Here is a 60,948-nt window from a genome sequence, read left to right on the forward strand (position 1 = left end):
ACCGTTTTTTGTCAAATTTCTATTCCATGGTAATAAAATAAAATTTATATGACACACATGGGCATTGGAAGAAAATTGCTATAACTTTTTTCAAATGTGTTATCATGGTGTACAGTGGTCACTCTATAAATGACATGATGACAAGATGATAGGTTGATCCTCACATTCTGAAAGATCACATTTGCTCAAATTTCCGTTTTAGCCAAATATGGTGAGATGTATATGACACATATAGGGATTGAAACAAAATTGCAATAACTTTTTAATATGCTATCATGGTCTACAGGGGTCACTCTATAAATGACATATCAATCAATCAACTCAATCAACTTTTTTCTTGTATAGCGCCAAATCACAACAAACAGTTGCCCCAAGGCGCTCCACATTGCAAGGCAAGGCCATACAATAATTATGAAACACAGTCTATGTCTAAAGCAACATAACCAAGGGATGGTCCAGGGTCACCCGATCCAGCCCTAACTATAAGCCTTAGCGAAAAGGAAAGTTTTAAGCCTAATCTTAAAAGTAGAGAGGGTATCTGTCTCCCTGATCTGAATTGGGAGCTGGTTCCACAGGAGAGGAGCCTGAAAGCTGAAGGCTCTGCCTCCCATTCTACTCTTACAAACCCTAGGAACTACAAGTAAGCCCGCAGTCTGAGAGCGAAGCGCTCTAATGGGGTAATATGGTACTATGAGGTCCCTAAGATAAGATGGGACCTGATTATTCAAAACCTTATAAGTAAGAAGAAGAATTTTAAATTCTATTCTAGCATTAACAGGAAGCCAATGAAGGGAGGCCAACACGGGTGAGATATGCTCTCTCCTGCTAGTCCCCGTCAGTACTCTAGCTGCAGCATTCTGAACCAACTGAAGGCTTTTTAGGGAACTTTTAGGACAACCTGATAATAATGAATTACAATAGTCCAGCCTAGAGGAAACAAATGCATGAATTAGTTTTTCAGCATCACTCTGAGACAAGACCTTTCTGATTTTAGAGATATTGCGTAAATGCAAAAAGGCAGTCCTACATATTTGTTTAATATGCGCTTTGAATGACATATCCTGATCAAAAATAACTCCAAGATTTCTCACAGTATTACTAGAGATCAGGGAAATGCCATCCAGAGTAACGATCTGGTTAGACACCATGCTTCTAAGATTTGTGGGGCCAAGTACAATAACTTCAGTTTTATCTGAGTTTAAAAGCAGGAAATTAGAGGTCATCCATGTCTTTATGTCTGTAAGACAATCCTGCAGTTTAGCTAATTGGTGCGTATCCTCTGGCTTCATGGATAGATAAAGCTGGGTATCATATGACGACAAAATGATAGGTTGATCCTCACGTTTGGTAGATCATATCAAAATAGCCATTTACACTGTTCAAAATTTACCAATACTTGAATCTGGGCGAAGACTGAATTGTTCACAAATTTTCCCTTGGTCTGATGCAATTGGATTTTTTCCCATAAATGTGTAGCTCACGAATCTATCTTTCATATTTATGTTAGCGAAATGGCCTACCATGGTCCAAACACTGGCAGTCTCGCAAGGAAAATTGACAATATTTTGAATTTTTCAAACTTGTAAAATTTGAATAGAGGTCACGTTATAAAATGCAAATATTTTCTTTTCACTTTACGGGCATGTATGTATGTTGCACCTCATTTGAAACATACAGCATGCACATTTCAGGGATGTGTACCATTCATGTATAGGTCTAGGAAATCTTTTTCTAATTTGCACATGAAAAGTGCTGAAAATGCAACCATCTGAGTGGCCACAATGGCTAATTAAGCCCCTTTTTCAGCATAGCTCATTTCCATGGCAACCACATTAAATTTTTCAAAAATACTTTGGAAAATGCTATTTTTCACCTAAATAAGCATGTGTGAAGAGCTTTGTCAAGATCCGCTTACCCCGACTTTCCATCCCATTGCTGATTTTCTCAGTCAGCTGCTCTTAAGGTTTTGTTATTGACTTATAAGGTTGTTCATGGACTGGCGCCATCTTAACTGGGTGATCTGGTGGAACTCTATGTGTCGGCCCAGGCTTTGCGGTCGCAGGATGCGGGACTTCTCTGTGTTCCCAGGGTGAAGAAGAAGTCAGTAGGTCAAAGAGCCTTTTCGTATCGTGCACCCACCCTGTGGAACAGTCTTCCTGCGACCGTGAGGTAGTCTGAGTCTGTGGACATTTTTAAGTCAAGACTCAAAACCTATTTTTATTCTCTTTCTTATGGATAGTTTTTATTTGTATTTGTTTTATTCTTTTACTTCTGTTTTTATTTATGTATTTGAATTTTTTTATTCATTTTTAATTATTTATTAAATTTTATGTTGATTTGTTTTATGTAAGGCACCTTGAGACGGCTTTTGCTGTGATTTGGCGCATTATAAGCTAATTAAATTAAATTAATTGATGTTGCGTGACAAAGGCCTTTTTATAATAACTCACTTAAAGAAATAATGGCAAAACTCACATGTAAGTAAAAAAACCCCAAATGATTAATTGAAAAAATAATCGACTGATGAATTGATTACTAAAATAATCGTTAATTGCAGCCCTAGTGATTAGGCTGAAAATAAAATATGTCTTTCCTAAAAAATCAAAGTCTAGATTTCAAAAAAGAAGAGAAAAAGGACAGGGAAAGAAAACTAAATGAGGGAAAGCAGCTGCTAACCAAATTCTTTGAAAAGAGAGGTGAGCTTGAAAGCTAGCTATATTGAGTTGGGGGGTCTGGGGGACCAAATTGCACCATTTTCTAGAAAAATGGTGCAATTTGGTGCATTCCTGTGCATTTTAACAGACAGGAATGCACAGGAACGTTGCTCCCCCAACTTTAAAAAGGGTTCTGACTCCCAGGTGTGATCTAAGGTATACATGATTTAGACCTGGTTTGACTACGCATTAGAAATTTGGTGTTTGCGTCAATAAAAAAAGAGCATAACAGTGTGTGTGTGTGTGTGTGTGTGTGGTGTGTGGGGGGGGGGGGGGGGGGTCTTCAATATGGCTAGTACCTAGGGCCCATTATTTGGTGCTACGCCCCTGTCAGTAAGAGAAGGTATTATGGTGCAAACAATTTCTTTATGGATACTGAGCGGAGAAAGAACAAAGCCGATTGTCACAACTCCATCAGTGCAACTCCTCCTGGGTGCACATTTACTGTACCACTCCTCTCTTTCCATACTTGGCAATGCCGTTCTCGCTCCTTCGCTATTGGCTGCTGTAATAAAAAGCCGGAGTGACCCGGACGTGTTACCGGGCCTGTTTTCTGCCTGCAGCCTCCTTCCTGCAGCCCGGTTGAGGAAGTGGATTTCGCTGACAGGGCTGGGTTTAGTCAGGGAGAGGCGACGAAAACGTCTTCTCTGGGGGTCCAGAAGCACAAAAAAAGTCCCGGGGAGCGATTTGTTTGAGGCTAAAGTGTGCAGCCGTTGGTGAACCGTTGCTCCTCTACCCGGCTCGGACCGCCGCAGACATGGTAAGGGCCGCGGTCGGGGCTGCTGTTGCTAGTGCTAACTAGCTGCTACCAGATAGCTGTGCTAAGCCGGGCTAACGCTAGTTGTCAGCGTTGGGTTGTAACATGAGAACAGTGTCACGGGTTCCGAGTGTCTTCAATCACAGGTGAAACAGGCGCTGTTTGCACACGATTTGTATTCTGAATGAGTTAGCGTCTTAGCGCCTCGGACTCGCTAGCAGCGCAGCTAAACTGGCAGCCTGCATGTATTAGCACAGGATGTTTTGGATTTGATACAAGTTCGTGAGCAGCACAAGCGGGGACACGCACATAGTCGTTCTGCCGTGCACGACACATGTACACAGGGACCAAAATAGTGCATCGCCGGACTGCCTGTAACTAAATAAAGACTGCTTACTTCTCTCCTGTTCCTCACCATAATGTCCTCAGCTGAGGTTCAAGTTTGTTCGGAACTTACGCCTAATGGTAAAGTTAAATCTGATCATCCCATCAAGGACTGCCAAAACTTCCTGTGTTTTGGCAGGAAGTTTTTTTTGTAAGTTTTCTCATTTCCTTAAGGAACTGTTACTGATTGTTTTCATTTTTCCAAAAAGAAAACGGTGTAGCCAGTGTTAATTAGTGCATAATGGAGCTCTGCCTATTTATAACAGTTTGCTCGTATCTTGTTTTTATAACATGGCGTAAATAGTCTTATTCCTCAAAAGGGAAGAGCAGCTGGTGTTTCTCCACAGTCGCCCCCTCTCCTTTGCTTCACCTCATCCATCCTGCTGGCTCAGCCTCACTGCTCTCTCCTGACCTGTCAGGTTGTTGGTCTGAGTGAGTGTTTACATGGAGACAGCAGTATTTGTAAATACATTGTCAATGAGTGCAGGTGTCTGATGAAGCAGAGTGATTCATCAGTTGGGAAGGACTCTGACTAGCAAAAAGAATGAGGGAAAGGCACGAGTGAGACTGAGTGCAGACCTCTGTTATGGTCAGGGTTACTCTTAAAAATGTTTATAAAAGGGTTTTCCCCTTTCTTTATAACAAGTTGCTGCCCTTTGACCAGTGAGCTGTTGCACATGTATGCTTTAGTAAGATGTACATACTTTGGAGTAGTTATTGTATAAATAAGTGTAGTGTTTTGTTGGATCTATAGATCCAATTAGGCACTGCTACTTTTGAATTCCTTGTTGACATTCATTCATTTGCTGAACCCTCTTAGTCCTGTTAAAGGTCTTTGGGGTGCCGGAAGATATGGCCTAAACTTCATATTGTGGTATAAATTGAAGCATAGTTGTGTGTGTGTGTGTGTTTTGTTGGTTTAAAAAAAAAAAATCAATATAACGATCAGTAAATGCTTGTCACCTTAACAGCTCTGACATGCATTAAAGTAGACCTGCATTGAAATAAATGTGGTCGGATCTCAGAAAGAAATAGCTGATATGTATTTATAAGACCCTTATGAATGCCGTAAAGTAAATCTGTAAGCCCAAATTTGTAATTCAGCGGAGAAATCTTCGTTTAAAAATGACAAATTTGCAGCTAAAATTTAGCCCTCCGCGAAAACAGTTTGTACATCCGGGTCATTTCCATGATGTTGGGGAGAAGATGGAGCGCTTGCGCCTTCAGTCCGATCCCGCATTGAAATTGATTTTATCTGTTAGTAATGTTACTGTTATACACATCCTGGTTTCAACGTCCAAAAGTAAGCTGCAATGAATGCAAGATACAGCTCTGCATGCTCAGATTAGCGGCGACATCAACAGCGGGTGACGTTCTTCTGCGACGCCTTGCTCTCACTGCCTCCGATGCGCTTACCGAGTCTGAGGGCTCGGTAAACGCCGCAGCGGGCCACTCACACTGCCCTCGTGTCTGCTGTGCAGCCGGCACCACCTCCCTGTCTACTGAATGGAGGTGCGGCCAACTTGGCAGCAAGTCCAGAGACTAAGCTCGCTGTTTTGATGCGGAGCGGCCGGTGACACCTGTTGCCCGCAAGGACAGACTTCTTGCGGCAAAATCCGCAGCGCTGCACGGTCTTGGTAATCAGAGCCTCAGAGCTCTGTGGCCGCTGAGAGAGGTTTATATCTTTTTAATGACTTGAATTCTTTGCGGGTCCCGCATCCGTACCCCGCGACGGTAACACCGGAGGATAAAGACAGTAGATTTTCAATGCGACACCACTCAAACGGGCGTATGAAAAAGTCTCCAAAAATCATTTTCAAGCAACAATAAAAAAAATGTATACTCACCAAACGTACCGCAAGACAATATAAAGTTTTAAAAAAAGTCGATCCTTCTGTATAAGACAATAAAAAGGTGCTTTTGTAAGAGATGCAAACTGACGTAAATCCACAAATTACAGTTGGCGCTCGCAATGCATGCTGGGATAGGGTCTTCTCTCTGACGTCTCGGCAACGTCCAGGATGTGCTGACAGTTTTGCGGAGGGCTAAATTTTAGCTGTAAATTTGTCATTTTTAAACTAAGATTTCTCCGTTGAATGACAGATCTGGACTTGCAGATTTACTTTACTACATTCAGAAGGATCTTATGTGTAAATATAAGTAATTTTTTGGTCCAAAGATCTGACTGCATTTATTTCAATGCAGGTCTACTTTAAGAAACAAAAAAGCTTTAAAGCCAAGCTGCTTTCTTCATATTTGTGGGGCTGCTGCTGTCAAAATATTTTTGGAATAGAGTATTCTTTCGATTTATTTTTTTTAGATTAATCTAGCAATCCGACAAAAAGTACTTTTGCATTTTTGGACAACGTCATGCAGATTTCCAAACTTGGGGTCTTCCCTCTCTGTTTTCCTTGGTAATTAGTTTTTCACATCATTAATGAGTTTCGGCTCTTTTCCAGACCGTAAGTGCAGGCGGTTGGGGCTGTGCATGCAAGTGAATGCAGTCTATCAAAAACTGGGCTCTGGAATTTAGAATTGATACATTTGCAGTGCACCCTGTTGATGAAAACTGATCAAATCCGAATAAAAGCCAATTTTTGAACAGTTAAATGTGATTCACTTAAAGTGTGTGTCCTTTCACTTTGTCTGCAGGGTGGAGGGCAGTCAGTGGACCAAACACAGCACCATTTATTTATTTTATTTTTTCAATAAACAAACACTGCTTTAAATACATATTATTGTCTACTTCAGATGATCAACACAGACCCTGTTTTTCTTAGAGTTTTAGTTTAGGCAGTGTGCTGCTTTGGAAAGTTGTAGCTTCTGCTGCTACATTCATTAGTTCCTTACATGGGTTGTGCACATGCTCAGTGTCTTTTTCTCTTTATTTTTTTTTTGTGGGAGCATTACAGCACCACATACAGTATGCCTGGCGTATATACTAGCATTTTTCATGGGGCCTTGTTTATGGAACGCTTTGGTGACAGGAATTAAATGAAGCCTCGAGGTAAAGAATTTGTCCCAACATTCTTTGTAATTGAATAATTAGTTTGTCGAGTAATCATTTCAGTTTTGTGTGTGTGTATATATGTGTGTATATATATATATATATATATATGTATATATATATATATATATATATATATATATATATATATATATATATATATATAAAGATTTTATCTATCGATGCCCTTATTAATTCAGCCTACCGATCCGATACCTTATCGATACCTCTTGGGAATTTTCTGTGTACTAAAAGTAGGCTTTACAGGTTTTCTATGCTAAAATTATTATATTGAGTCTTAAAGTAAATAAATATGAAATTGGTGACTGGATCCGTGATCTCTGGACATCAATAAAAATAAACAAAATCTATAGTTTTTGTTAAAAGCATTTCCTTTCAGACATTTTGGCATGAATGTCTCTCCGTACCTCTGAGCTGATTTCAGCCAGCTGCTGCACGTCAGCACAGGATGTCTCGTTTTGGGAGGAAAAAAACATTTTGATCGATTGCAGCTTATTGTTTGTATTACAATGTTTGGAAAGAGGGGTCATTTGGCTTTGAAGTTATTAATTCTGACTGGACTCTATCGTTCTAACTTGACTCGTCAGAGAGCCACGCAGTGTTTGGAGCTGTGTGAACAGAACGGAGGACAGTTCTCGTTTCTGTCTCGCAACAAGACAGGAGTCCCAGTTACCAACTTTAATCTGCACAAAAGTGACACGATTGACATATTCAGGGATGAAAGTGGGGAAAAACAAAAAAGCTGTAACCCAAAATTACCCCCCACCACCACCCACACAAAATTTTTGAATTCTAGAAGCTCTGAAATGCAATCTGGGGCTATTCCAGAAAATAAATTGCAGTGAGTACAGCATCCATTTTGGTGAGAAAAAACCCCAACTTTCCTTATTCAAATTAATTCCAGTAGTATGCTGCTCTTACTAGATTGCAGCAGTTTTCTAGCTTGGCAGATAGTTCTGGAGGAAATCACTGAAGAAATTAATAAACAATATGAGTTGACCGAACCAAATTGTCATTAAACTTAAAAAAAAAAACAGGGATGAAGTGAAGGAGTAAGAGTCACTAGGTGTTCACAGGAAACAGTTATTTACTTATTTATGTTCATTGTTAGTTGGCTTTATCTTTTCTGTTTTGTTTTATCAGGTTCTTTTGGTCTCTTTCTCTAAAATTGTATTGTAGCATTATTAGTTATTATTACTATTATTATTGTTCTTGTTGCTGTTGATATTAATATCTAAGTAAAAATAAGTTTTAAAAAATGTTACAATTTGTAATACATTTGACTCTTTTACAACAAAGGCTAAGCCACTAATTATTATACAGAAAACAAATGCACACAGACGTGCTGAGATATGAACAGCTTAATGCTAACTTTAACATTGAAAATCCCATAGACATGCTAATGCGTTAGCATCGGTCCTGTTTTTAAGTTATAAAGTACATCTATCAACTCTTTCAGAAGACCGGAACAGGTCAGTTTAACATAAAAGGTAAATATTGGTCACAGACATATGCTCTTTAGGGTTTTACCGGGGAAAAATTAAGATAAAGCGAAATGAAACAAAGAACCAATGAAGCAGCAGAACGAAGCACTGCTTCATTGATTCAAGGTTCAAAGCAAAGCCCCCTGCAGAAACGGTTGATTATACAGACCTGCTGCAGAGTCTGTAATCAGTGTAGACAAATGCTCATTTTCCCGACAAACACCCTCAAAAACAACGGCCGCTCTGAAGGACTGATAAAGGAATCGTTATGCAAAAAGGCTGTTGATGTCGATGGATCGAATAATTTCTTAACGATATCTGAAAATAACCGGTTCCCGATACCCATCCCTATAAAAATTAGATATACAATTTTTTTTTTTTTTTTTTTTTTTTTTGGCTCATCAATCCCAATTGGTGCAGAATTTTAAAGGTAAAACTATGAAGCTCAGAGTAATAGTGACTGACATATAATTGTTAAACATGCATTTTTTCTTTACACTGTTGCTGCATGTAAAAAAAACAACAACAAAAAAGTCTTCAAAAGTGAACCTTTACTCTAACGGGGGGGGGCAGTGCCCTGTTAACTCTCTTCGCTGGTTATGTCTCTAAACAGGAGAAAAACAGTGAGGAAATGGCTGCCTTTCTTGCTGCAAAGAGGGTTATATTACATGCACCATTGATCAGAAACAAACTTGGTATTTCAATCGATAAGAAATAGGGATGGGTATTGATAAGATTTTATCTATCGATGCCATTATCGATTCTGCTTATCGAGCAGATTCCCTTATCGATACCTCGTGAATTTTGTACTAAAAGTAGGCTTTACAGGTTTTCTATGTATTTCATTGAGTCTTAAAGTAAATAAATATGAAATTGGTCACTGTATCCTTGATCTCTGGACATAAATAAAAATAAACAAAACAGTGTTTTACTTTGAAGTTATTAATTCCGACTCGACTCTGTCATTCTAACTTGACTCATCAGAGAGCCGCGCAGCGTTTGGAGCTGTGTGAACAGAACGGAGGACGATTCTCATTTCTTTCTCACAACAAGACCGGGGTCCCAGTTAGTAACTTTAATCCGCACAAAAGTGACTCACGATTTCACATATTCAGGGATGAAAGTGGTGAAAAACAAAAAAAAGCTGAAACCCAAAATTACCCCCCAACACCACCTGCACGAAAATGTTTGAATTCTAGATGCTTTGAAATGCAATCTGGGACTATTCCAGACGATAAACTGGAGTGAGTGCAGCATCCATTAGGTGAGAGAAAAAACAAAGCAACTTTCCTTATTCAAATTCATTCCAGTAGTATTCTGCTCTTACTAGGATGCAGCAGTTTTCTAGTTTGGCAGATAGTTCTGGAGGAAATCACTGAAGAAATTAACACATTAAAAATATGGTTTGACCGAAACAAACTGTCATTAAACTTAAATAAGACAGGGATGAAATGGAGGTGTAAGAGTCACTAGGTGTTCACAGGAAACATTTATTTCTGTATGTATTTATTTATGTTCATTGTTAGTTGCTTTTATATTTTCTGTTGTGTTTCTATTCAGGTTCTTTTTGTCTCTTTCTCTAAAATTGTATATAATAAGCATTAGATTATTAATATATAAACAAAAATAAATTTAAGAAATATTACAATTTGAAAACAAATGCACCCGAACGTGATGTCAGCTGCAAATGCGTAATGCTAACTTTTAACATTGAAAATGCCATAGACATGCTAACGCGTTAGCATCGCTCCCGTTTTTAAGTTATAAAATACATCTATCAACTGTTTCAGAAGACCATAACAGGTCGGTTTAACATAGAAAAGGTGAATAATGCTCACAGACGTATGCTCTTTAGGGTTTTAGCGGGGGAAAATTACGCGAAAAAAAGAAAGTATAAACGAAGCAACAGATCGAAGCATTGCTTCAATCTGCGAACCACTGCTTCGATTGGTTCAAGGTTCAGAGCAAAGCCGCGCTGCAGAAAAGTTGATCACGAACCCGCTGCAGGGTCTGTAATCAATGTAGAGAAATTATCATTTTCATGACAAACACCCCCAAAAACAACGGCCACTGTGAAGGACCGATAACAGAATCGTTAAGCACAAAGCTTATTGATGTCGGTGGATCGAATCATTTATTAACGATACCCAAAAGGAACCAGTTCTCAATTCCCATCCCTTATAAGAAATTAGTTTTTGAAGCTCGCTGTGTCAGCTGTGAGCACCTCTTACCAAACAGAGCAAGACTGATGCACACTGCATAAAGCAGAATGTAAAATTGTTTATAAAACTCACACTGACTGTGGCTCTGTCCTGATGCAGCTGTTGCTGTGACTGTTGGGTCCATTAGCTTCCCGCTTATAAAGCAGTGACTGTGTGTGTGCCCTTACTTGATATCTCTGATCTGATTTATCCCACACTATAATCACTTGATCTGGCCATCTTTCTAAACCTTGTGGCTCTCACTTTTGATGTGAATCGATGAGGTCATCAACAATGGCTATCGTGATTGGCCGGTAAACTCAAAATCCCTTCAGTTGGAAACATTGATATAGTCAGTTTATACCGCCCACCCCTACTACAGCCTGTCCAAGCAGTCAGTGGCCAAGAGGCAGGGTAACCCCGGGACAGGCCATCAGTCTATGGTAGAGCCGACACAAATTGACAAACTCATTCAGTCAATTTAGAGTTTTTTATTTCACCTTGCCTGCATGTCATTGGAAGTGGGAGGAAGACCTGGAGGTAACCCACGTAAACTCAACGTGTAAGCTTCATGCAGAAAAGACCAGGTCAGGAGTGAACCCAGAACCTTCTTACTGTGGCAACAGTGTTAACCATTAAGCCACTGTACTAGTCTCCTTGTTGATAGTGAAATTGAATGTAATTTCCAGTGTAGATTTCGCTCTTGTTACAACAGAATTTGGATAAGCAATAATAATCCTTGCTTGTTACATTTTTGGGGTATTTTGTAGGAGTCGACCGATTATCAACAAGCTTTGGAGGCCGATATTTGCCTGCAGTGAAAAGTGTCAAAAAGATGTCAAAACTTAGTATAACACACTCTTAACCCAAAACTTTCTTTAAAATGTTTTTGCAGCATATGTTTAATTCACAGAACCTTTCAACATGACCTTCATACAAAAACTCGGACAAGCTTTAAATATCATTATTATGAAATTGAACAAATAAATAATTACAGCCAGTACAGCTCCAGTCTGCACACTGGTATCTTTTTCTATGCCAGTCTGTGGGACAGCAGCCATCAGCACTGACAGGCTGAGCTTGTGGCATCTAACAAATCAAGTAGTGCTGTGGGAGGGACTTTGTTACAAACCAGAAGATATGGATTCACGTTTTAAGAGTGGTATGGGCTAACAGCCAATCAGTGTCTGAAATCAGGGGCCATTGGCTCAATATGATGGCCCTTCACACACACACACATCAGTGGTCAGAATAAATTAAAGTAATTCAACATTTGTAATGTTTTGTAATCTACTGTAAAAGAGACAAATTGACAGTTACTGTAAATATGATGTATATTTCTGTTTAATGTCATTTTATGTTAATGTATAGCACATGAATAATCAGAGATGAAAAGTTTGTGCTTTTTGGCAGATTTCCACTTTTTGCCAGTCCCCTGGGTCATTTTCACATCAGTGCAAATCCATTGAGAAAAGTGTGTGTGTGTGTGTGTGCGCCATAGACTAATGGCCTTTAACGACCAGCCCTAAATAGGTCATCTCTGTTGTGTTTCCTGCCAAATAGCAGTATAGCAATATGGCTAACAGGCTGTTGGGCCGTAAAGATGACTCACGACTTAGAAATCAACTTTACAGTGAAAGATTGTTACAGGTGGGATTGGCCAAGCACACGCGTCATGGTGGAGTGTTGTCAGGTCAAATCCTTCATGGAACAGTATGTGTTCGCCAGCTGCGATTTGCGAGTCCACAGATCCCAACAGCAGCGGCTGATGCGGACACGTCCACCTTGCCGAACAGACTCGGCTTAAAAAAAAGTCTGTCTCTGTTCCTTTATGTGATTATTTATTTTATGTAATTATGTATATCGTTATTGTTGTTTGTATTTCTTTAATTGTCCTCTGTGTTTTTAATTTAACACATCATGTACACTGAGCTGCTGTCAGCTGGCACTGACAAGAGCATGAGAGCCTGCCCACACGTGCTTTGCATGGAGCGTTGTTGATGGCATATGTCCTCCAGCTGAGTTGTTTGTATACAGTGGTCAGCTGTCCAGATGCACACTGCGCTGGACAGCGATCGCACTCCAGCCACCTCAGCCGCACCTGACAATGTTGGCTCATGGGGGGGACACTCCTCACGACATCTGTGTTGTGGGGGAGCTTTGCATAACGTGTTGCTTGGTAACGGCACACTCGTGGGGCACTTAAAACGTGGGGCTATTCACACAGCCAGATCTAATGTGGTCACTTGCTCTCTACTCTCGTGCTGGCAGTGTGAATGGTCCCACATGTTCTAAATGCCCCGCAAGTGGTGTTGGATGTTTGTGGGTGGCACCTGGACTCCAGCTGACTCTGGCCGAGAGTGCGTCGAATGGTCATTCGTCCAGCATTCAATGACATTCGGCCGCTGGTGTGAAGGCTGCCTCGATCACATCATTCAGCCACGGTTCGACATGGACAATGATTTCGTGCAGCTGCTGGGCTGCATCACAATATGTCCAACTTGCGTATGACACGCCGTTCATACCTCATTCTGCCCGCCGTTCAAATGGATTTCCAGCGCGAGCGGCATGCGAATATATAGTGCATGTGCCGTGCCCAAATGAATGTGGCGACTGTTGTACGAGGCGTTCGAGTGCAAAAGTGCCATTTGACTCCTCCTTTGTGCTCTTAAAATAATGCTGACAATAATGTCGGCAATATATTAATATATATTAATATAATAAAGGCAATATATTGTCCCACAGAATTTATTTTGATAGGCTTATTGCCATTAATGATTCTGCTTATCAGTCCAGTTGATGCAGGTCGTTTCTCTGAATAAATGTGGTCCTACACAGGTTTTCAGTATCACTGAAGCTTTTTTCCTTGTTGGTAAATGCAAAGTTTGGTATTGTAACATCACATATGACTTCAACTTGGAACTGTCAGGAATTGGTAGTGTGTGAGACAAACAATTCCAGTGGATTGAAAAAAAAACTGGAATCAGTTCTTACTTCCCATTCATGGTCATGAACAAATGAGAAAATGGTTAGCCTAAGCCTATTTAAAATCCAGTGTCACTAATGCATGGTACAATAAAAACATGCAGTGACAATCGAATGCATTTAGACCCAGAGCTAAGGTGACTTTTATGGTTTAATTTGATGATGCTTCGATCTAAGTATAGTGGGGTAACAAAGTAGTTAGTCAGCCCCTGATTATCCAAGTTCTCCAACTTTGAAAGATGAGAGAGGTCTGTAATATTCATCATAGGTACACTTCAACTATGAGAGACAAAATGAGGAAAAAAAAATCCAGGAAATCACATAGTAGGATTTTTAAAGAATTTATTTGTAAATTATGGTGTAAAATAAGTATTTTGTCAATAACAAAAGTTCAACTCAATACTTTGTAACATAATCTTTGTTGGCAATGACAGAGGTCAAACATTTCCTGTAAGTCTTCACCAGGTTTGCACACACTGTAGCTGGTATTTTGGCCCATTCCTCCATGCAGATCTCCTCTAGAGCAGTGATGTTTTGGGGCTGTCGCTGGGCAACACGGACTTTCAACTCCCTCAACAAATTTTCTGTGGGGTTGATGTCTGGAGACTGGCTTGGCCACTGCAGGAGCTTAAAATTACGGAGCCACTCCTTCGTTGCCCCAGCGGTGTGTTTGGGATCATTGTCACACTGGAAGACCCAGCCATGTTGCATTGTCAATTCTCTCACTGATAGGAGGTGGTTTTGGCTTAAAATCTCACGATACATGGCCCTGTTCATTCTTCCCTTAACATGGATCAGTCATCCTGTCCCCTTTACAGAAAAACAGCCCCAAAGCATGATGTTTCCACCCCCATACTTCACAGTAGATATGGTGTTCTTGGAATGCAACTCAGCATTCTTCTTCCTCCAAACACGACAAGTTCAGTTTTTACCAAAATGTTCTATTTTGGCTTCATCTGACCACATGATATTCTCCCAATCCTCTTCTGGATCATCCATATGCTCTCTGGCAAACTTCAGATGGGCCTGGACATATACGGTGTTAAACAGGGGACATGCCTGGCACTGCAGGATTTGAGTCCCTCTCTGCGTAGTGTGTAGCCTTTGTTACTTTGGTCCCAGCACTCTGCAGGTCATTCATCAGGTCCGTCCGTGTAGTTCTAGGATTTTTGTTCACCGTTCTCATGATCATTTTGACCCCATGGGATGACATCTTGCATGGAGCCCCAGATTGAGGGAGATTATCAATGGTCATGTATTCTTCCATTTTCTTACAACTGCTCCCACAGTTTATTTATTCACACCAACCTTCTTTACTATTGTAGATTCACTCTTCCCAGCCTGGTGCACATCTACAGTTTTCTTCCTGGTGTCCTTCGACAGCTGTTTGGTCTTGGCCATGGTTGAGTTTGGAGTCTGACTGTTTGGGGCTGTGGACAGGTGTCTTTTTTTCAGATAACGAGTTCCAACAGGTGCCATTAATACAGGTGGAGGACATAAGAGCTTCTTAAAGAAGAAATTACAGGTCTGTGAGAGCCAGAAATCTTGCTTGTTTGTGAGTGACCAAATACTTATTTTCCACCATAATTTACAAATAAATTCTTTAAAAATCCTACAGTGTGATTTTATGGATTTTTTTTTTTTTTTTTCCTGTAATGAGCAGCGGAGAGCTGCTCATTACAGCGTATCATCTACGCTGTAATGAGCAGCTCTCCGCCCACTTCACAAGGAGTTTTTTCTCAATAGGTAGCAGTATATTGAGGGGTACGCACGTAGGATGGAAGAAATTAAACCGGTTTAATTTTCTTCGGCGTACAGCACAGCATGGAGCCTTCACGCGAGTACACAGCGCCGTTTCTGATCATCAGAAATGAACATTTTCCCATTATATAACCAATGAGCCTCAGGACCTGTGTAAGGGTTACTTACAGGACTGACTGACTTCTTAAAACTGGGGCGTTATCTCTGTAAAAGATGTTTTGACCAGAGGTGGAGAACCCCGGCTTCAGTGAGTAAACAGTTCTGTCTTAGTATTGCCTCTACCAGCACAGAGTTCAATAATTAGCTCATCTACCTGCCTGAAGTCAAACTAATTAGAACCAGCTGGTTTGGTGGATGACTGGTGCATGTGGGAGAATATTTGCTCACTGAAGCTGGGATTTTGAAGTACTTGGGGAATGTTGATCAGCAAAAGTTAGGACCCAGCTGGCTTCACAAAGGGTAGTGGGATCCTTGATCACAGGTGGGCATTCCATAAGTAACTAGGTAGCTCATAAAAACAAACCTCAATAAACATGCAAGCAAATAAGGAACTCTGAATTGATTTTATGGGTAGCTGGCATATTACATGTTGACATTGTAATGATTTTGTTTCTTCCTGTTTTTAAGCCTCATTGTTTACTATAAATTGCAGTAATACACAGAGCCAGGGTTTTTAGTACACATGCTAATTGCTATACAAAAGCTCAGAATGTTGGATGGCATTGAATACTATAAAGCCATGAGTGTCTTTTATTTATATATTACAGCAATGAACCATTAACAAAATAGAACTGAACTGAGTGGATTAGAATTGGAATGAATCTTAGACCTTCTTTGTCTGCAGGCCGGGCTCCTGAAAACGTATAGGTGGTGGTGTGTGTGCCCAGCAGTGCATTATGGGTAGGATAGTCTAATCTCAGTATGTTCACGACAGGACAAATGCATTTCAGACACTCTGTTCAGGCTGCACGAACAGCAGCATTAAACTCTAGTGCCTAAAACTCGTGAATATATTCTCTGGGTTTATAGACGTTATTGTATTTGCGTTTTGTTAAATTCCACGCATCTTAAATGTAGCAGACACGGATTATGTGGGATTTTGTTTTGGCAAGTTTTTCAGGCCAGTAGTGTTCATGGCAGTATTTGCCCTAAGTATTAAGCGTCTGGGCATCAGTAGATGGCAGTATTCTATTTATTTTGACCCCGGTTATATCAGATGGTTGTCAAATCAACTTTTTGGCTTTATAAATGGCTTTTTTTTTTTTTTTTTTTCACAAATTAAGTTTAAAAACAAAACAACAAAAAAATAACATTACAAGACAGCTCTGCGGTGTTTGCACAGGCACAGTGCGAGAGGTTGGACGCTCTTGTAGCCCCTCAGCAGCAGGATAACCTCACAACGGCCGACCAGAATAATATCAAACAGGTTTGATTTTCATTCGACCATACGATCGGCGATCAGCAGGTGGTCGTGAGATGTTAAACGCAGCTTGTTACTCCATGTACACTACATGATGCAGGACGTGCGATTAACCTGAAACTCGGTCCAAAAAATTCTCGCACGAATGAAAAATCATCTGAAAAAAGGCCAAAACTCGCACAGTGTAAAGCCAACATTTATGTGTCAAGACAATATTGAGTGCACGTTTTACAACATCATCAAACGTGCGCACGGCACTAATAAAACGTGTGCACATTCTCTACACATGCAAAACATTTTGCGATGACACTTCCAGGGCTCCATAAAAATGCCTGTTTTTACAAATAAAAAATGGAATATTTTACAAAAGCACATTTATCTGTAAACACCAACACACGTCACATTAACGTGTTGGTTTACATAATTGACTGAACCAATCAGTGTTTAGCAGAGGCACTTTTACCCAGAATCCTTTGCGATCTGTCTGTTACAAAACCTCAGAATTAGTGCATTATTCAACATTAAAAGATATATGTTATATTTTAACTTTGTACAAATGACAGAATTGACATTAATGGAGTTATTCTATCGGTATTAATGTTATTTATAAATCAAAACCATAAGTCAGCATGACTTTATTTTCCAAGACCTCCGCCTGACCGGAGCGTTGTGATCGATAGAGAGCTGGCTTTATGGCTGCTCTCAGGGTGGCTCTGTGGTGGAAGCTGTGTAGTAAACAAGAACTTCCAGCAGGTGCAGGATGTTCAAAGACAAAAGTGTGGCCTCATTGTTTGGGTCTGTTGTCACTTTTAATATTACTAGAAGCTATTGTGGCGTTAAAACTCAAATTCAGTTTATTAGTAGTTGCAAATGCACCAGTGGAATTTATCAGTTATCTGTAACTTCCGATACATTTTTTTGGGTGGTTTATCATTTTATCTTTATCAAAGTTAACTTTTCAGTTATCTGATTATCTGTTATCGAAGTTATTTTTTGGGTTATTTGTGCCCACCACTGTGTGAGTAATATTTACCTTTTCTATGCTAAACTGGCCTATTATGATCTTCTGAAACAGTTGATAGATGTATTTTATAACTTAAAAAACCGGACCGACACTAATGCGTTAGCATGTCTGACATTTTCAATGTTAAAGTTAGCATTAAGCTGTTCACATCTCAGCAGGTTGTGTGTGCATTTGTTTTCTGTATAATAATGGCTCAGCGTTCGTTGTCGTAAGAGTCAAAGTGTATTTTTTATTTATTTTTATCCATATATTAATAATAGCAACAACAATAGTAGTAATAATAACTAATAATGCTACAATACAATTTTAGAGAAAAAGACAAAAAGAACCTGATGAAACAAAACAACAGAAAAGATAAATCCAACTAACAACGAAAATAAATAAATACATATAGAAATAAATAACTTTCCTGTGAACACCTAGTGACTCTTACACCTCCACTTCATCCCTGTCTTAAGTTTAATGAGAACTTGTTTCGGTCAAACCATATTTTCAATTTGTTAATTTCTTCAGTGATTTCCTCCAGAACGATCTGCCAAGCTAGAAAACTGCTGCATCCTAGTAAGAGCAGAATACTACTGGAATGAATTTAAAGGGGATAGAGAATCAAAATCATCTTTCATGTTTTTGGTGTTAGTTCAGAGTCTCCCCGCTGTGGGGAATACACACGAAGTACCAGCAAGTTTCAGAACCTCTGTTTCAAGTATTTCTCCTTTTTTGAATTGCCCATAGAAAACAGGCCAATCCGTTTTTGAGAGAAAACTTACGTCACTTTTTCACCAATAGCCCCCACACACCCACACCCACCCCCTTTCACACACGCCCCTTCGAAATTAATTATTCATAAGGTTGTGCCCACCCATTTGTAACACTCGAAGAGAAGTAATGGCGAGCTACAGGTGTGCTTTCCCAGGCTGTTTTAGCGGACTATGATCTTCCCACGGAAAGCAATGTACGCGATCATTGGCTTTTATTCATTTTTAACCGCATCCCCAGTACATACAACCGCCGACTATTTCTTTGCTCTGCGCATTTCACGGAGGACTGTTTCACAAACCTTGCACGATTTCGAGCTAGCTTCAGTCGGCATTTAATACTCAGTAGAGGGTCAGTTCCGACTCTGACAAAATCAAACCTAGCAATCAGTACAGCCTGTGAGTATCACATTTTCTTTTGTTTTAAATTTGTGTTGCGCCATATTCCTGTTGTTAGAATGGCACGTTAGCTCTGGTTTGTTCCTCTGAAGGGAATGAGCTAACCCCTTAGCAGCTAGGGATGTGTATCGAGAACCGGTTCCTTTCGGGTTTCGTTAAGAAATGATTCGATCCACCGACATCAGTAAGCTTTGTGCTTAACGATTATGTTATCGGTCCTTCAGAGTGGCCGTTGTTTTGGGGGTGTTTGTCAGGAAAATGATCATTTCTGTATTGATTACGGACCCTGCAGCGGGTCCGTAAACAACTTTTCTGCAGCGTGGCTTTGCTTTGAACCTTGAACCAATCGAAGCAGTGCTTCGCAGATTGATGCAATGCTTCGATTATTCTTTCTTTCTTTTGCTTAATTTTCTCCTGCTAAAACCCTAAAGAGCATACATCTGTGAGTATTATTTACCTTTTCTATGTTAAACCGACCTGTTATGTTCTTCTGAAACAGTTGATAGATGTATTTTATAACTTAAAAACGGGAGCGACGCTAACGCATTAACATGTCTATGGCATTTTCAATGTTAAAAGTTAGCATTGCAGCTGTCATCACGTTCGGGTGCATTTGTTTTCAAATTGTAATATTTCTTAAATTTATTTTTGTTTATATATTAATAATCTAATGATTATTATATACAATTTTAGAGAAAGAGGCAAAAAAAAACCTGAATAGAAACACAACAGAAAATATAAAAGCAATGAAAATAAATAAATAATCCTTTCTTTTCAGTGAGAGCAAGGGCAGCCAATCAAACAACGGCAACCGATCAGTGCCACCTACTTGCATTTCATAATGAGGTTGCCAAATAAGCTCCGAAACGACGCCATTAAAGGCAAACGAGGCATTCTAAACCCAGCATAGTAACATAGCTGTTTCAGAGAGCCTTTTAGGAAGGTTCTGAGCCATTACAGACCCAACCAATTTTTTGGGGGGCTACATATCACATCACAGAACAAGGATTAATGCCCCATTCAACCTCTCTCTATCACCTTTAAATAAGGGAAGTTGGGTTTTTCCTCACCAAAATGGATGCTGCACTCACTGCAGTTTATTGTCTGGAATAGTCTCAGATTGCATTTCAGAGCTTCTAGAATTCAAACATTTTTGTTCGGGTGGTGTTGGGGGGTAATTTTGGGTTTCAGCTTTTTTTGTTTTTTACCACTTTCATCCCTGAATATGTCAATCATGAGGCACTTTTGTGCGGATTAAACTTACTAACTGGGACTCCTGTCTTGTTGCGAGAAAGAAACGAGAATCGTCCTCCATTCTGTTCACACAGCTCCAAACGCTGCGTGGCTCTCTGCCGAGTCAAGTTAGAACGATAGAGTCCATTCAGAATTAATAAATTCAAAGCGAAACGCAGTTTAAATCAAATGACACCTCTTTCCAAATGTTATAATACAAACAAACTGCAGTAGATCAAAACGTTTTTTCCTCCCAAAACGAGATGTCCCGCGCTGATGTGCAGCAGCCGGCTGAGCTCAGCTCAGAGGTATGGAGAGACATTCATGCCAAAATGTCTGAAAGGAAATGCTTTTGACAGAAACTACAGATTTTATTTATTTTTATTGATGTCCAGAGATCAAAAATCCATTGACCAATTTAAAATGTTGTTGACATAGAAAATCTCTAAAGCCTGCTTTTAATACACAGAAAATTCACAAGAGGTATTGATAAGGGACTTGATAAGGAATCGGATCAATAAGCAGAATCGATAATGCCATCTATCGATAAAATCTTATCAATATCCATCCCTAGTCAATGGTCAAAAGTGTGACTTTAGAAAAGGAGACAGTTACCAGGCAACATGTATGTGGGATGTGTCATGTCAGGTTGCATATCAACTTTGACCAAACATTTAAGGGAGCCCTGCATTGATCTGAAAAACTTTGCAGTGTTTGAGTCTGCCGTGGAGAGAGGGACAGCTAGTTCTCATTGGCGATAAAGGGAAGGCAGACCAGGGGGCTGAACTGTCAGAGCAGTATTAGCTATAACGTGATGACTTGTTTGTCAAGATGTTGCCTAGACACTTGCAACTTACAGCCACTTGTTTCACTAAAAGCTTCATTACTTACTGTACAGCCTCATTCAAAAGAACATTAGGGGCTAGTGATCTCCACTAGTCAGATAAGATGGTCACATAGCACATCAGAGCATGAAATGAACCACCCATTTTCTAAACCCACTCATTCCAGTCCAGGAAGCTTATCCCAGCCACGGAGAGGCAGAGTACATGCTTGACAACCCACTACTCTTTTGCAGGCTGACACATAGACAAGCATATTCACACGCAGGGTTCTCCCCAGAAATGTTTAGTGTGGCAGTGCTGTTGGGAACTATCACCGCGCGCAACGCTTCCAGTCGGTGACCTATCTGACCTTGTGTCCTGAAGCCCAGAGACAAAAATAAAAATCTTTTAGTCCTGTTTCTGGCCTGATTCTGTGCTGAATTGTTGATTAGTTAAATTAATCCAAAATGTTTCGTTTTGTTGACACACTGTATGTAACAAATGTGCAATAAACTTAATTGAAAGAAAAAAAAAATTATGTACATAAAGACAATTTAAAATGTGGGAGATTCCAGACTTTTTTACACTTTTCCCCTGCATAGTTTTTAATTTGAAAAGTTTGAATTCCCAAGTCACAATATCACCAGGCCTGGGCATTCACTTCATAGTGTTAAAATCTCACATTGTCCTTGTGATTCAGATTTTGACACTTCTCTATATTGTCAAAAAATAAAATAAAATAAAAATATAAAAACAAAAGGTCCAGCTTTCCTCTCCGAGTCAGCAGGTGCAGTCCTGGAAAATGTCTTATTACTCTGCATCTGTCGGCATTTCTCAGTGTGTGATGTACAGTTTAGGAAAAGCAGAAACATCAGGCTGACGCAGTGAAGAAACGAACACTGCTTTGTCTGATAACGAAGCTTGTGAGCTTTCATTCGAAACTAAAGGTTCAGATTTACAGCGGCTGTACAGAGAGACTGAGGTGACACACTTCACCCCAAAACTCTTAATAGTCTGTCGTATTTTGGATTCTAACGTGGTGACACTGCTGTTTGTGTCGCTGGACTCTATTTTAGTCCCACCATGAGCATGCATGCGGAGTGCCTCCATGACGCTGTTTCTTTACAGGCTGGACACACAGATGGATTTTTTTTTTTTTTTTTTTTTTTTTTTTTTACATTGGGAAAAGGTCAGAATACGTTACTTTCAGGAGATAATGGACTTTCTATCTACGAAGTGGCTATACATCCAACCGTTGAGTCAGTAAAGTAAATACGCGAGCATATATGCCCAACCACAACTGACCAATGAGCGCGCTTGTAAATTCACTTCCGGTTTCAACGCGGGGGAGGCGGATATTTTCTCGCCAGCTGCGGGAGTGTTCGCAGCCTGCAGAATCGCTGTGATCTAAAGTGGTTCTGTTTGGCTCATCGCACCCAGGGAATTGTGTCAAACTAACACCATCTTACAGGCAACAAGCAGCATTTTGTTCAAAAACTGTTTCATCGTCGTTAACAGGCTTCCATTCAAAATGCTTGTGAAGCTTGTCTGCTTTCATCCATTGCGGTGTGTTTTTTCCGCAGTAATTAAAGGCAGTGCCTTTTAAATGTGTCAACCATATGCCACAATAGAACCTTAAAAAAAGTGGTGTAAAAACCATAGTTGAGATGCACAAAATGTGTCAAATACACGATCACGGTTGGGAGAATAAGGCAAGACATTATATTTATCTGCCCAACGGTTGGGCGAATAGCCTTTGCCTTCTATCTAAGTATGAGAGAACTTTATGAGGAGCACCGCAACACCGGCTGGTGATCGCGCACGATCCATGCATGGGGACTCCTTTGGTGGAGCAGACTTTGGACATCACAAGTGGATGTGGATTCAGGTTTTTTTTTTTTCTTCTTCTTCTTAATGGAGCTGGTAGGCTTTATTTTTATTTTACTTTGAGTGTCTGTCTTGACGTGAGACTATTGGAGCAGCGCGCACCACACTCGCGCAAGTTTTTGCACAGTGGAAAGCAGCTCCTTTTACGATGACTGCATCAAAATTAACAGTTATAACTTAAACGAGTCTTCATAACACATCACACTTAAATAAACTTTGTAATTAATCTGTGGTTCCGTTTTTAACGTTGACAGCATTCAAGCGCGCCAGTTTCCTCTAATCAATGCTGTCGGAAACACTCAGAAATGTTCTGATTTTAGTGCGACATGTCTTTTAAAACATAGAAGAATGGAAATAATGCACGCCACTGTCCAGCACCAAAATCTCAGTGTGTCTCAGTACCTGAAGAATTTTGAATTCCGTTTTGCCATTTTCTTCATAAAAGCGTCCTTGTTCACTGTCACAGAGGCTGCAGTATCGTTAGCCTCTGATCTGATCGATCCCACAGTGTTGATCGAGCCGGCTGTGCCGCGTCCCCGCCAAGACGAAATGAAAAATGCAGCGATCTCGCTTCATGTAAGGCTTCTTTTGTCATGATTTGTGTCATCTGGATGTAAACAGCATAAAATAAAGAAGTTGTTTATGTGGAATTTCCTGCAAAAGCGAGTTTGCGTGCCGTTAGATTCCCACTAAGTCTCCCACTAAAACATCATGAGATTAGGGAGGGGTGTTATTTAAAAAACAAATGGAAATCTATAAATCTTTTCATGGAATATGGAAATATACACGGAATAAACCATAGCAGGATAAATTTTGGGTCATTTGGTTCAAAAATCACCAAAAATATCGACGAAAATGTCATATCTTGAGAACCGCTGCCCCTAGAGACTTGAAATTTGGCTCCAAATGTGCTTGACCCCAAGTTTATATTCAACTTCTATAGTAACAATAAGCCTTTATGGTGTTTTTTTTTTTTAAGAGTAATTGACAAAAAAAACCTAATTTCAGTACATACGTTACGATCAATTGTAACAAACAAAATCTATGGAGTTTTTATTTCAGGAACATCAGTTGAGTATAATCATCACATGTAAAGAATGACATGGCCACAATGAACTAATTATAAGCAACAGAGTGGTTTTCTACGTCAACAGCACATATACGACACACGCGTTACTTGAAATTTTCAAACGCTCCGTCCATATGAGTTTTTGGAACCAAATGACCCAAAATTTATACTGTTATGGTTTATTCCATGTATATTTCCATATTCCATGCAAAAATTTATAGATTTCAAAAATGTTTGAAATAACACCCCTCCCTAATGAGATGACACTACACTATAGCAGCGTTAGATGGCAATATGATGGTGCGGCTCCATTGTTCCATTGTCTGGGGAGAACCCTGACATGAGTGTAGTGGCTCCCAAAGTTGTTATGGAGGGCTCCCCATTTGTAGATAATATCCCCAACTCAGACACACAGGTACACGCCATTTGATTCCAAATGACACTGGAATTGATCTTAAACATTGTAATTAATTTTTTTATAAAACCCTGTAACTTCTTATTGAACTGAACAAAATAAAGTGACAAATCACCTTAATGCCGCGTTCACACCGGGCGCGACCAGACAGCACAAATTCGCTTCGGTCACGTGGCGATGGACACGCCACCATCGCCCGGTGTGTCGCTCTGCTTTCGCTGCGAAAATTCACCCCAGTGCGCCATCAAATAGGAGGAGCTTCCATTCCACTCGCCAGCTCCGGTTGTCCGTCAGGTTAACATGACGGACCTTGATCACACAGAGTGAGTTGTTGTGGAAAGCTCCCAATTCGGAGAGAATCATCATTTGCTGAAGGAGCTGCGTCTGGATGACGGCCGCTTTCAGCAGTCCTTCTGCCTCTGCAGGACCCAGTTTGAGGACCTCCTGTCCCGTTCATGCGCGCACATGCAAACAATTAAAAAAAAAAAACTCTGCTGCTGCTCACTCTTTGCCCAAAAACTCTGTCATAATTGTGTTTAGAAACCAGTCACCATTTGTTTTATTATACATCTGTGTACTTAATAAGTAAAATAATCTTCATGGACGATTCGCTCGCGCGGGCACGTAAAAAAAAAAAAAAAAAAAAGAAAGAAACTCCGCTCCCCCTCCTGCGGGGCTGCTGCTCGCTCTTCCCCCAAAAACTCTGTCATAGTGTTTAGAAACCAGTCACCATTTGTTTTATTATACATCTGTGTACTTAATAAGTAAAATAATCTTAATGGACGATTCGCTCGCGCTGGCACGTAAAAAAAAAAAACTCCGCTCCCCCTGCTGTGGCACTGCTGCTCGCTCCAAAAACTCTCTCATAATTGTGAAATAAAGGACAAAAGAGACATAAGTTCTGCTCACAGGCTGCTACCAGAGACAGGACATGTTCATATCTTGAGTCAAACTCCAGACATCTCCACGTCACTACATATTCAGTCCCTGATTGGTCATCGTGACACGACAAGACGAAAAAGTTCAGATTTTTGAACTTGGGGAGGAAGGCGACGTGACGCGATGCAGTATCGTGCCACAAATGCGGCAATTGCTCAAAATCGCTTCACTCGCGTCACTTCATTCGTGTCCATCGCATCGCCCTGCGTAACTTGGCGCCAAAACTCGTCCATAGGGATTATATGGCAACCTGTCACTGCTGTCGCTCGCGTCGTGCCCAGTGTGAATGCGGCATAACATTGGAATTAAGTGACACGCATCATGTAGTTTCTTGAATGATTTTTTTTTTTTTCACAAACCTGTCCATGTTATGCTAGCAGTGCTAAAACGTGTTGCCCAAAACAGCTGATGGTTTCCAGCCTGAAAGATGCTTTAAAAACAAAAACAAAAAACAGCCAACACACACACAAAACAATCTAAAAATATTAGATTTTTAGTTTAAGTATTTTAAAACTGTAGAGCTGTAGAACTTTGAAATTTTACAGAACTGACAAACTTTAGTTTGTACTGAAAGCCAAAAATTATAATGTAGGTTTATTTTTTTAATATATTGCCAACTTATCGCTTATTTTAATGAAGAAATGGATTTACCTTGGGGGAATTCCATAACAAATATTTTATTTTTAACACTGTCTTCAGGGCGAAGTGCGCGTGTGCATGTATGAGGTTTTGAAATTACTGGAAGTTACCTTTTTACTTTCCGTGATCCACATAGAGGGCACGCACTCTAACATCCATAAAATGTCTTGTAAATCAGTTTAATCAGAGTTATCTGGTTTAAATAACTGTTTATAGATTCAGAAGTGTCTTTCTAACTTTTACAACTTTTTCTTTTCTAACGTTTTAACTTTTACAAAATACATGAAACATATTAAATTTATACAGAAATAAGCCATTTTGAGCATTTTCTGCAACATTGCATTATTGTGTTAGAACAAGCAGCAATCTGACATCACCGTGCATTTCCGCTTTTATTGGCTATTGTGCTTCCCAGCATAACTACCGCAAGTTGGGGGGGGGGCTCATATGATCTATGTCACTATCAAAGACTACGAGGTGTATTAGATAAGAAACCGACACTTTTATTATTTTTTTTTTAACTATATGGATTTGAATGACGTGCGATTACACCAATCATGCTTGAACCCTCGTGCGCATGCGTGAGTTTTTTCACGCGTGTCGGTGACGTCATTTCCCTGTGGGCAGGCCTTGAGTGAGATGTGGTTCAGCCCTCTCGGCTGAATTCCTTTGTTTCACACGCTGCTCGAGACGGCGCGCGTTGCTTTATCAAAATTTTTTCTGGACCTGTGAGGAATATCCGAGTGGACACTATTCGAGAAATTTAGCTGGTTTTCAGTGAAAAGTTTAACGGCTGAGAGATTATGGAGTGTTTCTGTCACTGTAAGGACTTCCCACGGAGCGGGACGTTGCGCAGCGCTTCCAGGCGCCGTCGTCGGCCTGTTTCGACCTGAAAACATCCCAATTTAAGGCTTAATTCACCCAGGACGTCGTGAGAGAACAGAGAAGATTCAGAAGAGGCCGGCATGAGGACTTTATGCGGACATTCCACTGTTTAAGGACATTTTTGTAATGAAAGACATGCGCGCAAATTCGCCGAATCGTTTCCATGATGACTTGGCGAATCTGTGTGCGCCGCGACAGGAAAAACACCTCCGTGTTGAAAACCATTTGTAAAATTCAGGCATTGATGGCTTTCAACAAGTGAGTAACTGAGAAATTGTTTAACAGCTTGGGCATGTTCCAGCTTGCCCGTTAAGGTTTCCAACACGGAGGTGTTTTTCCTGTCGCGACCCCCCCGCGGTCGGGTCCGGCCCGACATGCGACTCTGCCCGCACGTTCTTTCATTACAAAATGTCCGTTAACAATGGAATGGCCGAATAAACTCCTCATGCCGACTTCTTCTGAAAGTTCTCTGTTCTCTGACGACTTCCTTGGTCAACAAAGCCTGAAATGTGGAAGTTTTCAACTTGAAACGGCGAGACTTTACCGCCTCGAAGCGCAGATCGCCGTCAGGCGCCGTGGGCCGTCCTTAAAGCGACACTACCAGACCAAAATCTCTCATCAGCCATTAAAATTTTTACCGAAAACCAGCTGAATTTATCGAATGGTGTCCACTCAGTTGTGCCTTACGGTTTTTGAAAAATTTTTATAAAACAAAGCAGCAGTCTCTGAGCCATTCCTAAACAATGAAAAAACGACGAGAGGGTGGGCGACTCCTCACTCAAAGACTACCCACAGGCGAATGACGTAACCGACAGGCGCGAAAAAACTCTCGCATGCCCACGAGGGTTCAAGCATGTCTGATGTAATCACACGTGATTAAAATCCATATGGTTTTTGAAAAAAATAATAAGGTCGGATACTTTTCTAACAGACCTCGTATATGGGTTGCTGGCAAAAGCAGTTCAAGGTCATCTATTTTAATTTAATTTTTTTTTTCCTCTCAATGAAGCTGTTTTTTTTTTTTTTTCCAGACGGCGTGAATTTTGATCACATTGGCAATGTCGTATTAGGAATCTCATATTTAAAGGGTAATAAAATTTCCCCCACATTACCGCTGCACCCTGCACTTTGGAAACCACTGCATAAGTGTTTCCTCTAGAATTTAATTTTATTTTTAGTCCCTCAGCAGTACTTGTCTGGGGGTGCAAACCATGCACCTTTTCTACAGTGAAGCATGGTGGTTGCAGCATCATTCTGTGGGGATGTTTTTTCATGGCAGAAACTAGGAGACAAGTCAGGATTAGGGTTTGGTATCGGGAACCGGTTCTTTTTGAGAATCGTTAAATGATTTGATCCGCCAACATCAACAGCCTTTTTGTTTAACGATTCCCTTATCGGTCCTTCAGAGCGGCCGTTGTTTTTGAGGGTGTTTGTCGGGAAGATGATCATTTGTCTGCGTTGATTGCAGACCCTGCAGCGGGTCTGTAATGAACTGCTTCTGCGGCGCAGCTCTGCTATGAAGCTTGAAGCAATGAAGCAGTGCTCCGACACGTTGCTTCTTTTCGCTGCTTTTCAGAAGCGGCAAAACCGCTTCTCAACCTGTCTCAAAGCCATTAAAATATATCAACCATGAGTCATTTTTGTGCAGATTAAAGTCACTAACTGGGACTCCTGTATTGTTGCGAGAAAGAAACGAGAATCATCATCCCTTCCATTCACACAGCTCCGAATGCTCTGCGGCTCTCTGCTGAGTCAAGTTAGAGTGTGGTTAGAATGAATAACTTAAAAGCAGCTTTCCGGTTAACTCAAATGACACCTCTTTCCAAATGTTGTAATACAGACAATAAACTGCAATCGATCAAAACTGTTTTTCCTCCCAAAATGAGATGTCCTGCGCTGAGGTGCTGCAAAGAGGAATGGGCAAAACCTCCCCAAAGATAGGTGCACCAAGCTTGTGGCATCATATTCCAGAAGACTTTAGGCTGTAAAATACTGTTTTTCATATTGTCATTATAGGGTTTTGTGGGTAGAATTTTGAGGGGAAAAATAAATTTACTCTGTTTTGGAATAAAGCTGTAATATAACAAAATGTGGAAAAACAGTAAAGTGCTGTAAGTACCTTCTGGATGCTCTGTAATTAAGTGAGCTCTGTAAAGAAGACTTTCTTCTCAGTGCTTCAGTGCTGATGCCATTTTATTGTGGCCATTGACAACACATGCAAAGAGGATTGTATCGGCTGCCACTGCTATTTAAACCGTTGTAAAACAATTGACTACAATTTGCTGAGTATTGGACCCTGAGTGGTACTGATATAACCTGGATACTGGAAGAATCTGAGAGCTCACATTTCATTTGCTCTGGCAGATAAGTCTGGCCCCTTTCCCAGTTAAACACGTTTCCACCTGGCCACCAAGGACACCTGAGAGAACTCTGAAGGCGGTATAGCTGTGTGAATATGATTGGAGAAAGCAGTGCAACCTTAACTTTTTCTACCGCAAAGGCAATAATTTTATTTCCAGTGTGTAATTATTCAGCAAGTTGTATTCCTGAAGATTAATTTTATGTTGAATAAGTGGCATACCCTGTTAATCAAATATGTTAACGCTCATACCTGATGCTGAAGATTTACGTTTTAGCTCTCTGTCAGATGTGTATACAGAATTATTATGAAACTCAACACCTCAAAAGCCTGTGGATCCGCCCCTCTGCAGTCTGTATGCAGCTGCGGAACAGAAAAGAAGAGGAAGAGAGTTTGTTGGCTGTTCCTATCGACTCCACCTTATCAAACAGGGAGACAGACGTGCACGTTGATGACCCAAGAGAGACTTGTTGCATATTTAAAGTGAAGCAGTGTGTTTGTGTATTTTTTAAAGCACACACTGTGCTGCATGTTGATCCCCTGGCTGCTCGCTCTTCTTCTCAGATGAAGAGGACACGAGCACTTTAAGTGAATCAAGTTTAACTGACTATCACAAAAAATGCTTTATCTGACTGATTTTTACCTGAGGCTGTTGAATATGGTCATCGGGTATTGCCAAGGCTTTGCGTCCGTCTGTCTGTGCTCAGCATAGCTACAGTCTTCATATTCACAGGAATTTTTGGGACACAGACCTTGGACAAGTTCAAAGATAGCTAACCTTGACATATTTTGAGAGGTTAAAAAGTCACATTCTATTTAAATCTATTTTGATTTTGAGTGTCGGGGGTAACAGCCAATCAGAGTAGAGCTGCACCGTGACATCAGTGACTGGCCTCTCCAAAACTACTTTATTTTGTGTATTTATATACATGTTTCAATTATTACGTAAATGTGAGCAAGAAATAAACACTTCTAAAACTGAAAATGCCATTTTTGGAACCTAATAACACCTCTTATGCTGCGTTCACACCGGGCACGATCAGACACCACAAATTTGTGGGGGTCACGTGGCGATGGACGCCCCACCATCGCCGGGTGTGTCACTCTGCTTTCGCTGTGAAAATTTGCCCCACTGTATCATCAGATAGGAGAAGCTTCCATTCCGCTCGCCAGCTCCGGTTGTCCGTCAAGTTAACATGACGGACCTTGATCACACGGAGCGAGTTGTGGAAAGCTCCCCATTCGGGGAGTATCATCATTTGCTGCAGGAGCTGCATCTAGATGACGGGACCCAGTTTGAGGACCTCCTGTCCCGTTCACACGCGCACATGTAAACAATTAAAAAAAAAAACAAAAAAAACTCTGCTGCTTGCTGTGGGGCTGCTCCTCGTTCTTCCTAAAAAAACTCTGTCATAATTGTGTTTAGAAACCAGTCACCATTTTTTTTTATTATACATCTGTGTAGTTAATAAGTAAAAGTAATCTTCATGGACGATTCACTCGCGCACGCACGTAAAAAAAAAAAAAAACAAACTCCGCTCCCCCTCCTGTGGGGCTGCTGCTCGCTCTTCCCCCAAAAACTCTGTCATAATTGTGTTTAGAAACCAGTCACCATTTGCTTTATTATACATCTGTGTAGTTAATAAGTAAAATAATCTCCACGGATGAGTCGTTGCGCGTGCATGTAAAAAAAAAAAAAAACCTCTGTTCCCCGCTGCTGCAGGGCTGCTGCTCGCTCCAAAAACTCTGTCATAATTGTGAAATAAAGGACAAAAGAGACATGCGCTGCGCGTCTTGGCAACAAAACGTGTCCTTCCATAGGGATTACATGGCAACCTATCGCTGCTGTCACTCACGTCGTGCCCGGTGTGAATGCGGCTTTAAGGATGTGATGATATGCTTTTCCCACAATTCGATTCTCTCACAATTTTCTTGGGTGCCGATCTGATTTAAATTGCAGTTTTTACAATATTGACGATTTTTGTGATTCTTAGTTTAGCTTTCTTAATACCACTGAATAAGTTGCATAATGATGTCTACAGACTATATGAGGAGGCATATTTCCCTCCAAAAAATGTAAAGAGGTGTCATTTGATTTAAAAACGGTGATTCGCCTTGAAGTTGTTTAATTCCAGCCAAACTCTAATTTGACTCAAGTGGGGTAGCATTTGGAGCTGTGCAAACGGAACAGAAAACAATTCTCATTTCTTGCCTGCAACAAGACAAGAGTACCAGTTAGTGACTTTAATCCACACAAAAGGGTTCAGGATTGGCATTTTTAAATGGCTTTGAGAGGGTTTAAGAAGTGGACTTGACGCTTCTGAAAAGCAGCGAAGCAAAGAACCAACAAAGCAGTAGGTTGGAGCACTGCTTCGTTGGTTCAAGCTTCGAAGCGGAGCTGTTACAGAAATGATTGATTACAGACCCGAAGCACCGTCTGCAATCAACGTAGAGAAATGAGCCTGTGAGCGACAGACTCTTCGGAAAAAAAACAACTGCATTAACGTGCGATTAAAAAATTGTTGGCATTAATTAATTGTTGCATTTACATGATAATAACGCATTAACTTGCCCAGCCCTAATTGTAATATAAACAAACAACTACAACCAAACAACCCCCCCCCCCCCCCCAAAAAAATGAGACGTCCTCCATTCTTTATGAATTACATCCTGACATGCAGCACAGTTGGCTGCATGAGCTCACCTCAGGGTCAATGGAGTTGAATTTGTCTCATTTATACCAGAAAGGAAATGCATTTGGCAAAAACTACAGATTTTGTTTATTTATATTTATATCCAGAGGTGTAGGATCCACCATGCACAGATTTTGTTTTTCTATTTATGTCCAGAGATCAAGGATCCAGTGACTAGTTTCCTTTGCTTTAAAGCCCTATTCCCACCGAATAATGAAGGATGAATAATGAGCCACGTAACATGTTTTTTGTTTGTTCTTTTGTTGTTGTTGTTGTTGGTTGTTTGTTTTTTTGGTAGGAGTCCAGTTATTCGACAATTGTGGAAGAATAGTGAATCTTAGAGGCAGAATATTCAGCTAACGAGGCTCATTTTTTTGAGCGTGGTGCTAATTTCAAGAAGTTCAAAATTTAGCAACAACAGCGTGGGGCAGTTTGTTTACGAGATACGAGGATAAAAAGGATTTTAGAGGCATGTTTGTGGTGAGGATGAGGCTGTTAAAAGCCCATTATCCCACCACCTGGCAGCTACGAGGACAGACAAGCTATTTTGGACAGGCTATTTTGGCTCCACCCTCTCATGCACTTTGTGACAGTTCCACCTCCTCTGTGCACTGGACACTGTATAAAAAATAATTATTTTGTAGCAGATTAATCATTTTCTGTCAGAGTTTAGATGTTGAAAACACCTAATCATTGCATGTTTATTCCTCCTTTATAAGCAGCTGTAAAAGTATGTTTATGATAGATTTAACGTCTCGTTATAATCAATCAGATGAGTTGCACTGTGGTGTGCACTGGCGCAGTCGCTTGCACTCAAGATGAGCATTTACGCAGAACGCGAGCGCACAAAAGAGCGATCTTGCAGACAATAATGGACGAACACAAAGTTAAAAGTTGGATCACCAGTGTCAAAATAACTGTAAGACGTAGAAGAAATAAAGCCAGGGAGAAGCGCAGAGGTGACTGTCCAGGAACCCGTGGTTCGGTTCTAGCTGGTCTGGTTATGGATGTGTTTTGTGAGGGGGGTCCACACAGTTGCGGGTGTATATAATGCAGCCACCTCGTTGTGGTGTCTTTTTTTTTTTTTTGGTGGGGGGGGTCATAGAGACCTGGGTGAACACACAGAACTGCTGGGTGAACACACAGAACTGCTGCATTTAATGACTCTGGAACACAGGTGAACAGCAGCCTGGTGCAGGGATGCGCACACGGGCCAGACTGTTCAGGAGTGGCTTTTTTGGACTGCGTTTAAAAAAAATGTGACAACATCTTGAATGGATCTACATGGATCATATGTGGCTTGACGTGGCTCATATGCGGCGATACGAGCCATTCGAGGCTGGACGGGGCTCAAATGACAGGTCAGTCGTGGCTCATTAGCGGCTGATACCTGGCACATGTGAGGTACTTAGAGGCTTCTTCACAGCGGATACATGATAGATTTATACGTGGATCATTATTTGAATTATTGTATGGTATGTGATTTTGCCAACTTCTGATTGACCCATTCGCCATATTCTGAGCTGTACCACATGCTGAGTTGACCGCTGGTGGACTGAGTTGACCGCTGGTGGAGCCGAGTACACCTCGCATGCAGCGTAGCGCTAGCCAATCGAGTGACACCTTCTATCAATAACGACCAATCAGATAACGCGATACAATGCCTACTTTGGCCCGCTTCGAGTTGTGTCGTCATGACAACGCCGTGTACACAATGCAGTAAAAACTAAGGGCACAGAAAAAAAACGCTGCTGGCTGCAGCAGCTCCTCAGTCTTCTCTCACAAATGTGTTTAAATACAGTCCATAAAAGTCCTGCTCACAGACTGATTGCTAGAGACGGGACATGCCAACGCTCAGTAAAAAGTCCGGACATCTCCACATTTACTCACAGATGGTTCGTGCGCGCGTGCATCTCGCGGTCAAAGTAAGAAAGATAAACTATAACAGAACTCAGAGCACAGACCTGCAGCTCAGCACAGAACAAATATAAACTAGAAGATAAATCAGAGTGCACAGTCTGTCTGTGTATATGTCTGTGAGTAATACTTACCTTTTATGTTAAGCTGACCTGTTATGGTCTTCTGAAACAGTTATAGTTGTATAGAAAACTTAAAAATGGGAGCGATGCTAACACATTTGCCTGTCTATGGCATTTCAATGTTAAGCTAGCATTAAGCTGTTCACCAGTCAGCATTTTTTAACCTTTATTTAACCAAGTTAGCCCCATTGAGATCAAGATCTCTTTTCAACACATTTGCCTGGCTCTGTGTTAGGGTTGGGGTATCAGAACCCGATACCAAAGTAATTTGCGGATCGGAATTTCCCGGTCCAACCTGCAGGATTTTCCGATGCTGGAGAGAATCCACATCTGTGAAACCTGTCTCGTGCTCTCTGCTCTGTTTACTGCTGAGCTGGAGGAAAGGAGGGGAGGGGGGAAGTTTCTGAGCTAATGGCGAGCTGTTTGTTCCACAGACAGTCGAGGGTTTTAAGCCACAGATAATGGCAAATTTTGATGTGGCTCTCAGGTTCAAATGGTTTGTGCCGCCAAGCAAAGATTTTCCGAAAAATGAACTGAATTGTTACTGAAAAATCAGCTGCTTCAACGTCCTGAGGCTGTGAAACAGCAACTTAGAGCGCAGCTGAGGAGGACAGCTGAACAGAGATTCTCTCTCTCTCTCTCTCTCTCTCTCCCTCTCTCTCCCCCTCCACTGAATGGGAAAATTCTCCATTAAAATCCTTCAGTATTAATCATGAGTTACTCACATGAGCACCACTGATGATACATTTAGAAATTTAGAGTTTATTTTGCAGTTGTTCAGGCTTCATGTTTGCTCAGCAGGAAAACTGTGAGCGAGGGAGAGACAGAGAGCGAGCGAGGGAGAGAGGACTTTTTCTTTTCTTTTTTGCTCCACCACTTTGACAAGGTAAATGTATGTTTCAATTGAATTGAGAGAGAGGCTGAGGGAGAGGACCTAATTTTAAATTTTTATTGTAACTTGCTTTGACAATGTAAACATATGTTTCCCATATCAATAAAGCTCCAATGAAATTGAGAAGGTGAGAGACACAGACAGAGGACTTGTTAACTCTTAACTCTTGCTTTGACAATGTAGATGTCTCCCATATCAGTAAGGTTCATTGAAATTGAAAATTGAGGAGGAGAGAGACAGAGTGTGCTGTCTTGTCTCTTTAAGTCTATAAAATAAGGTTGCAAGAGTCTATAAAAAAATAAAAGTACTTAATTCTTTCACTAAAACATCAAATCTAGGCTTCCATCTTAGATACACCTTTTGGCAAATTGTAGCTCCACTTTCAGGTGTCTTTTTTAAGAAAATCCTCATAAATCAGCAATAATGATAATAATATTAAAGCAAACAGTTCTGGTATCGGATCAGAAATGTATCGGCAGATATCCAAATTCAGGTATCGGGATCAGATCGGAATGAAAAATTGTGGATCGTGCATCCCTAATTTGTGTACTGTATAAAAATTAATGACTCTGCGTTTGTTGACGTAAAAGAGTCAAATGCATTTCAAATTTTCATTTATTTCTATTTCTGTGTTGTAGTTTCACAGTGATCCTCACAGTAAACATCTCAAAGTTACCTGCTAACTCCTGGATGTTTACTAATGGACCTGTTTAACTATCTTCCAAGCTAGAAAACTGCTGCATTGTAGTAATCGTGGAGCAGATAACTGTAACAATTGTTCATTTCTAGAAACAAGCACCAAAATTGACGCACACAATCCTTAGACATTAGTCTTTTGAAAAAACTGAGTATGGACTTGAATTTTCAATAAGCAGCCAGGTAGGGGTCAATTGAAGAATTGGGGTCAAAATTTAAAAATGTTCCAGCCGTATTGAAAGCTATGCATTATGTGTCTGATCACAAAGATTCCAGAAAGGCATAGTTTGGGCTGTCTATGATTGAATGTTATGCGGTAAAACATTAAGAATGGTGACAAAGGTCAATTTCAGTTTTTGCAGGGGTCAGAAGTTAAAGTTGCTCCAATTTTGGTAAAAAGTGGTGCAAATTATTGGTTGAACTAATAGGATTAATAAAGAGAATAGTTTTGACTGTGTTGAATGTTTGGTCTGCAAGGTAAAGGTCAGCCAATGTCGATGTCCATTGGATTCTATGGCATGTGACATATGTTACCCTGTAATGTGATAACTAAGCATGACACAAGGTGCAAACTATTCCTTTTTAAAACTACCACCCAATAATTTACATCACGTTTTACAATATTTGGAGCAGCTTTAACTTTTGACCCCTGTACAAACTAAAGCTGGCCTTTACTATTCTTGAAGTTTTTACCCCATAACTCCATAACATTCAGTCATAGGTAGTCCAAACTATACTATACTATACTAACTATACTTTTTAGAATATTTATGTTCAGACAAATAATGCAGTATAGTTTTCAATATGATTGGAGCATTTTTAAATTTTGACCCTTGTGTAATTTTTCAATTGACCCTTTCCTGGCCGCCTATTGAAAATTCAAGTGGAAACTCAGTTTTTTTCAAAAGAGCAATGTTTAAGGAGTATTTGTGCCAACTTTGGTGCTTGTTTCACCGTTTGAAGGATTCCTCTGTAAATATTCTATTATCTGTTGCGCTATAAGGGTAGAATACTACTAGAGTGATTTTGAATAAGGAAAATTGTGTGTGTGTGTGTGGGGGGGGGGGGGGGGTTCTCACCAAAATGGGTGCTGCAGTCACTGCAAATTTGTCTGAAATAAGCTCAGATTGCATCTCAGAGCTTCGAGAATTCAAAAACTTTCTTTGGGGGAGCATGCCCCCAGACCCCAACTTGTAATTTTGGGTTTCAGCTTTTTTTGTTTTTCACCACTTTCATCTCTTTTTTTTTTTTTTAATCAAAGTTGTTAAAAGCACATCTTAAATTAAATCCCCACCCAACACCCTGTGGGCGTTCTGTTGCACAGAGGCACTCATTCAGTTGTTCTTAAATGTGTGTGCTTGCGTAAAAGAACTCTGCACTTTGAAAAATTCTGCCTGGGTTTGGGTGAAGGTTGGCTGTGGGCCCAGTCCACACCCATGGCTGAGTTTGCATCGGACAGGCTTTTCTTGTGTGTGTGTGGGGGGTGTCATGGTACACAGAAGTCACGGTTTGATTCTTATTTCTATATAGATTACACAGTGTGGTATGAGTTCAGTTTTTTAATGTACAGTATCTTTAGTCTGTGCAGTAGAGAGCTGCTGTCAGACACTTTAGCATTGAGATAACTTTTTTCATTAAATGTTTGAGTTGATTGCATCTCTTTCATTTGTGTTAGGATGAATTTACTGTGCAGAATGCTTTTTGTTTGGTTGTCTCCCCCCCGGTCGCACACCGTATGGAGCCAGACTCCCTTCAATATTTTGTCTGTTTTAAGTTTTTTATTTTTTGCGCAAATGACGGCATCTCATAAAACCTCACTCTGTGCAGATTTGAAATCATTGTATGCAGTGTCACTATTTGGCGGCCATCTCATCCATGAAATTCTACACTAATTCATATAACACGTCAACTTTGTTTATAAATTGGTGACACCTAAACTCGAATGCAAACTGGTCTCATACTGGGACAGTGGTTCAACAGCAAATGTGAGACCAGTAGTGAGATTCATAGGGTAAGCCAATTCCATTTATGAGGTCTATCAGAAAAGTATCCTACCTTTTTATTTTTTTAAAAAACTATATGGATTTGAATGACGTGCGATTACACCAATCATGCTTGAACCCTCATGCGCATGCGTGAGTTTTGTCATGCGTGTCGGTGACGTCATTTCCCTGTGGGCAGGCCTTGAGTGAGATGTGGTCCTGCCCTCTCGGCTGAATTCCTTTTTCACACGCTGCTCGAGACGGCGCGTGTTGCTTTATCAAAATTTTTTCTGGACCTGTGAGGAATATCCGAGTGGACACTATTCGAGAAATTAATCTGGTTTTCGGTGAAAAGTTTAACGGCTGATGAGAGATTATGGGGTGTTTCTGTCGGTGTAAGGACTTCCCACGGAGCGGGACGTCACGCAGCGCTTCCAGGCACTGTCGTCGGCCTGTTTCGATCTGAAAACATCCTAATTTAAGGCTTAATTCACCCAGGACATCGTGAGAGAACAGAGAAGATTCAGAAAAGGCCGGCATGAGGACTTTATGCGACATTCCACTGTTTAAGGACATTTTGTAATGAAAGACGTGCGCGCAAATTCGCCGAGTCGTTTCCGTGACGACTCGGCGAATCTGTGTGCGTCGCGACAGGAAAAACACCTCCGTGTTGAAAACCATTTGTAAAATTCAAGCGGCTTTTGATGGCTTTCAACAAGTGAGTAACTGAGAAATTGTTTAACAGCTTGGGCATGTTCCAACTTGCCTGTTAAGGTTTCCAACGGAGGTGTTTTTCCTGTCGCGACCCCCCGCGGTCGGGTCCAGCCCGACATGCGACTCTGCCCGCACGTTCTTTCATTACAAAATGTCCGTTAACAATTGAATGTCCGAATAAACTCCTCATGCGGACTTCTTCTGAAAGTTCTCTGTTCTCTGACGACTTCCTGGGTCAACAGAGCCTGAAATGTGGACGTTTTTAACTTGAAACGGCGAGACGCTGCCGCCTCGAACCGCAGATCGCCGTCAGGCACCATGGGCCATCCTTACGGTGACACTACCAGACCAAAATCTCTCATCAGACGTTCAAATTTTTACTGAAAACCAGCTGAATTTATCGAATGGTGTCCACTCAGTTGTGCCTTACAGTTTTGAAAAAATTTTGATCAAACAAAGCAGCAGTCTCTGAGCCATTCCTAAACAATGGAAAAAAACGACGAGAGGGTGGGCCACTCCTCACTCAAAGACTGCCCACAGGCGAATGACGTAACCGACAGGCGTGAAAAAACTCTTGCATGCCCACGATGGTTCAAGCATGTCTGATGTAATCACACGTGATTCAAATCCATATGGTTTTTGAAAAAAATAATAAGGTAGGATACTTTTCTAATAGACCTCATATGCTTCCAAACTTTCTGGGTGAAATAATCCGGTTGCTTGCTTCAGCTGCTTCTCCCGCTGTCTCCCTCTGTTTGACTTCCTCACGCACAGACAGCAGAGTGAGCAGGGCTGTGAAAACTCCGCGGGATTCCGCGGATTTCATCACGGGCAGGGTGGGGGGGGGTGTTAGTGTTGTACTCTTTAATCGTGATCATTACTGAGTTTTTAAAATGCTTATCGCAAAGCATTCTTTTTTTACGACATCATGCAAGTTTTATAAGTCCGCGGACACTGATCTGTGTGTTACAGATGCATATCAGTTTCCTCGGATCCGCGGAGTTAAAATTGCACTCAAAGCCTGGCTGTTACAACTGTCGTAAAGTGGGGCTGGTTGGTTGCTGCGGTGACACTGTGGCTCCTGTGCGAAGCTTAGCTAAACATAGCATGTGGACATCGCACACTTTTAGAACTTTCAAGTTTTTAAAAGAAGAATTTTGCTGCATGTCTGTGTCACGGAGCGACATCAGACAGAGCAAAGATGGCGAGAAAGACGATTTGAAAAAGTGTGATAAGGACAAGAATCCGTGGAATTGTTGCTGGCTTCATGAACACACCTGAAAGATAAACGGGAAAAGCGAACTTTTCTCTCTCTGGAAAATAAACATTGTGCTTTTCAAACAGGATTTCAGAAAAGATTATGTGCCTTTTTTTTTCTTTCATTACTCTAGACTTTCTTTCATTGAAAAAAAAAAAGACATTGTGGCTTTGAATGAATTTAGGCTACATGAATTTACACAACAATGTAAATTAGTTTTTATTAATGTAGACTTTTTTCATAGGAAAAAAGACACTGTGGCTTTGGGTGGATTTACAGGAATTTACACAAGAATGTGTGGCTTTTTTACTATAAGGTATGTTATTGATATTTTACCCTGATTTTTAAAATATTCTACAATCTTTAGTTGTGGTTTTTGACATGGTTTAACAGTCTTTTCAGTCTTCATGAATTTCATGTAGTTTAATTGTTCTGAGTTGATGCATAATTTGGTTTACAGTTAAAAGGAAAATCATTCCAGGTCCTACTTCCACGTCGTATTCTGTTATTTCAACATGATCATTGATGGTTCAAATGAAAGGTTGAATCTAGGATCATTTTAAATATGCACTAATTTTGAGATTTGTTCTTCCAGGAGATGTTGAAAATGTATCGGTAGATGAAAATTTAATTTGGTTTCTGGGGCCCCACAAGGCCCTAGACCCCAGCTCCTGGGGACCTGCGCCTCCCAGACCCCCTGCGAATTTTCCTCGGATTTTACAATTTTCATTTCACAGCCCTAAGTGAACAATGTGGCCATGTCTCCTGCACTGGGGAGTAAAATCACACCTCCTGCACAGAGCATAAAGCTAGAGTGGCGCGCACAGTCTGTGGAAATGAGATGAAACATCAGTGACTTATGGAAACAAATGTACATGTGTATAATCATACTATTATGGCTGAAACGATTAGTCGAGTAACTCAAAAAATAATTTGATTACAGAAAATGTTCGAGGCAAATTCTGTGATGGTACGCCGCCGGCCTGGATAGGTCGCCGCTAGCTTCGCGGCCAATCCGATCTCCACTCTACCCACTTTCCCACTGATTTCCTACTCACTGTTACTGTTCTAAGCCGAAATTCTGTGACACACTTCGGATTGGCCACTTCGTCGTTCAAGCTGATGTTGATTAAAAACGCAAAATTGCCAGAATAATTGATAGCTGCAGCTCTACATACTATGTGTAGTTATACAGTGTATTCTGCGTACAGTTCTGTGCACAGACTCATCACATGCACTGTATGGCTCAATACAAATGCATGTATTGTGACACCCTTTGTTTATTTTTATTTAGCTAAAAATTCAATATAGGTAACCAGTTTTAATTAATTTCTTTGGTTGCTTACTTTGAGGTGAGTTGGCACTATATTAATACACTGAATTGCTCAAATGTATCCTCTATTCAGAACTGTTAAAACTTTGAGACAGATTTTAATTTATTTGCTGCATCATTTTAATTCATATCTATACAACCAAAGTCTTTATGTTCGAGTTACTATGAGAGCACAAAATTTTGTGCATGAACAGTTCATCTTGGTCTTATGCATAAAAAAAAAAAATGTGATTATAGATTTGAGTGTGCCGCAGGTTTCAAAGTGGGTGCAGGTGGGGCATGTGATTCTAGCAGACTGTCATAAGTGTACTTTTGTTCTCTTGTCTATTTCAGAATGACCAGCAGCTGGACTGTGCCCTGGACCTGATGAGGCGCCTGCCTCCCCAGCAGATCGAAAAAAATCTCAGTGACCTAATTGACCTGGTGAGTTGCCATCTTTGCTATTGCTGCGTGTCACTTAAAGGGAAAAGTGATATAAAGGTGTTTGTTATGCTCACTTTCAGGTTTCAAAGAAAAAGAAAAAAAGAAAAATACAGGAAACTATATTGTCCTCGTGCTGTCTTTCCTCCACACCAGACCAGTAGCTACTTGTGAGCATTTCAAGCCCTTCTGTTCTGGAATATGCCCCTAATTCTGGATTTGACTGACTTAGTTACTCAAGAAGTTGAATTGGTATTGAAGTGTTATTGACTGGTTGTCACATAGGTGATGGTTTATGAAATACTCTGTGTGTAATATAGTCATTAGCCGTATTTTGGAACATGCCTCTGCTTTTCCTACTAGGAGTTGCCAAAAATGTGTTCTGTGAAAGTACGTTCCTGAACACATCATTTGTTCAGTTAGTAGCATCAGAAATGGAGTTTATAGCTCAAAAAGCCACATTATAATATGCTGGCCGACACTTCAGTGTCATCCAGGTTTATTATGTGCAGTCATGTTTGTTTGCTGTGCTCAAGAAGAAATGCTTATTTCGTCTGACAAATTAAGCTAATTTAGATTCATATCGGATCACACTTTTACCATTGTGTTTTGTGGGTATATTCGGCCCTTTCCGGCTGGACCCTCCCCTGCAATCTTGCTCCCTTTGCCATCAGCGCGCTCCTCACCCACTTTATTATGTCCTCTCATTAGTGATTATTATCGCAGCTGTCAGTCACTTCCTCTGCCAGGCAATTTTTGGCTCATTTCCTCAAATGATTGTATATTTCAAAATCACCCCTTTCGTTCTCATACCTCTTTGTTTTATGGCTTCTCACCACCTCCCCTTTTCTCCATTTCCTCATGGACCACACTCCACTGACTTTCTCTCAAATGTTGGTTGCTGTGTGGGGGGGTGGGGGTGGAGGGGGGTGTACCTTCAGCCAACAGGACCTCCTTTGTTGTCATTTAAGGACATAGAGGAGGCATCCATGTCGGTCTGGGAGGAGTAATTTGTACCTCCTTATCCTTCAGATATTATGTTTCCTATTCATGTTTTATCCTGTGACTTATTGCACAGTTTTCCCCAAATAATCTGTCTTCTTTCTGGGTGGCACTGAAACGTGAGACAAAACGTTTAAAGTCTATTTAATTACATCTGTCTTGTTTTTCCTGTCTAGCCTGTTCCTTCATTGTACTGATTACATTCATTACCGGCGAACAGGAGTTAACCAAAACTTGTTCTTATCTTGCTTGTTTTGTTCTTGGGTAGTCTGCTGACTAAAGGTTCAAAAATGCTGCAGACTGTTTAAATGTTTCTGAGGTTGAGCACCTGAGATGAAATGGTTGGGCAGGAGGAAAAGTTGGATTGCTGTTTTAAGATTATCATCCTTGTTTTTGTTTTGAGGTACCCAGTTTGTGTGAGGACCTTCTCTCCTCTGTGGACCAGCCACTGAAGATCGCCCGGGACAAAGTGGTTGGGAAAGACTATCTGCTCTGTGATTACAACAGAGATGGCGACTCCTACAGGTTGAGTTTATATCTGCACACTATGGGCAAGAAACATTAGTTACCTTTCCTTTTAGTAGAAATGACATTACTCAGTGTACACATGAAATCCCTCTCTCCTCTACTGCAGCAGGTGTGATTGGGTTCTAAACATTATGTCCAGAAACAGTCATCGTCCCTCCACTGGCCAAAGAAATTAATTATAAAAAAAACACAAAAGTAGTCCATGAGCCACTCATCAATTTTGACCAAATCGGTACCACTTAAGGGGAATAAACAACACTTAGAATTAGGGATGTCCCGATCAGGTTTTTTGGCCCCAATCCGATTCCGAGTCATCTGATTTTGAGTATCTGCTGATACTGAGTCCCGATCCTATACTTTAAAAAACTGAATGAACAATGAATAAATGCTAAATATATAATATTTTCATTTTAATCACCTTATTTTATTATGTATCACTTAAACAGTGCACTTCTCCTTGAGGTAGCATGAACAATGAATAAATGCTAAATATATAATATTTTCATTTTAATCACCTTATTTTATTATGTATCACTTAAACAGTGCACTTCTCCTTGAGGTAGCTTGAACAATCAAGTAATAATCTGCCAGACTTAAAAAATGTACAAATTTCCATGTTATTTTATTTGTCTAAAAATAAATCCAAGGTTTCTTATATTAAACAAGAAATTATCTAATCTGAAATAACAGGTGGTTTTAATTTACAGATGAAAGGTTTCTAAAGAACCATTTATTGATTTAGCTATTTTAATTACAAGTGTTATAAACTTTTTTTTTTTAACAGTAATCAGAAATTTTGAGGTAACAGACAACAACAACAAAAAACATTTCCAAGGATTTTTCTTCAGAAAACTGCTCTATAAATGAGCTGTCCTGTGACACGTTTCTGTTTTGTACAGATCAGTAGTTTCTGCACCGATCTGTTTTGTAGAGATCAGTGGTTTTTGCCACTAGTCTTCCATGTTTTGGCTCGACGCGTCATTCCTATTGGACAGAGCGAATTTACGTCACAGCTCAGAGCGTCAAAAGTTGGATTGGGTTGAACTTTGACCGCGTCAGCCTGCCGACAAGTGGCAATGCGCGCTCCCGTCAGAAGCGTCACTTTAGCTCGGCTTTTGACGCGACACTTCTGCCGCCTCTAAAAAGCAACGCGTCACATTGAAAATAATGCTTTTTAGACCAATTCTTGACGCTTCTGATGCATGAAAGACCCATTAATCTGCAGTAATGAGCTTGAAATAGTGCTGATCAAAATAATGAGGATAAAATTTATATCATATTCCTGATCGGGATGCAGCGTCCGATTTCGATCAAGTCTGAAACCACGTGATCGGATCGGGACATCCCTACTTAGAATCCAGCCTCAGTGTATCATGGCCTACACAAAAGTGTATGATAGCCATCCCAGGGTGGTAGATGTAGCCAGGTAGGGGTCAGTGAAGAATTACACAAAGGTCAAACTTTAAAAATGCTCCAATCATGCTGAAAACTATATCACATTACTTGTCTGATCATAATGATTCCAAAAAGCTATAGGTTGGACAATCTGTGATGGAATATTCTGGAGTTATGGGGTAAAAAATGGTGACAAAGGTCAATTTTAGTTTGTACAGGGGTCAAAACTTAAAGTTGCTAAAATTCAGTAAAAAAAAAAAATGATGCAAATTATTGTTTGGGTTAATAGGGTTCTAATAAAGAATAGTTTGCATCTGTCATGCTTAGCTATCATGTTACAGATTAATATATGTCACATGTCATAGAATCCAATAGATGTTGACCTTGTTTGACCTTTACCTTGGAGACCAAACATTCAACACAGTCAAAACTATTCCATTTATTAATCCTTTTATTTCAACCAATAATTTGCATAATTGTGTACTGAAATTGGAGCAACTTTAACTTTTGACCCCTGTACAGACTGAAACTGACCTTTGTCACCATTTTTGCTGTTTTTACCCCATAACTCCAAAACATTCCATCACAGATAGTCCAAACTATACTTTTTTGGAATCGTTATGAGCAAACACGTAATGCGATATAGTTTTCAACATGATTGGAGCATTTTTAAACTTTGACCTCTGTGTAATTCTTCACTGACCCCTACCTGGCTACAGCTACCACCGTGGGATTGCTATCATACATTTTTGTGTAGGCCATGATACACTAAGGCTGGATTCTAGGTGTTGTTTATTCCCCTTAAAGTGGTACTGAAAACCTGCTTGGCCCATGGACTAAAGGAGTTAGACTGTATTTTTATGTTGTATGATCCTTAGCACCATCACTCATGATGCACATTCACTGAGATGCATTGTCCACAGTACCTGTAGTGAGCTTCGAGGGTCTACACTTTTTTTTTTTAAACTATATATGGCTTCATTATGACATCATATACCAGTTTGTCACAAATATTTTATTGATCAATGTAAACTTTTGATCAAATCTCTAGCCACATTGGTTGGAGAGATCTTAAACTTTTTACTATGGTTTGTTTGACCTTGGCCTTTGACCAGTCTGTTCGAAAAGTTAATAATGGAGACACTAACCCAAGTAATAGTCCTCCCAAGTTTGCAAAAAATCTGTCCAGCTGTTTTTATTTATTTATTTACTTTCTTTGTGGATACACACACAGAACTGATATTGATCACATGGTGGCATGCAGAGTAATAATGGTGACTGATAACAAAACAGGCACTACATAACTGTTGACTGAATAAAGCTGAAAGCTGTTGAACAGATGCGGCTGACGTCTTTAATCTTTTAGTTTGGATTGCCACAGAGATATTTAATGCAATGTTGAAAATGCAAATGGAAAGCAGAGCACCCATCAGACAGACTTGGGCTGTCTGATGGGTGCTTTGTTGTCATTGAATAATTGTTTTGATGTGTATATATGTTTTGGGGTTTCTTTTAGGCATGAAGTTTAATATTCTAATTTCTTCTGTGTACATGCAAGTCAGTGATGCAAAATCCTCTTGTAATATATGTTGTGATGCTGTGACGACATGCTATTTATTTATCTCCCCTCTCCTCCCCTGCATCACAGATGCATTTTCTAATCATGTGGTACTTGTGGGACTTTACAGGAGCAGTTCCTTAATCCAGTCCTCCACATTTTATATATCACACATTCAGGTGTCTGTTAGCTTTGGATTGGCTGAGTCCACCCAAAAGTGTTTGTCACCTTTTGGCAAAGCATGGAGAGATGAAAAATGCAGAGGTTTGTGGTCTAGGAGGACCAGAATTAGGATCCACTGCTTTAAAGTATGCAGTAACCGCAGTTCAGTCACAATGGAAGTCATGATGGTGCCTTCAGAATACGTCCAACGACACCAAGAAAGGGAAAAAAAACTGCTAACAAAACTGAAATTGAACAAAATATTAATGTCTAGCTTTAAAGATATTCTCCATGTAAAAATCCATGTTGACCAAATTGGAAGCCACTTGTCCTTGTGGTTGCAGTCTCGATGGCAGACAGAGAAATTAACAATTACAAAATGTGGTAAGTTGGTTAAACATTTATTTTAAAACCGGTTTGTAACTAAATACACTTTGATATTAATTTTAGTCTGATTTGGGAATCAGAAGATGTTATATAAAAGCCGGTGGCTGATACAGAGTTGGTAACATGTATATAGGGTCATTTTATCTTGAGTCTGTCAGTGATAAGATGCTAAGCTTTATATGAACTCCTGCTACAGCTAAACATTTAGTTGACTCAAGGTTAACACTAAATTCTGTCATACAGATCTCCATGGAGTAATAAGTATGAACCTCCTATTGAGGACGGTGCAATGCCTTCAGCACGCCTGCGGAAACTTGAGGTGGAAGCCAATAATGCCTTCGATCAGTACAGAGACCTGTGAGTAATAGCCAGGAACTTATAATTCTTCAGGACTAGGGATGAGCCTTTTGTTTGAGTCATAGGATATAGGTCGCTGTCGCCCTGATGTAACTTGTGATGTTTGTGGTTGTCAGGTACTTTGAGGGTGGTGTGTCCTCGGTTTACCTGTGGGACTTGGATCACGGCTTTGCTGGTGTTATTCTCATTAAGAAGGCTGGGGATGGATCCAAGAAGATCAAAGGATGCTGGGACTCTATCCATGTGGTGGAGGTGCAGGTGAATCACCATGCAGTAGGTTAACCCTGCCAAGGGTGCAATTTAGAACTAGAAATTGGGGGGACAAAGTGCGAGGCTCGCAGTGCCGAAGCCCATAGGCGGTTTCTACACTCAACAAAAATATAAACGCAACACTTTTGGTTTTGCTCCCATTTTGTATGAGATGAACTCAAAGATCTAAAACTTTTTCCACATACACAATATCATCATTTCCCTCAAATATTGTTCACAAACCAGTCTAAATCTGTGATAGTGAGCACTTCTCCTTTGCTGAGATAATCCATCCCACCTCACAGGTGTGCCATATCAAGATGCTGATTAGACACCATGATTAGTGCACAGGTGTGCCTTAGACTGCCCACAATAAAAGGCCACTCTGAAAGGTGCAGTTTTATTACACAGCACAATGCCACAGATGTCGCAAGATTTGAGGGAGCATGCAATTGGCATGCTGACAGCAGGAATGTCAACCAGAGCTGTTGCTCGTGTATTGAATGTTCATTTCTCTACCATAAGCCGTCTCCAAAGGCGTTTCAGAGAATGTGGCAGTACATCCAACCAGCCTCACAACCGCAGACCACGTGTAACCACACCAGCCCAGGACCTCCACATCCAGCATGTTCACCTCCAAGATCGTCTGAGACCAGCCACTCAGACAGCTGCTGAAACAATCGGTTTGCATAACCAAAGAATTTCTGCACAAACTGTCAGAAACCATCTCAGGGAAGCTCATCTGCATGCTCGTCGTCCTCATCGGGGTCTCGACCTGACTCCAGTTCGTCATTGTAACGACTTGAGTGGGCAAATGCTCACATTCGCTGGCGTTTGGCACGTTGGAGAGGTGTTCTCTTCACAGATGAATCCCGGTTCACACTGTTCAGGGCAGATGCCAGACAGCGTGTGTGGCGTCGTGTGGGTGAGCGGTTTTCTGATGTCAATGTTGTGGATCGAGTGGCCCATGGTGGTGGTGGGGTTATGGTATGGGCAGGCGTCTGTTATGGACGAAGAACACAGGTGCATTTTATTGATGGCATTTTGAATGCACAGAGGTACCGTGATGAGATCCTGAGGCCCATTGTTGTGCCATACATCCAAGAACATCACCTCATGTTGCAGCAGGATAATGCATGGCCCCATGTTGCAAGGATCTGTACACAATTCTTGGAAGCTGAAAATGTCCCAGTTCTTGCATGGCCGGAATACTCACCGGACATGTCACCCATTGAGCATGTTTGGGATGCTCTGGACCGGTGTGTACCAGTTCCTGCCAATATCCAGCATCTTCGCACAGCCATTGAAGAAGAGTGGACCAACATTCCACAGGCCACAACTGACAACCTGATCAACTGTATGCGAAGGAGATGTGTTGCACTGCATGAGGCAAATGGTGGTCACACCAGCTACTGACTGGTATCCCCCCCAATAAAACAAAACTGCACCTTTCAGAGTGGCCTTTTATTGTGGACAGTCTAAGGCACACCTGTGCACTAATCATGGTGTCTAATCAGCATCTTGATATGGCACACCTGTGAGGTGGGATGGATTATCTCAGCAAAGGAGAAGTGCTCAGTATCACAGATTTAGACTGGTTTGTGAACAATATTTGAGGGAAATGGTGATATTGTGTATGTGGAAAAAGTTTTAGATCTTTGAGTTCATCTCATACAAAATGGGAGCAAAACCAAAAGTGTTGCGTTTATATTTTTGTTGAGTGTAGATAAGCTCAGATGCATTCTGAGCATCCAGAACAGTAATTTTAATGTTTTGAGAAGACCATAAAGTGGACACCATTTGACTTATGCAGTTTGAAACTGTGGATATAAGTACTTTATTCTGAGAATAGCCAGCATTGATTTTATTAACATCCTGGTGTAAATAAGATATCACCACATGTGTAGAACTCAAAAAGAATGATAGGTTGAGTTTTCATTAAAAAAAACAACTGCAATGTGGTAAAATGTATTCATAAATATGAAAGAACAGGCTCGTAATAATTATTAACTATCGCATACTGTATTTTTTTTCTCAAGATTTGTTTTTGCATAAGTTTGAAAAAACAACAGATCATAAGTTTAGGATAAATTACTTATCATGAATTTAATTTTCGAAGTGGCACTAATGACAACACTCATACTGAACATAATTTCGCTTGCATAATTTTCGCTTTTATTATTTCCTTTTCTAACTTTCAGAATTTAGTAAATTAGCATATGGTCCATTGATACTTATGTGTAGACACTAGTCCCTAGAGGCAACAATTTTTGGTTTCAAATCTGGGCAAATGCAGTCCCAGAAAATTCCGAATGTGACAAACAAGAAACAGGTGTTGTAAACAAGTCAATGCTGCTGCAGAAACAAAGATACTATTCTGACATGGTTTTGCACATAAGACTGACATAGCATGTTTCAAGTACACACATATATATGTCAGAAGGTGGAGGGACATACCATATTCTGTCCCCCCTGGTTGAAAAGGTGGGGGGGACATGTTCCCCCTATCCCCCACCAAATTGCGCCCATGGACCCTGCTGTTCACAAGTTTGTGCTTTCAATGACAACCTTTGTCAGTGAATAGTCAAGCTATAGGGTCTTTTAAATGTCACAAAACTGAAAACATTTTGTTTCTACTGAAATCCCAACATTGTAATATAGGTTTATTTTTGTAACATGTTGCAAAATTACAGCTCATGTTAATAAAGAGGACATATTTATCTGGGGGGAAATTCCATAGTGAATATTGTTTTTGTTTTTTTTCCTTAATTGCCGCCATGCAGACTAATTACAGGAAGAAGTGCATGTGTGATGTTTTGGGATTACCTGTGACCCATCTTACATTAACATCCATAAGATTTCTTGTAAATCACTTCCATATCTGCCAAATGTTGGTCATAGCATGAGATCCCTAAAATTTCTTTTCTTCATGGGTTGAAATTCTAAATTGTTTCCAGACATTATGAATGTTGATCATGTTGGCAATGTCATATTATGAATCTCTTGTTTAAATGCTAAGTAATAAAATTATAGTGTTGCCAAAGAACATTCTTTTTTAACTTAAAGCTTTAAAAAATCCAGCGGCAAAGTACCTTTAAAGTTTTATACAGTCATTCTTTACAGTTGAGAGTTGCACTCATTTTGATCTTCCTTCTTAGAGAAATGCCTTCAGCTGACTTTTACAATAGAATGGGGTGGGGAGGCACCATGGCTCACTGCTCACCTCTCAAATGCTGTATTGGCGAAATCTGGACCAGAACCATGTATGTGCGTGCACATGCATTAATTAATTGACACTTTCCTATATTAAGATAAGATGAAAATGTTGAAAATGATCCCATCTCCAATGAACCCATCTTGATATACTTTTAAGGGGGGAAAAAATCCCGTTTTTAATGTTAGAAATGATTAATGATCTATCCATGTTTGTGTGTTTCTGAGTAGGAGAAGTCCAGCGGTCGTACTGCTCACTATAAACTTACCTCCACTGTCATGCTGTGGCTCCAGACAACTAAGACCGGCTCCGGTACCATGAACTTGGGAGGCAGTCTTACAAGACAGGTATATTGTTGTTTTTGTTTATTGTATTAAATGAAAGTTGACTCTGTTGTCAGACTAATTCTTTGTAACTTTTTTCCCCAGATGGAAAAAGATGAACCAGTTGGAGAGTCCTCACCACACATTGCCAACATTGGCCGCCTTGTTGAGGTCAGTTTGTACTCCTGTTTGATTAACTTTTTTGGTGTCTTACCTCAGCTGTTACATTCTGTTTAAGTGTTGACAGGTTACTGTGGTGGCCTTTTGTGCTTTCTGCATGAAAAGTATTTCAGGGATAGGGTTTTTCACCAAAACCTGATTCCAACATGGTATCGCTTCTGTTACCATTGCTATCTATCCAAATTAATCAGAAGAAAGATTATGGTGCCAAATTAGTGCTTAGGAGAGGGGTGGGAGAGGGTTTTGGTCAACATTTAAGTAGTATTGGTTTGCTGAATACTTTGTACTAAAATTCATCCTTTATCTATAGTCTCATTAATGCCAGAGTCCCTTAAAATAATATATATAGTGTATATACTACAAATGTTCTTAAATTATAACAACTCCTTAAAAGCAACATGAAATATTATAGTAAAATATTTTGCTAAACAGTTAAAAACACATAAGACTTTAAAGACATAAAAATTGATTCTAAACACTGAACATGTTAATCAAATGGTTTTGATTTGTGCAAAGTTACTTAATGTTTCAGTAAACCATACTAGCTCAGAATTATTTTGAATGTTAAAATGTTAGCAATTAGACTACTGCTACCATGTTGTTTTTTCCTTTTTCAACACTGTTTATTGTAAACCTGAGTAATATTATTGTAATTGCGTTAGGTTTTATGTAAAGTTGTGTGTTGATTTTGAAGGTGTTAATATATTGTTTAATTTGACATTCAAATTAGTTTTAATGAATAAGCTATTTAACAAATCCTAAGCCTCTTCCATTACCCAGTTGCCCCAAAGCTTAAGAACCACAGGAATAAATTTATGCTAAGTTTCAGATGCATCTGAAACCTTTCTTTCTTTTTTGTTCTTCTTGGAGAGTGACTCCTTTTATAGAATGGATATTAAGCCTTCAAGCTGCTCCATGTAATGTGGAGTTGTGTCAAGAACGGCATCCGACGTTAAACTGGTACCAAATCAAATCAACATGCAGATGCACTTGGGATCTGCTGTGGTGGCCCCGAGTGAAATGAGGGAGAAACCAAAGGGACGTACTTGGCCTTCAAGCTGAGCCAATTGTGTATAATTACAATATTAAAAAAATTACAGTGTGAAAGTATAAACAATATAAATATTGTAACATACATAAACATGGCAAAAGAAGAAAAAATTTAAAGTAGTTGTAAGTCCACAAAATACAGGGCTGTGAAAACTCCGCAGATCCGCGAAATTCCGTGGATTTCATCATTGTGGGGGGGGTGTTACTGTTTAACTCTGTAATTGTGATCGTCACTGAGTTTTTAAAATGTCTATCACAAAATGGTGTTCTTTTTTTTTTCTTTTTCTTTTTTTTTAATGACATCATGCAAGTTTCATCAGACCGCGGCAGTCCACGGACACTGATCTGTGTGTTACTGATACAAATCAGTGTCCTCGGATCCGCGGTATTTCGAGGAGAAAAAAGCCTGGCTGTTGCGACAGTTGTCGTAAAGCAGGACTGGTGTGTTGCTGCGGCGAGGCTGTTTGTCTCCTGCATGAAGCTAAAGCTGAATGTAGCATGTGGACATCGCTAACCTTTAGAGCTCTAAAGTTTTTAAAAGAAGACTTGTGCAGCCCGTCTGTGTCACGGACAGAGTCGGACAGAGAAGATGGTGAGAAAGACGGTTTGACAAAGTCTGATGAGGACAAGAATCCGTGGAATTGTCACTGGCTTCATGAACACATCTGAAAGATAAAAGAAACGGGAAAAGTGAACTGTGCTCTCAGGAAACACGGTAAGAATTTTTCTCTCTGGAAAATAAACAGTGTGCTATTCAAACAGGATTTTAGACAAGATTATGTGACTTTTTTCATTAATCTAGACTTTCTTTCATTGGGGAAAACAGTCTGTGTCTTTGAATGGATTTACATGAATTTATACACAAATGTAAATGAGTTTTTATTAATGTAGACGTTTCATGGGAAAAAGACACTGTGGCTTTGAGTGGATTTACAGGAATTTACACAATAATGTGGCTTTTTACTATAATGTATGTTGTTGATATTTTACCATGATTTTCAAAATATTCTCCAAACTTTAGCTGTGGTTTTTGAAATGCTGTAACAGTCTTTTCAGTCTTAATGATTTTCATGTTCTTTTCTGTTTGATAACCCACATTAATTCATACTTTTGCCCACATTTATTTTATATGTATTTAATACCGTTACTGTAGGTTTAGCTACGCTATTATACTTTATACACTAGTAAGTCCCTTCGGCTGCTCCCTTGTTTGCACTCGGGGTCGCCACAGCAAATCCAAGGTGGATCTGCATGTTGAATTGGCACAGGTTTCACGCCGGATTCCCTTCCTGACGCAACTCCACATTACATGGAGAAAATTATACTTTATACACTAATTACCGTTTTTGTTTATCGTGTTAGCTTGCTGGGTACAGTTGGCTTATTAACGGCTAATTTAGCTCTTCTACTATAACTAGCTTATTTTCGCTATTTACAATTTTATTTTACATGGTGTAGATTTTTAATGATTCATCAGTTTGTGTTCCTTTAAAGATATCAACATATAGTACCTAAGTTCTTAGGTTTCCATTTGATAGCATAATAATTATACTTTTTATTTTCCTATAGTATGCTAACAGTTACTTTATATAGATACCAGTACACTCACACACTCATAGCTTCTGCTTCTATAATAAAATGCCAGATTTATAGCTTAGCCTACTAACTATATTTAATTTTACTACTAGTCTACATACTAAATTACCTATACTACAATCTTCTCCTGTGATGTCTTATCCTTCTTATGTCTTATTATTTATTATATATACCTTTTTCTTGAGCCGCTTGGGTGGGTCGGGAGAGTTCCCATGGGATAAAACAGCTTTTTAACCTACCATCCCTGGTTCTCAAGACCAGGCACCTAATTGGCTCTACTCTACTCTTTTCTACTCTCCTATTTTACTCTTCCTTTTTAGATATTTAGATATACCTTTATATACTAGCATAGTTCCACCTTAGAATTGGAATATAATATATAAGATATACCTTACTGAATTTTCATGTAGTTTAATTGTTCTGAGTTAATGCATAATTTGGTTTACAGTTAAAAGGAAAATCATTCCAGGTCCTACTTCCATGTCATATTCTGTTATTTCAACATGATCACCTGCTGGTTCAAATGGAAGGTTAAATACAGGGTCACTTAAATATGCACTAATTTTGAGACTATTTGTTCCAGGAGATGCTGAAAATGTATCATAGATTAGAAAATTAATTTGGTTTCTGGGATCCCACGGGGCCCGAGACTGCGGCTCCTGGGGGCCTCTGCCCCCCCAGACCCCCTGCAAATTTTCCTTGGATTTCACAATTTTAATTTCACAGCCCTGAAAAATAAAATGGCACTCTGAAACTTTTCTTTCAAAGTCTGCTCTGAGTGTCCTTGCTGTGGATAAACTAAAAATACAGCAGGAGACCCATGATGCATAAAAACAAACACCCCTCCCCCCCCAAAAAATACACCATACAGCATAATCAGGTTGCTCCTTCCGCATAATTACAAAAATTCTTGACTGTTTCTGTTCAGACTGCAAACCAGGTGTGAATCCAGACAGAAAGAGGGTGTTGTGGGGGTGCATGCCCTCTGCAACACCCCTTGATTAAAGGTCCACATCTGAAGACATTTTTCATACTACTACTGCTTATCATCATCATCATAATAATAATAATTTTAACAACTAAAATGTTTAAATCAGTATTACTCTGAGCCTAGGTTTTACTATAGTTGTGGGCTAAGTTTAATTGATGAGCCATATAAAAATAAGTTTAGTTAATTTAACTTTTCTGCATAATTAAAGTGGAGTGTGAAGCAATTTCTTTTTTTAATGTAATGTCTAAGCTCAGCATTACTGGATCTGTTTGGAGTTCTAGTTTAAAATCAGGTTAGTTAAGATGAGGGAAGCTAAAAATATGAAAATGATTATGGCTCTTGTGGTTAGTAGTGATCTTATCACAAACATGTAGGTTGTGATTTCAATTTAAAAGCAAAGAAAAGGTAAAAATGTGCAAAAGAAAATAGAAATACAACACATTAAGCAGAACAACTAAATTGAGTGGGGGGGATCTGCATGAGAAAATAGTCATGAAAAACCCTCCAGAATACATGCCTAAACATCAAAAACCCAAAATTTCCTGGAGGCCTTCAGCGGCCCCCAGACCCCTGCCAACAAAGGTCCACTTTCACCGTAAAACAACCCCCCCTCCACTCCCCACCCTTCAGATCCTGGCAACACACCTGAGATTTTATTTCGTATTGAAGTAATAACTGTAGAAAAGCTCTCCCCTTAAAATGTGTTTATCCTGAATTATTTAAGTAATGTGTAGGTTAAAGTCTTTCTGTAATATGTTGCTGCATTAGAAAAGAAGAGCAGTAATTAGAGTGAAATATAATCTTGCTTACCATGAGAACAATTTGCTGTTTTCTTTGCTGTCTCTTCCTTGTTTTACCTTAAATCCTAGGACGTGATTGCAAAGGGGTTTCTATCAAAAAGTAGATGGTGAACAGCTTATGATGTGACTTTGTAAAAAAAAAAAAAAAAAAAAAAAAAAAAAAAAAACAAAAATAAAACATTCAGATATTTGAAACCATTGCATATTTTAAATCACTTTGAAATAATGCTTAAATTATCTCTTTGCAAATTATTTACTTAAAGTACGTATAGCTGAAATGACACTGAAGTGTCAATTCAGGCACTAGTATGGAAAAAAATCCAAGTGATGCCCAGCACTATTCATAGGGTGATAAAGATCATATTATGGTTTATGCAGATTCTCCCCCTCCAAAGCCCTTTATATACTGCAAAAGTTGTTCATGGTAAATATATCAACATTTCATCCCACCAGGACATGGAGAACAAGATTCGCTCCACACTGAATGAAATCTACTTTGGGAAGACAAAGGACATCGTCAACGGCTTAAGGTAAAATTAAGAAATGTTGGGATAAATATGAACACTTTCTCTCTGTTACAGTGCAGCAAACCAGCAGATCTACATTACCTGTTGTTCAATAGAGTCAACTATGTTGCTGATTCATTGAAGAAGTTTTCTTACCTCTTTTTTTTTAACTCCTGCTTCCTGCTTATGTTCTCTCTCTACCAACCTCACATGCTACTACTTTTTGAATCTCTCCTAAAAATGTCATTCTTATATTTCATCTTCCTATTGCTAGATTAAGCCGTCAGTTCTGAGGTCACTTTACTCTGTGTATTTCTTTCTGTTAGTCCCTCTGTAACTTCTCCCCCAACACCTTTCCAGATCTATTGAGTCTTTGCCTGATAACCAAAAGTACCGGCAGCTCCAGAGGGAGCTGTCACAGGTCCTCACCCAGCGTCAGATCTTCATTGACTAGGGTCAGAGGTACAACATGGCATGGAGAGTGTTTGTGTGTATACCACTAACACGATCAGCTCTGAAACTTGACAAAAAATATTGATTTTAAATGTACTGGTTTTTTGAATTGTGGATTTTATTTATTTAAATTAATTCATAGACATCCAGTCCATGGAAGTGATAATGGCACTTTTCATGGCTTAAATCTTGTTCTCACTTTTACAGTTTTACATCCCAGAATTTTATAAATGTTACAAACCACATGGTTGCCCATAAATTCACCTAGCATGCAGTGTGATTGTAACGTGCCAGGCGTTTACCATGCAGTGTGTGCAGAACCAAAGGTAGCACACCTGTAGTATAATTTCAGCACAACTGGGTCACTCCCAGAAAACCTCCTGGTAACATTATGGCACGTATGACAGCAAAGTGTTGTGTTGATGGTCTGGGCTTCATGTCATCATGGCAGCTTTGGGACTCATAGATTCTCATATCACAGCTGTTGCTAACCCCAAATAGCATTTTTATTTGTTCTTTTTTTATCAGACATTTCAAAACACACTTGTGAAAATTCTGCAGCTGCTCTCTGTAAATAGTTCCCATAACACTTTATACATTGCTTTATATTTTTTCTGGCTTTTCACACTATGTGCAGTTGTTCATCTGAGGAAAAAAAAATGACTGTCTGCACATCTGTACTTGATGCCAAGTCACTGTTCATCCTGTAGTTTCTTAGCAACGTCAAATATTTAATGTGTGCTATTCACGTTTGGCTTGATTATTTGGTGCCTTGGTTTGTGGACCAAGACCACCTCCTGTCAAGAGTATCGGTGTAGTTATTTTGGTCCTCACCATGTACACCTGCCCAAATAATTGAGATATACTTTATTGATCTCACAGTGGAGAAATTGCACCAAGAGGGAAAATGAACCAGACTGTGTGAAAATGCCCTAAATGTGCCATGGTCCACCTGTTTGGTCTCCACCAGACCAAGTGAATGTTCACACGTCCTCAAATGAACCAAGCACCGAGGAAGTGGACCATGGCCTGATCAAGTTGTAAACTTCAGTCGTGTATTTTGACACCTCCCCAGAAATGACATTTTATTGCAGTTCCTTGACTGGTTGCATCAGGCTGGCTCCAAAACAGAGCACATTCCCACAGGACTCGATGTTAAAATGTCAAACTTTAGAGCATGTTTACAGTCTGGTGCAAAAAAAATGGCTTTAGTATCTATAGATAGTTTCTTCCTCCATGACAACTGTATGGGTAGTGAATCTTTAAATTGTTAGAAAAGTAACTTGTTAGAACCACTGCACAGTTCCCAAAAATATGCAGTAATGAATAATAAACACCTGAACCGACGCTAGCCTGTTAGCTGGTATTTTTGACTCCAAGAGAGGGGCGTGTTCAGGGCTTTTCCTCACATACTGTGCCACCCATTTATGCATTAATGAGTTTATTGTGAATCGGTGCAGGTGGGGCTCTCAATATGTTGGCACTCAGTGTCATTTCGGCTGTTCCAGTGTCACACACTCAGCACTCTCCTAGACTCAGCACCCCCATGCCTTCACTGTGCATGCATCATGACGGCACGTTAGCAGCGTCATGGAGGAGTGCTAGCAGTGATTAAAAGATTATCGCCTCATTTCTGCATAAAACTGCCTTGTTTCTGCTTAAAACTGACTTTAGAATGATTTAAGATGTTTTACACTGTTATCTGATGGTTAATAATCACATTATTCCCTTTGATCGCTTTGAGTGTAGAGTGTCAGACAGAGAGTGAGTGTCAGACGTGCTGCTGTCACGCTGTGATCGCTCCCCCGTCCCCAGAAAGGCCGCAACTGGAACAGCCCTCAGTGATTCCAGAAGTGATTAGAGGCATTTTCAAGAGCCAGCTCAGAAAGAAAATGATTAATCCACTACGAAATAATTGTTTTATATACGCAGTGTCCAGCGCACAACATGTGGCAGCCAGCAGAACAAAGCGTGGTGTCCAGCTGGGAACACAGTGGGTGGGATCGTCACAACGATGTGCGTGCCAGTGCGCAGCTCAGACGTGCAAGTGTCAGGGCACCTTTAGGCTGGCCACACCAGTCCAGGACCTCCACATCCAACATGTTCACCTCAAAGATCATCTGAGACCAGCCACCCAGACACCTGCTACAAAAGTCGGTTTGCAGAACAAACTAATTTCTGCACAGACTGTCAGAAATGCTCCTCATCCTCAGTGGGGTCTCAACCTGACTGCAGCTCGCGGTCATCATCTACTTAAGTGGGCAAATGCTCACATTCGATGGCATCTGGCATTTTGGAGAGGTATTCTCTTCATGGATGAACCCCGGTTTTCACTGTTCAGGACAGATGGCAGACAGCGTGTGTGGCAATGTGTGGGTGAGCAGTTTGCTGATGTCAGCATTATGGATTGAGTGGCCCACGGTTTCGGTAGGGTTATGGTATGGGCAAGCATATGTTATAGACAACAAACAGGTGCATTTTATTGATGGCATTTTGAACGCACAGAGGTACCGTGATGAGGTCCTGAGGCCCATTGTTGTGCAATTCATCCACGACCTGTAGCAGCATGATAATGCACAGCCCCATGTTGCAAGGATCTGTACACAGTTCCTGGAAGCTGAAAACATCCCAATTCTTGCATGGCCATTGAGCATGTTTGGGATGCTCTCGATCAGCGTATACGACTGTGTGTTCCAGTTCCTGTCGGTATCCAGCAGTTTTGCACAGCCATTGAAGAGGACCAACATTCCACAGGCCACAGTCAACAACCTGACCAACTCTATGTGAAGGAGATGTGTTGCACTGCGTGAGGCAAATGATGGTCACACCAGATACTGACTGGTTTACTGACAGACTATTGATAAATGGGCATTAGTTTGACTTTGGGTTCTGTTTAACAACGGGGTATTTTGTAGGCTCACAAAAATATGTGCAAATATTTAGGCGTGCATATTCCTAATGTCAGGTATTTTTTGGCTACGTCATTCCCCCTGTGTTTGTGTGTGCCTGTGTGCTCTACATCATTTCCCTTAACTGTGTGTATGCACACATGCGCTCGCCCTCCCAGGATTGTGTGCATGCTCGTCCAGAGCGTTTGTGTGACTGAGCAGTTGTTTGCATGTTGTACAGACTGTTTATCACTGAGCCTTTCAGCATCTCAAACAACCTCTGTGAGGAAATGATGCAAAGTGTAACAAAGTTCTCAGTCATAACTTTAAACGTGGGTGTAATTGTCTGGCTCTGATGTCTGCTGCACACACTGACACTCTGGCCTGTTTTCTTGTCGTTTGTCCCACAGGAGTGTTCAGATGCTGGCTGATAAATCACAGCAGGAGGCTTTCAAGAAAGACCTGATGTCTGTGCTGAGACAGAAACAGCACAACTAGATATGCTCACTTTCATTCTTCTCTCTCCCTTGCTCTTTCTCACTCTTGCCTCATTTCTGCCATCTTTTCTCTTTCTTTCCATCTCTCTGCACTAAAGTGCTTCACTCGTGTTTATTTGTGGAAATGAAAAAAGGAGAAAATGCTCAGCTTTTTGTCTTTATTTTTTGTCATTTTCCGTTTTGATGCATCCCATCTGCCATGAAGCCATTCTCTCTCTCTCTCTCCCCGTCACCCCTCTTCTCTCTCTTCATGTTATGAATATGCCGATAATATTACGACAGTCAATGCTAATCCTGCAGTGAGGGTCATTTTACTCTTAATCCCTGATGTTCTCAGAGCTGACATGAGCGACATCGACCCTGCTCTCCTCTGTGACGAGGAAACGGACAGACTGCTGTAGGCGGCGTAGACTCTGCGAGGCTGTCGTTGTGTACATCAGAATTATTTCTTGCACCTGTTTTGTCTGTGCCACACCCTGTATGAAATCATAACTGTCAGTGTAAGTCTAGTTTCTCTGGTGAGAACACGAGCACAGCGCCGGGTTTGTGTTTGGAGTCTGTCCATGTGCATGTGATCCTGTGGGAGCATGGAGCTACAGTGGATGTAGACGTATCAAACATGGGGATGGACTGTTCTCTTCACTGGGTGCACCCACATCACCCCGACGCCCTACACTGTGTATAACCTGACAGGCCGCCTCCCCTCTGTTCAACTATCACAACTCTTCTCACAGACTCTTTGCTGGGGGCACTGTTTGTCTTTGCGTCTCAATGGAAACTTTTTGTTTTGGAGGGGACTCTTCTGTTGTGTTTTGTTTTTATTTTGTAAAGCTTATGATTCATATTGTATTAAAGCCTCCAACAATTTAAAAAAAATGGTAAGCTTCCTATATCTATTCTGTACGACATAAATACAAAAACAAGTTTCAGAATCACTCGATTATAAAATTTCCTAAAGATCTAAGTTTTGTTATGCTTGTTAGTGATTGTGCATTTGCCCACATCTTCAAAAACTAGTTATGAAAATTAGTGAAAGGTTTGGGTCTGGCTTGGATCTGGATAAAGAAGGGGCAAGAAAATTCATAAGGGAATGTTTAGATGTTAGTTTACTAAAAATGTGTAATTTCCTGAATTGTCATAGACGTCTAAGTGGATGAATGAGTTGCCTTCAAGGAGCCTGGGCCACCCACATGAAACTTGCGCATCTTCATCTCAACTATTTTCAAACATGAGCCATCTGGTGCCAAAAGCCAGAACTCTGATCCTTTTTGGGTAATGAACACTGCTGTTTGCTACTGAAACAAAAAATCAAGTCTACACACCAAACATTCGTATGCATGCCATCTCTAATAACAGCCTCTGACATTTCTGTCTCCGCTACAGTTACCATGGATGTCTTTCCATCTCAAGTCATCTTTTTGTATCATTCCTCGGTTCTTAGGAATGGTTTCTATAAACACACGTAATCACTGTGTTTAACTGAACTCCACAGGCAGTGTGATGTCACAGTGGTTAGCACATTTGCATCACAGCAAGGTGAGGTGTTCAATTATGCCAGTGCCATTGTTAATTTATGAAATGTGTAGGTTCCTATGTTCTTTCCTCTGGTCCTGGTTTGCTCCC

The 60,948-nt window shown here is 40.3% G+C and overlaps 1 protein-coding gene and 1 long non-coding RNA gene across 4 annotated transcripts; one reads left to right on the forward strand and one right to left on the reverse strand.

The window, feature by feature from the left end:
• The first annotated feature begins 3,232 nt into the window (after positions 1-3,232).
• Positions 3,233-60,202, forward strand: capzb (capping actin protein of muscle Z-line subunit beta). 3 transcript variants are annotated; one of them, XM_034166556.1, is made up of 10 exons: positions 3,233-3,474; positions 41,103-41,192; positions 42,595-42,716; positions 46,465-46,578; positions 46,695-46,836; positions 50,272-50,388; positions 50,470-50,535; positions 55,435-55,511; positions 55,848-55,949; positions 59,239-60,202. In XM_034166556.1, exons 1-9 carry the CDS (start codon positions 3,472-3,474, stop codon positions 55,939-55,941), a joined length of 825 nt encoding a protein of 274 aa, XP_034022447.1. In that variant the 5' UTR covers positions 3,233-3,471; the 3' UTR covers positions 55,942-55,949; positions 59,239-60,202. The 3 variants fall into 3 exon arrangements, with proteins under 3 accessions (XP_034022447.1, XP_034022448.1, XP_034022449.1); XM_034166557.1 differs by having other exon boundaries at positions 55,848-55,942; positions 59,239-59,326; XM_034166558.1 differs by lacking the exon at positions 55,848-55,949 and having other exon boundaries at positions 3,237-3,474.
• LOC117506892 lies at positions 42,584-42,906 on the reverse strand. The gene is made up of 2 exons (XR_004559570.1): positions 42,783-42,906; positions 42,584-42,736 (listed from the first exon to the last, which is right to left on the reverse strand). It is a non-coding gene; the product is annotated as an uncharacterized LOC117506892 (long non-coding RNA).
• Positions 60,203-60,948: the final 746 nt, after the last annotated feature.

This window comes from Thalassophryne amazonica, chromosome 3, assembly GCF_902500255.1.
Source record: "Thalassophryne amazonica chromosome 3, fThaAma1.1, whole genome shotgun sequence".
Taxonomy (NCBI): domain Eukaryota; kingdom Metazoa; phylum Chordata; class Actinopteri; order Batrachoidiformes; family Batrachoididae; genus Thalassophryne; species Thalassophryne amazonica.

What these genes read in the sequence shown, in the direction of transcription:
- capzb (XM_034166556.1), top strand. An exon ending in TTCGATCAGTACAGAGACCT is followed by an intron (nt 46,579 to 46,694) that starts GTGAGTAATAGC and finishes TGTGGTTGTCAG; the next exon opens with GTACTTTGAGGGTGGTGTGT. An exon ending in GACATCGTCAACGGCTTAAG is followed by an intron (nt 55,512 to 55,847) that starts GTAAAATTAAGA and finishes ACACCTTTCCAG; the next exon opens with ATCTATTGAGTCTTTGCCTG.